Source organism: Lolium rigidum, chromosome 5, assembly GCF_022539505.1.
Source record: "Lolium rigidum isolate FL_2022 chromosome 5, APGP_CSIRO_Lrig_0.1, whole genome shotgun sequence".
Lineage (NCBI taxonomy): Eukaryota > Viridiplantae > Streptophyta > Magnoliopsida > Poales > Poaceae > Lolium > Lolium rigidum.
The window spans coordinates 193,289,097-193,354,800 of record NC_061512.1 but is presented as its reverse complement, the minus strand read 5'-3'; the positions used below and the strand labels follow the sequence as shown (position 1 = coordinate 193,354,800).

At 44.5% G+C, this 65,704-nt stretch overlaps 3 protein-coding genes and 2 pseudogenes across 3 annotated transcripts; 1 reads left to right on the top strand and 4 right to left on the bottom strand.

The window, feature by feature from the left end:
• Window positions 1-6,376: 6,376 nt before the first annotated feature.
• On the bottom strand, window positions 6,377-8,687 carry LOC124654795 (annotated as a pseudogene).
• On the bottom strand, window positions 6,377-12,306 carry LOC124654794 (annotated as a pseudogene).
• A 2,339-nt stretch (window positions 12,307-14,645) lies between these two features.
• LOC124654159 (protein EARLY-RESPONSIVE TO DEHYDRATION 7, chloroplastic-like) lies at window positions 14,646-18,222 on the bottom strand. Its single transcript, XM_047193188.1, has 4 exons — window positions 17,187-18,222; window positions 16,192-16,358; window positions 15,497-15,581; window positions 14,646-15,102 (listed from the first exon to the last, which is right to left on the bottom strand). Exons 1-4 carry the CDS (start codon window positions 18,197-18,199, stop codon window positions 14,910-14,912), a joined length of 1,458 nt encoding a protein of 485 aa, XP_047049144.1. The 5' UTR covers window positions 18,200-18,222; the 3' UTR covers window positions 14,646-14,909.
• Window positions 18,223-19,658: 1,436 nt separating this feature from the next.
• LOC124656893 (protein STRICTOSIDINE SYNTHASE-LIKE 10-like) lies at window positions 19,659-20,723 on the bottom strand. The gene has a single exon (XM_047195552.1). It carries the CDS (start codon window positions 20,721-20,723, stop codon window positions 19,659-19,661), a length of 1,065 nt encoding a protein of 354 aa, XP_047051508.1.
• Window positions 20,724-42,033: 21,310 nt separating this feature from the next.
• Window positions 42,034-47,947, top strand: LOC124658039 (cysteine-rich receptor-like protein kinase 43). The gene is made up of 2 exons (XM_047196488.1): window positions 42,034-42,512; window positions 46,864-47,947. Exons 1-2 carry the CDS (start codon window positions 42,034-42,036, stop codon window positions 47,708-47,710), a joined length of 1,326 nt encoding a protein of 441 aa, XP_047052444.1. The 3' UTR covers window positions 47,711-47,947.
• The last annotated feature ends 17,757 nt before the right edge of the window (window positions 47,948-65,704 follow it).

Below are 65,704 nucleotides of genomic sequence, written 5' to 3'. Positions count from 1 at the left end.
GTACAACTAGCAAAACAGAGAAGTGCGGGTCATAGGGATTACTAAGTTCAATTTTTTACTAAAGTTCATGTGCTGAAACAGAGAAGTACAGTATACAGGCATTACTAAGTTCAATTTTGCTAAGTTGAATTTGCTAAGTACAGTTCAAAAGGATTACTAAGTACAACTAGCAAAACAGGGAAGTGCAGGTCATAGGGATTACTAAGTTCAATTTTTTACTAAAGTTCATGTGCTGAAACAGAGAAGTACAATAAGCATACAGAATAAGTACAATTTCAATATTCGACAAAAACAAACAGAGAAGTACACTGAGAAGTTCAAGATTATAGTTTCTAGCTGTACAACATTGTCTCACCTCATTTTGTTCGGATGTACTTCGTTTCAAAGGTGTAACTCGCTGCGAGATATGCAAGTTTCCCTTATTTTATCTCGAGAGCAAAGTAGATTTGTGAGAAAATCGAGGTGAAGATCTTGTAGGAACGACATCTACAACTCTTTTCCGTCGAATCCGCATCTTCTTAGATTTTGGAGGATCCATTTGCTTGGGTTTCTTGAATTTGCGAGAGAATGATGCGGAGAAGGATCCCTCAAGAGACTCGCCGGAGAAGAGGGGGGCGCGCCAGAGAAGAATTCGGCCGGAGAAGAAGTTGGCTCGCCGGAGAAAAAGATCCCGTGTGCTCCGCGCGAGATCGGTCGCTCCGCGCGAGCTCGGTCGCCGCGCGAGATCGGTCGCCGCGCGAGCTCGGCCGCCGCGCGAGCTCGGTCGCTCCGCGCGAGCTCGGTCGCCGCGCGAGATCGGTCGCCGCGCGAGCTCGGTCGCCGCGCGAGATCGGTCGCCGCGCGAGATCTGTCGCTCCGCGCGAGATCGGTCGCCGCGCGAGATCGGTCGCCGCGCGACGGCGCCGGAGGCGGGAGGCGGGGCGGAGACGGGGGGAAGGCGGGCGGCGGGCGCGGGGTGGCGGCGGAGGACGGGGTGGAAGCGGGGCGGGATCGAGGCGAGTGGATTTTGGTCGGGCGGGGGGGGGGCTCGGTCGGAGCGGGGCCGTTCGGCCATAAACCTTATATAGGGGCCGGTGGTGCTCGGAATAATATTCCGAGCACCGGTTTCGAATAGTGCAACCCTATATATATATATATATATATATATATATATATATATATATATATATATATATATATATATATATATATATATATATATAGTCCTAACTATCTTGTTGTGTACGCTATTATGCAGAATGAAGCTTAGGGAATGCAGAATAAGGAACATCCATGATGTTGGGTTTATTGACCCACAAATCGTTAATGGATATGTGTTAAAAAATCACCCCGCTGACGTGGAGGAAGACCTGTGGCTTTTTCTTACAAAGCAGGAACTCAAAAGTGATATTCTATTTCCTTACCATTTTGGGTGAGTGTTTCTGTCTTGAGCACATTCTCTTTTGTTTACTCCATGCATGGTATATGGCTAATCGATGAGTTATGCATGACGTACTATGCATGTATCGTGTCCGCGAGGTTCCACTCGGATTCTCGCTAGTAATTCAATTTCACACCTCCACAGTTCTCGTCATCGACTCTCCGAATATGGATCCGGGGCTTTGGGTCGACATGAGAAGAATGATGCGAAGTAATTATTTTCATTCATTTGCGCTCTATATCGATCGGCCTATTTCGTTCATTTCCTAATATCAAGTAACTAATAACTCTCTTGTTCATTTAATTTTCTTTGTCTCGTAGGGTTTGGAGACGGTTCGTAGATGAAAAGGTCGGTGAATTCAAAAAAGAGCTACAATTTAGAAGGTCAGTGACTGGGGATATTCAGCCACCGGGGACCAATCTATGTGGATACTATGTTTGTGAGATGATCCGGAGATACACCTCTGAGTGGGTTCCGTGTGATAACAATGTCTAGAGGAATAACCTCCGGAAGACGCTTAGTCCAGAAGCTCGCTTCCGACCACTTCAAGACGAACTAGCTGGATGGTTCATGAGGGAAGTCCTCCATCCTAAAGGAGAACACTATTACGAGGATGTAGAACATCTGATGCATTAAATTATGTATGGAAACTTGTTCAAAATTGTATATGGTCATCCGATATTGAATATATATTGTATATTCCTCTTGAATTCTTTTTGGTTCTAATTTCAAATTTGTTTGAAATTGTACATTCATATGCATGTATGTAGTACCGTAGAATATGTGAAACTCCTTCAAAATTAAAATAAAACACAAAAGAAATAAAACAATACAAATTAAAAAGAAACCAGAATTGGGGGGGGGGGCTAAAACCCTAAACCTGCGGCGGCCTTTAGTCGCGGTTGGCCAGAAGAACCGTGACTAAAGGTCCTCCACCCCGACGGTCGCCTGGCGCCCACGTGGACGGACCTTTAGTCGCGGTTCGTAAGCAACCGCGACTAGGGGGGGGGGGGGGGGGGGCTTTAGTCCCGCTTATTTAATACCGGTTGTGCAACCGGTATTAATGGCCGTTGCGAACCGCGACTATTGGCCCTTTTTCCACCAGTGAAGGAAAAGTGTGGATGATAAAACCAACAAATATACAGGTTTCTTAAAGGCAAAACCTATTCTCTATGGGTAAAATTAAGCAAAAACAAACTGCTACCGATTTTGATGGATCATAAATGTTGGGACTCATTTGGGAGTATAGTCCACCTTCAAGGACCATAAGTTGATATGGACCTATTCATTAATATATGATTTTTTTCCGAGCAAATTTTACAAAACCACAAAACATACAACACAAGGATTCATTTTCAGCAAACCAACTTATTCTACATATCGTGTTCCAAAGAACCTAAATGGTGCAATTTTGTCAATTTGAAAGTGTTTGTGATAGTCTGTTCCAACAAACCAGGTGCAACATGGCAGGGGAGGGTTCTCTAGTTTATTCAAAACTGGCTGCAATTCAAACGTTCAAAAAAAAACTGAAATAACCGTGACCTTGGATTGTGATAACATATTTTTGTATATATCTTATAAACGTTAAAACTTTGATTAAAAATTTTGCCAGAATTTATAAAAACTACGAGATCTTAAAAATAGTTAGGAACAAGGGTTTACTCACTAGATAGTTTGGACAAGATGATTTTCTTTTGGACCTTTTATATAAAATTTAAAATAATATTTTGCGGAATTTTACAAAACTGCAAAAAAAATTAAAAATGCACAGGAAAATGAGTTAATAGTTTCGTAATTTACTCAGTACATGTAGTACATATTACTAGATTTTTCAGAGTTTATTTATTAAAGTTTGATTTTCAAACTAAATCTGGCTAAGTTATTTTTATAAAATTTTAGTTGGTCTGCTTAAGAACACTCTGTTTTTCAGGATAACACCGAAGAGAACTATCTCTTCTACTAGGAGGCACCTGACTCGTGTGCCCAGCTTAAGTTTTGGTTTTGTGAAAATCTAGTACCCAATGTGTTTACACTATCTTCTACTCTATCTCCACAATTGTTATTGTTATCTTGTTGAGCTTAATGTCACTAGATCTCTCACCATAGCGATCATATCTCCATGCCCTTCTATGGTTTTTTTTTGAGTGGGCGGGGGTGGGGGGGTGGGGGTACAGTTTCACCAAAGGAATTTGTTCCCCCTCTATTCCTATGTGGAACTTGTTACTCGTGGGTTCTTGAAACCCTATACGGAAGAGGTCATCCACGAAGGTCAATATTGGTGGTGCAAACTTCATTGTCATGTTGGGTACCTTCAGTTGAATTGTGAAGATTGCCCCCAACATTGTTTGTAAAGGTTTCGGTTGCCGCTTCAAGGCCACCGCATCGGGCAAACGTTTTCTTGCTTTGTGTATTCTTTTCATATTGGTTGTTCATCTAGTTGCATATCTAAACGCATTTTGGTGCATATATAGATACATGTGAATCTAAAAAAAATCTGCAATATACTCCGGGACAAAATGAGTAATTTTTTTTGTCAAGCCATAAAATTGGAAAAATAATAAAAAAAATGTTAGTCACATATTCAAACCCCTCCTCTAGGCTACCATCTAACCCTTTCACTTCCCTTCCTCCATTTCGCGGAGGTATCGTATGTCATGGTGAACTAGGTAGGCTTATCTTAGGGTCAAATATACACCGAGGGATCCGGATGAGGGGGAGATGGAGAAGAAACACACACAAAGACACACGCTATACCCAGGTTAGGGGACCTCGTGAGGAGGTAACACCCCTACTTCTGATTGTCTGTACTATATGAACTCACAGAGAGCTACACTATGTTCCTCCATCTCTTGGCTAGAGGAAGAAGATGAAGTGCTAGAGGGTGAGATCAACTAAAACTTCTGCTAGAAGAGCCAGCGTGCCACTGTTGGGTACACCTGATTTTGAAACCACTTTTTAATTTCAGAATCTAAAAAAGACAAAATACGTCACATATATACTGCTATATAGCCCTGCAAAATTTCACTTTTTTACCGAGGCAAAATAAAAGGTTTTTTCGTCACGAAACTCATATCCAGAGCACATGTTTGAGATCACCTTTGGAATCATTTTGTGTTTCGATTTTTAAAACATATTTTTACATCACAAATGGCACTTTTCAAAAAGTGGGTTCACATGCACCCATGTTCTATCTATTCACACTCCTGAGTCGTTTTGTAGCCACCAAATGAAAGTCGCGTGTACTTCTTTCCTTTCTTAGGCCCTCATGCTCGACACGTGAACAGATGAAGCACCAGTTAGATGTCTTCTGCAAAAGATGTATTTCTGGATGCCACCCATTCCCCACGGCCTTCCGATTTCCGAATGCACGCATTTCCACTACATGTTGCAGAGGAAGAGCAAAGATCATTGTTTGGAGAAGATTTGTAGTGAACACAGCAGGAAGCAGTGTATCCTATATATAAATGTGTGTGTGCAAAAGAACTTTTCAAGCCTGTACAACCATGTGCTCCAGTTAAATGGTCATTTGGATGATGCACCTGACAAAAGTACTCAGTTGAATGTTACAGGTAGGCGAGAGATAAACAAGCGAATGAATTTGTTACGTACAACTTGAATATTTACAGTGTTGCATAGTAATTCAGGTCCAGTGTCCCCCCATGTTATTATTAGACATGTGATCGCCAAATAGTTTTATTCAAACACTTGAAGAGAAACAGCCGACCTTGAATAGAACGCTAAATTGTTGAAGATTGTATATGCAGAGGATAGTTGGCTCCAATCTAATTTAAAATTTAGGACTTCTGGTATTGACTATTTTCTTTAAAATTAGAGATTTGAATTTAGTTTAAACACTCTAAGTATGGGCACTCTCATGATTCATAATTATCCATGGCGAATTGAGAATTCTAAAAACTGGTGAACGTGTACGTGGAGTAGAAGTTTAAATCTGGCATTCTGCACCCTATTCCTATGAGCCGCACGGTGTCCTCACACTCTTACGGAATTCGAGCATGGGAGGGATATTGGCTATCCGCACGATTAGTGGTATGTGATTTTTTCTGACATATTTAGAGGTCAAACTCACCCCCTCCCTCCCCGAACTTGTCCCAAAGTTCACTTTTTTTTTACCCGGAACCAAAGTTCACTTTACAACCATTGCCTCTGATTTGGTACAAATTTCACCCCTAAGCTCAAAAAACTGTTCAGGATACAACGGTGAACTATAAACCATTTGGAATCATCGATTCATCTGACAGAATAAAATGAGAGATACTCGCAGTTGAATGTTACATGTGAAGCTGATATAAAAGAGTGAAAAAACTTGTTACAACTTGAGTATTTTTTGTGTTATATAGAAATTTTTGGTCCATTGTCCGCCTATGTTATTTGGATGTGTGATCGCTAAATCGTGTTAACGAAGAAAAAATGATCTACAAATTGGCAGACCTTGAATAAAACGTAAAATTGGTGAACATTATATTTATAGAGGGTCATTGGCCCTTAATCTAATTTGACATGTAAAATCTCTAATACTGATTTTTTTCTTTAAAGTCAGAGATTTGGGTTTAGTATAAACACTCTAGTATGTTGTACTCTCCTGATTCAGTAACTATCCATAATGGGTCAAAAAGAAAACTGGTAAACGCTAACGCGGAATGCAAGACCATGTTTCTGCCCTTTTAATTACCCTATGAGCCACACAGTGAATGCAAATGATGCGCAGTCACCGAAAGCCTGAAATAGTGGGAAATTCAGTTGATAGGCGATCTAGAAAATGTAGCCTGTTAGGCTTCCACAGACACGAAACTGAACCCAAACCCAGTTTTTAGATTTGATTGCCGGGCAAAACCCTTCAATATGGTGAAACCAAATCATGAATCAGTATGAACTGCTAATGGCTAAAGCTAAGGTGATGAGCAGCTACTGAATTGAGCTACAAGAAGTTTCAGGTTATTGATTGTAGGATGAAACACTTGTTAGGTTTACACACCGCAAAAATATACAAGAGTTAGGAATTTCGTAGTCAACATGCGACCATGTGTATTTTATGATTGTATCTTATCCAAGTACATAATAAAGCACGCTAACAATACTGTACAGCAATTGATCTAAATCAAAAGCTTCAGGGTTCAGCTACACTATATAATGCCTCCTAGGGATTCAAGCTTCATGCAGCTGCAGTTCACTGTGTTGCTTGCAGGGCCGAAATCCACAACAGCATAGCTAACTTTCAATGTAAGAGCCTCCATCAATTCCTTGCATCTTTATCGAAAAAAAATCAATTCCTTGCATCATTCAGGAGGCAAATTTCCAGCAGACACAAAACTAACGGACCGCAGGCAGAAGCGAAAAGTAACAAAAACTCCCTGCTGCCAACATTCCCAGTAAACCAACAAACTCAGAGGACATAACTGAAATCCTACTGAAGTGGCTGATACTGCACACACCACCTAACTCTGCTGAGTGAGATATCATATCATCAAGTCTGTAATTCCAGTTGCCCCACCACTGTCGCAGCAGCTCTCAGATGAAGCACACCATCGATGAAGAGGCTGTCATCAGCAATTAACATCGACCATGGAGTCCCCCTCCATCCCCCTAAAAAAAAATTGACCATGGAGTCTCAAAAAGATCACCGCATCCATGCCCCATCCATCGTCAAAGGTGTACGCATCTTTAAACAGGCTGGCAAATTTCCCTGACGGTTTTCTTCTTGCAGCAAACTCATAGTCTGATGTGACACACTTTGAGCACTTCAGGTCCCAGTCCATCTGCAAGTAAAGGTCAAAGCAGTAAAAGTTATTGTCCTCATGCATTTTGCAGGCTGCCACGAGACGAAATCCATGCCCTGCAATGCAACATAGAATGGGTGCAATCTGACAGGAAGAGTCCAGAGCATTCATCACGCTTTAGATCCAAGTACACTATAACCAGTGGGCTAGGTCGATCAAACGCAACCACTTTCACAGGTTTGGCCTTGTAAGCACGCTCTGCAAATTGTCAACGGGTTGTTGCATCGGCTGCAAGAGGACCTTGCTGGTATGCTGGGTAAGCTCTGTACATAAGCACCTCAGTGATACACTTAGCTACTTGCTCAAGGTCTGCATAGTTATCAGTGCATGTTAGAATATCCCGCAGTGTCCTATAAGACATGACTGAAGCGCACCAGCGGAAGTTAAGCGAGAACTCAAGATCTTATGTCTGTCCTCCAACTTTGGGTACCACGCACATGACCACTCGAACAAGAAGTCAAATATGGAATTTTTAGATTCCACCTGTTGGTCACTACTTCCGAAGATGGCTTCGATACCAGCAAGTGGTAAGTTCATCATTTCATCTTCAAACCTGAAATGAGACAGACATGCCCTGAGTGCACTTCATACATGATAGTGTGACAACAACGTATGCACTTCTTTCAGTAAAGAAAAGGTGAATGCATCAAATAGAGATGACTCACTCAGCTAAATCCCTGTATTTATTGGCAAGGAATTCCTTGGCTGCATCTGTCAATGCCTGAACTTCAGCAGCCATTGAAATGGAGTATGGATGCTCTGGGTAAAGCAGTGCAGATTCTGTTGTCATAGGCAAGCTTGTGAGCAACTGACTGCAGTGCCTCATGCAAGAAAGAACCTCAAACTTATCAGCAGCCATCAAGATGTCGAGCAGAAGAATGGGATCAGTTGCTGTCAACTTTCCACTGTACATAAAGCTAAAAAGCTCCATAAGGGATTCCTCTGTTCCAAGTAGAGCGAAAACAAAGCAAAACAGCATAAGGACTAAGAAAATAATTCAATAATAAACTAAACAAAAAAGTGAAAGTAAGTGATTATTCAAATTTCACTATTAACCTGCAGTATTGAGGAAAGCTATATATGTGAGAAGAAACAATTTCTTTGTCACATGCAAAAAGGAGTGGTACAAACTCGAAACGTGGGCATTTATTTGCTATGAACAATTATGTTTTTTATTTTGAGAGATTTTGGAAATAGTATGGCAGTCATAATAGCAAGTTACAAAAAGTTATCAGAGAGGAAGAATGTTGCAATTGAGTTATCACATACCTAAATCAGCAATCCTAAGTGTTGGATGCATCCGATCAGACTCTTTCATGCCATTTGAGAAAAGCTAAGAAACATGAAGCCTTATTAGCAATCGTGAACTGACAATAGAACAAATGCATTTGGAAGGTTATCAGAACTACCTTGAGAAAGAAAGGACTTCTTGCAGCAAGAATTGCCGTACTGATATAAATTGTCTTTACTTGTAAAACAAGTGTACCCACATTGGTTGAAGAAGAGTCAATAGCCTGTCCATATTACCTGCAAAATGTTGAAGATCATGAAATAAAAGATAAGTTGGGAAATGTAGACGGTACAGAATAGAATCAGAGGGGTTTTCTTGCTAAAATACTTGGAACACTCTATTCTTCTATGGGTGCAGAATCATGTAATAAATCTTCATAGATACAGTAAAATGTATAAAGTAACATCAAAGAAACTGAAGTAATTTAGATGCATCCTGCAATCTAAGCATGCTTGCAGCTCACTGAGCAAGGTAACTATAAATGTTACCTCAAGGATCCTATTAGAATTTTGTATGACATCGTCCGCACAATGTGTTATGCTGTTATCTGGTGAAATAGTGTATTCAATCTTCATAAATACAGTAAAATGTATAAAATAACATCAAGGAAATTGAAGTCATTTGGATGCCTTCTGCAATCTAAGCAAGCTTGCAGCTCACTGAGTAAGGTAAGTGTACATGTTAACCCAAGGATCCTATTAGAATTTCGTATAACATCATCCGAACAAATGCCTTATACTGTTATATGTTATCTAGTGAAATAGTGTATTCCACACCACACAAGCAACTAGTAGCAGAAGCAAATTCTTCAAGTAGATAAAGAGGAAATAGGATATCTGTGTATGGAGAAAACATGCAACCAATGGCTACCTTTGGTCAGCAGATTGTGCCAGTACCAAACTTATGTCTTCATGGAAGGCCCTCAGTGAATCTGGAACAAAATCCAAGAAAAGAATGATTTCATGATAAAAATATACAGAGCGTATGTCCTGACTCCACTAATAGCTAAGTTTATCAGATAATAAAAGAAAAGAGAGCAAACTGGGATACATCAGCATGAAGCACACCAAACGCTACAATATCACAACCCAGCTGCAACAACGATAGGACATCGTAAGGTATACAGTGGTTCACCAAAAGGAACAGAGGAAAAACGCGCTAAAACACATAACACTGACTTGCTATCTTATCTTAGGCATGACAAGAGCGGGTCATGATGAAGCAACACGCTGGGATCAGGGCCATGATTAGGCCTCTGGATTGGTATCAAAACTATAATTTGGTAGATTTAGATATCAAGTTTGCCATTCCGACAGCTCTTATATGTAGCACGCCATCGATGAAGAGGCCGTAGTCAGCAATGAAATTGACATTGCAATATTAAAGACGCCATCTCATCCAACCTTCAAATCACCAGTGAAGGCGCACTTATCTCAAACCTGCTCATAAATTTCCCGGTAATTTTGTCCTTGCGGCAAACTCACACTCCAGCATCACATATGTTAAGTTCTCTCGGACTTGCAAGTAGAGGCCAAAGCTGTACAACCGATTCGCGTGGTTCCTGATACATCTTGCTATGAGAAGGAAGATCAATCCTGCATGACGGAGCGGATACGAAAAGCACATGTATGTTACATTTATGTGAGAAATTTTGCACATGTAATTGCCCTCCCAGTCAACCCAGAAACCACACAAGTTAAAGACAGAAATTTCAATCTTTCTACCAAGGCTTTTGTTTTCCTAGTTAATCAATGCGACCCGAAGTTACGAATGCACCGTTTGATAATCATATACTTTGTTACCAGTAGTCTCCACATGAGCAAACTCCTTGTACAATATGGTGGAACCTATTGATGTCTTTGAGGATAATCTCTCTATCTGTGATTTTTGAGATGAGCTTTGCAGCATGATGGCAATCACTACATGTTCTAAGATTCAGTGTTATCCTAATAGGTGTCCCTGGACTAGTGTTTATCAGAACAAATGCAATAGCCAACTTTTCGCTGTGCACTCGAAAGATGGCCCTCCTTGTCTTCCTCTTCAACATCATGAAGCGCGCCCTCAACTTCTGGGTTATAACCCATTCCCCCGATCCTTCTTAACAACTCATCCAATTTCTCGTATATCATTTCCGATTGTGGATGAGATCTATCACCAACATGAAATGTGTGAACCTGATCCCCTATCTCCACATTGCTACCACCACGCAATTTCTTGATACCTTTGCTTGCCATGACACTTCTCACTGAGTTAACATCAGCCCATCTCCCAGCCCTAGCATAAATATTCGATAATAGCACATAGTATCCCGACTGTTTGGGTACGAGCCTGAACAAACTGTCTGCTGCCAACAAACCAATGTCCATATTCGAGTGAATCCGACAAGCTCCTAATAAGGCTCCCCAGACTCTCTCATTTGGCTCGATAGGCATCGCCATGATGAAATCATATGCCTCGCTTATACTTCCTGCACGCCCAAGAAGGTCCACCATACAACTATAGTGCTCTACTTTTGGTGTTATCCGATATCTGCTAGTCATGCAATCAAAATATCGCTTTCCAGCATCCAAAAGGCCAGCATGGCTACATGCTGCAAGAACAGAAACAAAGGCAATGGAATCGGGTTCCAGACCTTGTCCTTGCATGTCCTCAAACAGGTCGATGGCCTCCGTCCCATGACCACGCGTACCATATGCAGAAATGATGGAAGTCCATGATACCACATCCCGCGCACTCATGGAATCAAATACCTCCCTAGCATCCTTCAAGGATCCACAGTTGGCGTACATGTCCATGAGAGCATTCTCAAGCAGCATATTAGGGCACATCTTTTTCCTCTTGATAATCTCATGGATCCGCTTCCCCAGGGAAAACGCCGAGACCTCTCCACAAGAAGGAAGAACAGTCGCCAGTGTCACCGCATCTGGCTCAACCCCATCCTTCTCCATCCTCATGAACAGCTCAACGGCCTTAACATGCAGCTCATTGAAAGCATAGATGGAAAGCATCGCATTCCAAGCGATAAGTCCTCTAAACCTCATCTCATCAAACACTTCTCTGAGGAACGTGATATCCTTTGTCTTGGCATCACCCATGGCGGGCAGGATGCTCGCCATGGTCCCAGCATCAGGCCTCGGAGACTGCAGCCCCACCAGCTCCCTGAGAACCGCGACGGCCCGGCCAAACAAGCCCGCGTGAGCGAACCCAGAAATCATGGCGTTCCAAGAAACGACATCCCGGTGCGGCATTTCGCCGAACATCTGGTAAGCGTCGTCGGGGCGGCCGCACCGCGCGTACATGCTGATCGCGGAGTGCGCCACGAAGAGGTTCGCGTCGAGGCCGGTCCTGGCGATGGACGAGTGGATCTGGAGGCCGAGCAGGAGGCCGCCCGACGCCGCGCAGGACTTGAGAGCGAGCGGGTAGGTGTAGTGGTCGGGGGCGCAGGAGGCGCCCTGCGGCCGCATGGAGGCGAAGAGGAGGAGGGCGTCGCGGTGGAGGGCGGCCCTGGTGAGCGCGCGGAGGAGGACGTTGTAGAACACGTTGGTGCGGTCGGGGGAGGACGCGAGCACGGCGCGGGCCGCCGGGAGCGCGGAGCAGGCGGCGTAGGCCTGGATGAGCTTGACGCGAGCGACGGCGGGGGACGGGTGGGAGGAGGGGTCCTGGAGGAGGAGGAGGCGCGCATGGGCGGCGCGGACGGCGGGGAGGTGCGCCGGGGAGCAGCAGGAGTCCACCAGCCGGAGGAGGGCGTGCTGGCCGCCGGCCGGGGATAGGTTCAGGGGGAGGCTCCGCGACAGGTTCATCAAAGTCTCTTCGCGCGGAAGCCGCGCGCAGCAAACGTTTGACCCTGGGTCTGTTTGGTTTTTGCCTTGGATAGCCCCGCCAATACACTACTAGGAAAAGGCTTATTGTCGGCGCACCAAAATGGGCTATTGCCGGCGCACCAAGAGCCCGCCGGTGCGAACGGGCCGGTGATAATAGCTTATTGCCGGCGCACCAGTCGGTGCGCCGGCGGTATCTCGCGTTATCCCGGCGCACATGTCTAGTTCGCCGGCGGTAAGTTATACAAGAAAACAAAAAAATTCAAATCTAGATCCGGATCTAGATCTAGATCTAGCTAGTCAACCGTGGTTGTCGTCTATGCGCCGATGTAGGAGGTGCATGAGGTGCATGAGGATGCTTGGAAGCTCCCAAGATTGGCGGGCCGGTGTAGGAGGAGGAGGAGTAGGCCGGAGGAGGAGGAGTAGGCCGGAGGTGGAGGAGCCGGAGGAGGTGGAGGATGCCGGAGGATGCCGGAGGTGGTGGAGGAGGCCGACGGTGATGGGGGAGGCCGGAGATGTTGGAGGAGGCCGGAGGACGTCGAGGAGGGCTGGAGGTGGTGGAGGAGGTCGGAGGACGTCGTGGCCGTCGGTGGACGAGGAGGATGAGTAGGTCGCCGGAGTAGCTCGCCGCCGCGAAGCTCGGTATAGAGAAGGAGGAGCGAGGAGATGGAGGAGGAGGAGGAGGAGGAGGAGGAGGAGGAGGAGGAGGAGGAGGAAAAGAGAAGGGGAAAGTGAGCACCGCGGGTTGAGTTGTGCCTATATAGCACTCCTTACCGCCGGCGCACCAAGTAGGGTGGTGCGCCGGGGCTATTTTTTTCTTTTTTTCACCCAAATCTTAAATCTGAAAAAATTCCTGTTTCTGTTTTGAATTTGACGAATCCATTTTTTCTCCAAACGGCCGTAGGCCGTTGAATTCGAATAGGAAATTTCGAGTAGATCGATTTTGATATAAAAAAGTTTTTCATCGGAGGTCGTATGCAACCAGAAATCCCGTTTTACCGAAAGATGATGCCATTTTGCATAATACATCGAAATTCAAATTTTCAAATTTTCCCTAAAACTAGATCACATATTACATGGGCATTTCAAAGGATTTTATTTTTTGAATTTTCTATCATTTTCTATTATTTTTTCGAAAACTGAAAAGGCGATTCCCGGGGGGGAGAGAGAAAATCTAGGCAACTTACCCCCGGCGCACCTCTATGGTGGTGCGCTGGTGGTAAATTTTCTACCACCGGCGCACCACCATAGAGGTGCGCCGGGGGTAAGGTGCCCAGAATTTTGGGGGGCGGCCAGATCTCTTCGAATTTTATCCCCGGCGCACTAATTTTTTTTGTGCGCCGGCAACACTTTCCACCGGCGCACGTGCAAGGTGGTGCGCCGGCACATATTGCCTCCACCTATAGGCTTTTTCCTAGTAGTGATACAAGGGCAGCCAAAATATTGGCGCAGCTTTCTGCCGCCCACGACTTGCCAATGCGTTGGCGCAAATTAGTAGTACTGCAGAGCTGAAGCTAGCATTGGCTCTCCAAATAATGGGCTCCAATCCAAACCATGGCCAAGCACATGGTCAACGTCAATTATTTGGCTTGGCAGCCTCGGGCTCCCATCCAAACACACCCTTAGTTCAAAACCACTACAAGTATTACTCCCTCCGTTTACAAAAAAAGTTTTAAAGAACTAGTACATTTAAACATATTTATACACTAAAAAGTATTTAAATATATTTATACACTATTAAAAATATTCAAATTTAGTCAAATTTGCAATATCGTTTCATGAAGTATATTGATCGAAGGGGGTACATATTTTGAAGTATTAAGTATTTCTAGAACGTTGGATGGTTTTGAATACATACGCAACATTTCACAGAGCATCACATTCAAATTCAAAACAACAGCCCAAGAAAATAACTTCAGTATTGTAATGCTCTTTTTATAACAAGTTGGAACATTCAAATTCAAAACAACAGCCCAAGAAATGTAAGCTAAAGAGAAAACTAATTGCCTCTCTGACAATATCAATTTTTGGAAAGAAAGTCCAACGATTTTCCTCTTTTCATTGACATTGAGAAAAAAAAACGAAAATAGAATTTCTTGGACTTTCGAATTTGCAATCGTGTCTCAACCAAATGCTGTTCACGAATTAACACTATTCTCGTTTCTTTGTATGGGCAAAACAACAGCCGCAACATTGCCATGGATCACTCAAGATCAGGGCCAAATCAAGTAACAATGTCGTTATGGAGATGTTCTCAGAGAACACAGAAAACAGAATGCAATCACACACGTCCATACTGTACCTCATGAACGGGCCGGTTAAATGATTTCCCGTACATGTCTCAACTCACAAGTGAACACAGAGCATCTTGCATGTTCAAGCACACATCACTGTACATACAACACGAACATCTCAACAGCCACGACATTCTTGCGACGTACAACTCACAAGTGGAAAGTACTGCACTTACACCCAACTAAACCTGATAGCTAGCTAGCTCACACAAGAAACTTGACACGAAGTGACGAACATACTAGTATACACAGCGCCGGTGGAGCCATCGACCACACGAGAGACGAGACTGCTTACTTCTTCTTTTGCCGGCTGATTGATTGTTTCGCCACAGCGTGCGCTGCTGAGCTCGCCAGGGACGACTTCTTCAGCTGGCCCTTTGGGTCGAAGGCCTTCCTGATCTTGAAGACAGCCCACGCAACTCCCAGAGCGTTCCCGGTGGCGTGAAGGTAGTCCTGTGTTATCTCTCCTGCTTGGTCACCGTACCTGTGAAAGGAACAAGATCATGGACCTCGTCAACAAGCGGCATCAAACAGTATCTGCCAGAAAATTGTGCTTAAGAAGAGTTGCTGAACCGAACACTATCTTTTTTTATTTTGGAGATGGGCCATTAGAGTAAGAAACAGTCACATAATCTATGAACTCCTATTAGTTATGAAGAATTTGTTGCAAGTTTGCAACTATGTTTCGTTTTTCTGGCCTGCAGGCTACCTTATACTCTGCTACCACTTGAGTAAAAGTTGGTATTAAGCTTAGCGTTACACTCATGAAGAAAGCAATATGAGGAAATGCAGATGCATTTGTGTATCCATAACTATCTGCCTTCTGATACGAAGGAATGAACTATATACACACATACTGTAAAACAGTTGTACATTACCTGTGCGTTACAACTGAAGTTGTGACAACCGAAGACGTTTGCATCACGTTCTTGCCAGACACCTCAACAGCATCACATACTTTACCTGAACCATTGATTTAGTGTGAATCAGCAAATAATAGTAAGTAATACAGCATCAATAGTACATATCAAACCTAAGAATTGGCTTGATAGTAAATCTTATAATGTTTGGTCGCTTGCATTCAATCTAGTATTTGGGAACCCAAACCATAGAGAACACTCTTTTCTACTGTTGACCTCGATCGTAAATTCTGACATTAGCTATTAACTCTATGTTTTAAACTTGAAGTCAAGGCATGTCAACCCAGTGCATTCTGTAATAGTACACTGAATACTTAGGATATTGGCAGTGCAGAACAAAAAAAAAATGGTAGACACAATATGATTTCATTCTATCTGGCGATTTGTTAATTGTGATTATTAATCCAAACCATCTAAGATCAAATACGGTGAGAACCATTTTGTTTCGAAACAGAATCACAGCGCCATAGTTTCTTAGTAACCATCACAGATTACCCAGACCTCTAGCTTAGAAATCCAGTAACTAGAGAATATCTAGCATCTTAGCTGCCCTAATATTCTATCCTTTTGTAACAACATAGATAGCAGCAGTTAGCCTTCATATGTTAGCAAATGTAATATTGCACTTTGCACAGCTAGTGGCAAAAGCTTACCAAACCCGTCGAGTGAAGCAAGAATAACTTCACCAGGCATTAGTTTAAAGAACTTCCGGGTAGGTTTGGAGTTGATCAAGGTGTTGGCAACAAATCCCGACACCTTGAGAACACCTGAGAGGATTGAGTTTGCCACATTGTTGGACATTTGAGTTATCCTTCTAGCTCTGCAGGATACAGAAGAGAAATGCATAAGCCATACTGTCAAAATAGAAGTAGAACTTGTACACATGCATTTTTCAAATAAGAAAGCGTGAGAATATATTGAGTAGCCTGCCAGTTTAGTTAAGACATGCTTCGATAAGGATCCAAATTGGTTGAACATGTAACCCTAAGCCACTGAAATGGTTTCCTTTTAGTATCTCCTCATAATGCACACAAGTGGGCCTTAGCCAAAATATAACCGGCAGTCGTTATCAAGAGATGCTAGGTGTCTTCCAGGATAGGAAGCAATTGGGGAAGAATGGATAATTGCAACATTGGCTAAGTTCGCGGTCAATTCATCATAATAAACATGAATGTCCCTCCAATTAATGCAAATGATTACTACTTCTGAGTGGGACATTTGCCTTGCATAACCAAAAAAATTAGGTTTGTCCTTTTAGATATTGGAAGAGAAGAGCAAAAAAACCGTGGCATGTCTGACCATGCAAAAGACCCTGCTCTGATGAACAGTATGTACGTATTTCATAATCTTATTCAAGAAAACTAATAAAGAGGCACTTAGTATGCTAACATGACATCCTTCAAAGCTATAACTAATTCGATCTTAGATCATTCAACTATTGCAAAGAAGTTTATCATCCACTCATTAAATTTTAAATCGTCCAACAACTTATGAAGACTACAGCTTAACAGGAACAGTAGGTTTCTGAATTAAGTGAATCATCTAGTTCATCAAGTTCCAGATCCAGTATGATCTGCTCAGCAACATAGCATGGGATAGAATTAAGCAAATAAAAACAGTGGATCATTATTAAGTTCATCATCCATACCTCTTCATCCTCCTGAGTGAGCTAGGCTTGACCTGCGTAGGCTTCCCGTTGGCCCCTGCGCCTTTGGTTAAGACGGCCTCCCCGCATTTGATGCCGCCAGCCGTGATGTCCCCGCACCAGATGATGCCCCTGACCAGCTGCCCCGAGCCCTTGGCGATGAGCCTGGCGACCGAGGAGCTGTAGTCGTCGACGTTGGGCGCGATGGTGGTCCAGAACGCCGCCGACTGCTCCTCCATGATCTCCTTCTTGTCCCCGGCGGCCTCCTCCGGCGTGATCTCGCTAACCGCCCTGGTGTCCATCACCTCGGCGGACTTGCCGCTAGCGCCCGCGTCGACCTCCTTGACGGAGAAGGTGGTGTACTCCTTGAGGACCGCGTCCAGCTCCTCCAGGACCTTTTCCTGCCCCTTGCCGGCGACGGTGAGCCCGTAGCTGAGGGCAGTCTCGCCGTCGGGCGAGTCGGCGTCGTCCGCGTCGTCGGGGTGGTCGGTGTGCGGGACGTGGAGCGAGAAGAAGTAGTGGCCCGCGTCGAGCTTGACGACCGCGACGTCGCCGGCCAGCGGCCACTGCACGGGCTCGTTGGAGGAGGAGCTGGCGCCGCTGCCGCTGCTGCTTGAGAGGAGGCCGAAGAGGCCGCGCCACTTGGAGGTCTTGTTGGGGGTGAGGCGCGCGAGGACGGCGACGGCGTGGTCGCCCTGGCGGAGGCGCACGACGGAGAGCGTGCCGGCGCCGAGGTCGAGGCTGCGGTCGGGGTCCACGAGGTGGAGCTGCGCGCCGGGGACGGCGACGAGGGTCTCCTCGACGGTGGGCGGCGCGGGCGCGTCGTCCTCCGCCGCGTCGGCCGGGAAGAGGTTCTCGGCGAGCTCGTCGGGGTTGACGGTGGGGTAGAGCGAGTCGCCGGCGCCGGCGCCGGTGGCGGCGGCGGGCTTGGAGTTGAAGGGGGTGTTGTGGTCGGGGTGGGACTGGGGTACCTCCGGGTAGAGGCTCTGCTGCTGCTGCTTGGAGGCGGAGGCCATGGCGGATTCGCTGCTGGTCGGCTGTCAAGGGGATCGAACGGAGTGCGGAGGATGTAACGGGAAGAGGGGGATTTTAATACGGGAAGTGGAAGTGGACGGCGGTTTGATTCGCGGTGGCGCCCAGGTAGCGGGGATCTTCTGCGGCCGTGACGCCGACGCGGAGCTGGTCGACAGGCAACGCCACGGCAACTGCGGCGGCACACGGGAAGCTACGGAGATGGTGGTTGTGAAGGGAGATCCCGGGTTGGCGATGGACGAGAAGACTTTGGAAGAAAGGAACGGGAAGCAAAGCGGGGAGGACGCGTAGACAGCGTGGGGATGGTAGGGGGCACAGCTCACTGGCCACGGAGGCGCGAACGAAGGAATACACTTTTTCGCGCGCTCCAGTGTTGAACGCGTGTGCTCTGCGCCTGTCTCTGTGGCTGCTGTTCTAATTTGTGATCATCAAAAATCACAACGGCGCCGTCATCGATTCACCGCGTCGCCGACAGCAGACGGTACACACAACATGTACAGGATGAGAAGTGCAATTGAACTAGTTTATGAATTACACTTACACTATGTTTTAAAATACACGTAGTACAATGCGGTAAAACATACACTTGTTTTTGCAATATAGTCGAGTCACGCCTTACAAGGCCATGGTCCTAGGTCCTAGGATAATCCCACCATGTATAAAGGCGAGCCTCTCGTGGACTCCTCAACCCAATGACTCGGACTATGGGCCATTGAATCAATCCGAGTTGGGTATGTGCAGGTAATTGGGGATATATATATACGAGATCCCGAGATTGGTTAATTCGTGAACATTTGGTGCTATGAATAATAATGTGACAATTCTTTGTAGTGCAAAGTCTTGTAGTTATACAACATACATGTTCCCTTGTGTTGGTCTGTGAACTAGGTTGCTATTTTGTGGATCAAGTTCATACACGAATATGTTCTCAAGTTTGTGGGGCTCTGCTAGTTGTCCAAAATCTTCATGTTCCGTGGTGATGTTGTTAGGGTTTTTATTTTGAAACATGGTTTGGCTTCCATTGGACTAGATATGTGCATAGCTTTCTTTCTGCAATATTGGATTTTTTGTTCTTACAACTTGTAACAGTTTTCAATAGCCACAACGTTGTTAGTGTATTTTTTAAACTCACAACGTTACTATTGTATAATGCTTCATAAAAGAGGGATTATACATTATTATACTGATGGAATACATGATTTTTGTCCAATAGAAAAATTAAACTAACAAAATATGGTAACAAATATACCAAAGAGAAAACAAAACCTTCACATAACACTTAGAAAGAACATATCCTACGGAAAAAACTTAATTAAACATCCTTAGATTGATCTCTATATGGTAATAATAATAATAAATAATAAAATATACCAAAGAGAAAACAAAACAATAACGTAACACTAGAAAAGATCAGATCCTACCAAATATCTTATACTACGGATCCTAATTGATATCTACTTGCGTTGATTTGCATGTGACAACGGATACGTAAGGAAGCTCGACAGATCCCATGAATAGTCTTCCACCTTTCCTCTCCACTATCTCGGTTGGCCTGACGCTCTTGTGTCCTCGCATCTCCTCAATGATTTGTCCTTCATCACTTATCCTCAAAGCTAGCAGGTGGCTATCGACCCCGAAGGGAAGTTCGTTCTTCTCACGGTGTAGTGCCACCCAATATCCTCCTCTCTTGTCGGGCCTCACATTATCGGGATAGCCCGGAAGATCGGCGAATAGCTCCATTGTGCCGGTCTTGGAGCCCTTTATCCAATACCTTAGTAGCTTGCATGGTCCGGTCGATGAGATGATGAGATGTGTCCTATCGGCGCTCATGGCAAGGCCATTAGGGTAAGTGATGCCGGACTGGAGCACGACAACCTTTCCTGTCCGCGGGTCATACCTCATTAGCCGGCCAGTCGAGTCTCCGGTTCGCGTGACCATCTCATGTTGCGACCTTTGGTAGGTCATGGAGCTGTCGGTGAAATAGACCTCGCCGGTGGCTTGGTCGATGTCCACCCCGTTGGTGAATCGGAGAGGCGCGCCATCAACCTCGGTAACCAACACCGTCGCCTCGCCACCACCCGGAGCGACTCGCATGAGCCCCTTGTAGGCGTCAGCCACATACAGGTACCCGGACTTGAGGTGGAAGCGCAGACCGAGGGGGCGGCCGCACTGGCTCTCGGTGGCAGTCTCCGGGCGAAGGACGGACGCCGTGCAGGCTTCGCTGCTGTAGTTGGGGCCATAGGTGTATGTCGTCCATCCGATCGCGTCCCCGTTCCACTTAAGCACGCGGCCGTCGGAGACGCCGCTGTAGGGGCCGTGGCCTTTGGCGTCGAAGGCGACACTCTCCGGGCCGCGCAGGAGTCCTCGTGGCAGTGGCAGGTGGCGCGTCCGCCTGGCGTCGATGCTTGCAACGGCGGCGGCCACAGCGGTGGTAGGCAAGACGAGCAGGAGCAGGAGGACAACCGAGATCATCGCGGCGGCGGCGAGACCCCTAGTGCCGAGGGCCATGTTGATCCCCATCCACTACACCAGGTACCTAGATTGCCGGCACAAAAAAGTGCCGGCAAAGGTACCAAAAGTGCCGGTAAAGATTTTTCAAGGCACAAAAAAAAGTGCTGCGTTTATTCCAGTCGAGGTAGGTCTTTGCCGGCACTTTTAGAAAAGTGCCGTTAATTATATTTTAAGGCACTTCCAAAAATGCCGCTAGTTAGTATTGCCAGCACTTTTGAAAGATGCCATGGAATCTTTTTGCTGGCACTTTCCAAAAATGCCATAGAATCTTTTTGCCGGCACTTTTCGAAAAATGTCACGAAATGTTTTTACTGGCACTTTTCTAGGAATACCATCTAAACTTTTTGCCGGCACTTTAAAAGGATGCCTACAATTACTTTTTTGGGCTTTTAATTCTGGTGCCGCTGATTATTTTCTTAGGCATTTTTAAGGTTGCTATACTGCCTGCAAACATTCAAGCAATCTACAATCAAGCATACATCACACTCAAGAAGTCAAGCAATGTTTGAGCCAACATTTTGAACATTCAAGGATTCACAATCCAGGCATCTAATTAACTTCCATGACCAACAGTGTTCATCTCCACATCATGAACAGCATGGTTTGAAACCATTAGATAAAATACACAACAAGGTTCATCTAACATGGTTCATCTAATTGGCTTCCATCTTACTTGTCTAACCAACGGGGTTCATCAAGCGGATCCGGAACACAATCACACATCATACTGGCTTCCATTTGCTTGTGGCTTCTATCCCATGTGTCTCTTCACAGCCTACTCGCAGCCCAATGCCCAGGAGGAATATTGTTTGCCTAAATTGTACAGCACCCGGAAAAGACAATGATCCTCTACAAGAAGATGCGGATCTACTCCAAATCCCAGCAGTTCCGAGTAATTTATCCCGACAAAAAAATAGAGTAAAGCAAGTAGTCCACTTTAATGCAAACACACTTCGATTCCAATAATGCAAGTATACATACAGTAATTCATGGACACATAGGCAAACAATATTTAGAGATTTGTTGTGTATGGCTTTGATGCCCATATACCCTAAGTTTTGTCAAATATATGCTTATTAACGAAATATTGGCCATACACATGTAGATCTATATCTGTCCAACAACCTTATGCAGCAGAAACTAAAAATGAAATTTTATTCAGTTCTCCGAATGCCAAATGGCTCTGTGGTTTTACGTGATTGTGTGCACAACTTTAAAAACGGTGGGTTCCCTAAATAACCACACAAATTCTAATCCTTTCCGTCTCCAAAATCCTTACTCGTGACTGAAAAAAGTAACCGTGGCTTAGAAAGACAGAAAGTAGACGGTTGTTGTAGGGCAGAAAGAGGAGGCTGCAGACGTGCCGCACGTGGGGTACAAAACCACTGCGGCGTAGGAGACGTCAAAACGCAACTTCAGACCTAATTTAATACGTATGTGGAGACTCAATCAGACCTGTGGAGGCATAATTTTCTTATCAGATTTCTAATGAGACCATATAAGAAAATGCCACGGCACTATTGATGCAATAGATGAAAACCTGCAGCGTTTAATCCTTCTAGTATGATTAAATCAATGGTGATTACGAGAGGTTTAAATTATGTGATGAACATTGAATTTGTAACATGGATAGGCCGTCTACTTTGAAAAAAATCACCATGTTCCCCTTAGTTTCTGAACCTATCAAATAAGAACACTTAGCTAACAATAACAAAAAATTAACCTGTAGATAACTTAATACAAAAATTGACCTGATGTATCAAGTACTCGGTTATATCAGCTTCAGCGCACGGGTTAATGCAACATGATGAAATTTGAGGATATAGATATTCTTATGGATATTATATTGCTCTTGTGTAATGTCATAAACCTTATATAATTTTGTTAACATTACATGGGAGACAAATATTTGTTGGGAAAAGTCTAAATATGCATGAACTAAATGTTAACCAATCCATATATATTAACAATGTATCTGATTTACATTAAATCTTACACCTATTTTCACCTATAGGGGTTTCCCCTTTCTCATATAAGTACAGATGAAATCTGAACATAAAAACATAGACGTAACCACTGACTAAATGCAGTGACACATTTAATTACTAAGTCCATCAGTTCGTCATTTATTTTGATGCTGAGTTGCAGCCCACAATTAATTACTAAGTCGATCAGTTCGCCGTTTATTTTTATGTTGAGTTGCAGCCCACAATTAATCCTTGAACTTATTGATATTTGTTTTTGACCTAACAATATCCCATGGCTTCATAGGAGGCCAAGCGACGAGTAAATCATCAAATTAACATTAATGTTTAAAGTCATCCAGGATATATCTGATCATAGCAAGGAAAATACTTACTTGAACAAAACCGAGCATTGCCCATTTTGCTTGGATAGGTGTTATATGCGAGTGGCCCTCGAAGCTGGTGTAACCTGGTAAATAAAAGAATTTCACGATTAACTCAACTCTGAAGCGTGCATTGATCTCCATATTTTGTGTGCTTTTGGCACTGCCGTACCCACCCATACTTGTATCAACAAAAGATCCGATACGAAACTAACCTATTCCGCTGGTTCCAATCTAGGTGGTTTCCCCATTGAAATTCTTATTGGCTTGTCATCTCGTTGCCCATGTGCCGTGAAATCTAGAAAACATTACGGATAAGATAATGAATGTAACCGGTAAGAACTCATCTATACGGATAAAACGTACATGAAGTTGAGCACTTGGATGCAGCGAGTTATAAGCAGTTTTAGGGATAACATGTGAACTGAATCTTCGATGCATTCTGTTCAGCCACAAAGAAATTGTAGATATATAAAGATTTTAGTGATACCTCATGTAGCTTGCCACTCACCGACCCGGGGCGGCAGCGGGATCAAAGGGAAGGCATTGACGCTCGAACCAACCTCCTATAGTTTTCAAGCGGGAGAAGTGATCCGGATCTTAATCAAAACATGCACACTACAAAACAATGGAATAATATCGTATTAACGAGTTGGGTCTTAAAAGTATACTAACTACCCATTTAAATTTCCTTCTTCGGATCATATAAAGAATGTTTAAATCACAACTCGTTAATAGTTGGGTCTTACTAACTACCCATCTACGGAAGATGCAGCTTACAAATATTCATCGGACAACCATAGAGCTTCAAGATGAAGAGCCAACATCTAGTGCACGAGAGATCTAACAAAGGTCGAAATACTGTCCATATAGTAAAAGAAGATTACAAATTACGTAAACAGTTGCACCAGCCCAAGTAAGTGTTATAGCTTTAGAAATTCCCTTTACATGTACCGAATCCCGGAATCATATAAGTGAATTACTGAATAAAGCCTTTTTGAAAGGCCATCTTTAGTTTCCGAGATCTAACCAAGAATAAGGGCCTCAACTTCGGGGCGGAGTGACTAAAGTTGGAAGCGCACACACGGTTTTATACTTTCGATTCACTTGGCTGAGATATGCACTAGTATAGTCAAGCTAGCAAATTCAAATATAAGCAAATTATCTGAATATCAACTGATCATGGTCTTTTAATATTTATTAGTGTAACTTTAGGCTATACCAATCCTATGATATTAATCGATATCAACCAGTTGGTATAGAATGTGTAACCTCATAATAAGCCACAATTCTGTGAACTTGTTTTTTTGAAAAGTTGTAACCATGAGTGTAACTTCAGGATAAAGAAATATTTTTGTGAACTTTAGGTAGTTTCTCTTATTCTCCGAGCTGACCTCTCTATGTGTTTGTATCGGTTTTCGATCACATGGCTCACTCGTGTTTCTTACGTATTCGTACAATTTGGGAAGTATGAATAAAGAATGTGGTATTGTTTCATGGTTTATAGAACAATTTATACACTCAATCTTTCTGACTAAATGCAATGAGTGCACAAGCAAAGTTTTTCAGTAAATTATAAGCCAAGGACCACTATCATCATATAAGGTACACAGGAATAAGCATTGGCACACGACCTGGTCAGTGGTCACATCTAGAAATTGCCCACTCCGTTTGATTTTTACAATGTACTAATGGTTCCAGTAATGTGTATTTATTTTGCACCAGTGGTGCATTTTTACACACACTCTATGTAGTCACCCTTTATGCATGACTATCTTTCAGGTTCAGTTTTGGCAATCTGTGCAAATTTGATTCAGTTCATACAAATTGTAACTTTACAGAAAGCTAACAACAGGAATGCTTACCCAATGACCCAATGATCATATATAATTTTAAAGCATATCTTGTGTGCAAAGTATCCACTAATTTCTGCTGAAGATTTTTTTTTTTTTGAATCATATGCCTGAAACCATCAGAACTTTGGACTCGTTGAAAATTATATTAATGGAGGGATCGAATAATTATATGGCGATGTCGTTGTACACTTCTATACATACCTATGCTCTAAGACTAATAACATGCATCTGCTGAGAACAAATTTCCCTAAGAAAGCAACCAACTAATAATAACATGCACTCAACAAAAAAGATTAGATGATCAAAGTGAAACAACATGACAGTTTTATCTACGGGGAGCCGTACATTTTCATCATTTATGTGACACATCCGTATAGATGAATTTCCTGTAAGCATTGTACCCAAAAAAGTAGCGAGTTAAAACACGATTTATGCATGCTTCTCGGAGAACCCACATGAGAAAATAAAATTGATGCTAACTTATTATCATGCAATGCTTGTCTTACTCGCAGATTCTGAACCTTACTTCTCCATCTAGTACATCAAACTCATGAACCTTCGAAACGATGCAATAATTAGATTATGGAAGGTATTAAGAGGAGAGGGAAAAAATTAAAACAGATCGAGTGCTCAAACGGCAAATTAGGGAGAGATGATGCTTGTTCTAGTAGATGAGATGAGTTGGGGAGAAGTATTCTTTGTGGTTGGTTCGTCATCTTCCTCCACTGGTACAGACAAATTAGAGAAACGAGAGCTCAAAGGAAGAAAGAGGAGAAAAAGGAGTGGCTTGCACTTTAATATAGTACTTATGAAAGTGGAACCTAAGTAATCTGCAAATAGTGAAGCCATTCTTTGAATCACACAAAAACTAAACCTGTAAATAGTGAAGCTGTTCTTTGAATGTAATAAAATGTTGGTCATCCTTCCGATCCTCGTTACTCTAGCACTCAAACAAAACTTCGAGAAAAAGAAAATGGCAATGCTCGGAATAGGGTAATTACCATGCATGCATTCAAATCCTCAATCAAGTCCTGGGAGTGGTGTTGGGGTCGCATTACTCGATGGGGAATTGCTTTTCCTTGTCCTTTCTGGAAAATGCGGACAACTTAGTGCTAATGTTTTGATGGCGGAAAAACAGAAATTAACTACAAAATCCTGATAACATCAAGTGCGCGTAATACAGGCTGCCGTGGCGACCTTGCTTTTCAACCACTACTCGCAAAGTCACAATAATTCAGAAACCTTACAAGATTCTGCAGAAAAATGAACTTTGTCTGCCACTTCTTCCATTAATATAAATACATGCAACCTGAGTTATTTTTCCAGCAATGACTCAAAAAAAACCTAAGATTTGCATAGGCAGGCCACAAATTGTGTAGCCCACTTGGGGACCATAAGAACAGGGAGGAGATGGAAGTATAAAACAGGTTGCTTCCCACGGGAATAGTCATTTGACACTTCAATAGATAATGACTTATGGCAAAACTGAGTGCGAAGTACTATGTAAGTACAACAAAAGCCTTATGGCTGTGTACCACTATATTTGTCAAGAAAGTGCAAACAAAATAAGGCTCAGTATATCTACTTATATAGGAGGCGCTTGGAAGCTTTTATCTAAGGTGTACCTTGCATTTCCCGAGAATGACTTGCAGCCTTACACACCATCGGATGAGCATAAACCATTCATTACAAATTCAAGTGAACCAAAAAATTGCTTGTGAAAATGACACGGGTGATCTTTAGTCTTTAGCAAAAAAAAAATGCACCACCATAGTCTATATCAATCCCCCAAGTAACTCTATCTTTGCTACCGAAAATTGTTAAGCACATAAACAGTGGATTTTTCTTAAGACATGTGCTTTCATACTTCTACTCATGCAACATGGAAGGTACTAGAAAAATAGCTTAACTGTAACTCATTGATCTTCCGATCAAAGACAAGGCTTCATTGAAGCTATAACCCTAATGCTTGACATGCCAACAATCTAAACACTTCCATGGACAGATTGGCTCCCTTGAGCATAGCAATCTATAGCAGCTCAAGAGTCAACACCACAAGAGCTGCTTTTGTATGTGCATGAATGCCCCGGAAAATTTCTCTAGCAGGTTCTGTGGAATTAGAAAAATCCTAACACTAACCATGAGAATTAATACAAAGTGCATTCACAACATCCACACAAATTATCCAAAAATAGAATCTCAGCGCTAAAACTGAATCATGACATGAACTGGTAGTAGGGTTTTGGTCTCAATTTGAACAAGAGTAGTCACGGAGCCTTCCCTTTGATTCTAAGGAATTAAACAGACGGGTTACCTGCCCTTCTCGATATCCTTGGATAGCGATGTTGTCAGCCTTGGCCGACTCGGACTGAGTACGCCCTAGCTGCTCGCTGAGGACGCGCAGCCGGCACCCGCACGTCGGCGAGGACCTCGCTGGAGCTCCACCCTCGCCCGCGACGGTACGCGCCTCGGCCTCGACGCGCGTGGTCTGGTCGGCGCCGGTCGTCGACGAGGAGGCCTTGATTGTCGTGGTCCCTGGCGATGTTGCGGTCCTCGAGGGCGCCCACGGCGGGGCAGGCCCCTGCGTAGGATAGGGAGGATGGCGTCGTGTGAGGGCTCGTCGCGGTCGGCGCCAAGCCGCACGGCAAAAACAAGGAGGAGCAGGAGCGAGGAGCACGGGGGCGGGGCCGAGAAGCATGCCGCGAGGTGTCGTACGGGGAGAAGCACGAGGTGTGGCGGCGCGGGAACCGCGGCGGCGACCGTGCTGAACCACTGCTAGGGTTAGCCGCGACGTCGCTCTCAGGTGCGGAGCGGTGGGGCGAGAGTAGGGATCCAGTGGAGGGGCACAAGACGCAGTTCTCTCTGTGAGTAGAGGCGGCGGACGCGGCCGGCGGCCGGCGTCGGACGGCAGCGGCGGCGGCACGCGAGAGAGAGAGGTGGGTGGGGGAGAGGAGTGCGAGAGAATTAGAGTCGGGACAGGGATGTCTGTTCATTTTGCATTTAGGCCCTTCAATTTTCGGAAAATAATGCCGGCACTTCGATAAATGCCATTAATAATCGAACATTGACGGCAACCTCCTAAAAGTGCCGCTAATTAGGTGGTAATCTAAGGCACTCACCAGGAAGTGCCGCTAATCAATAGCATTGTAGGCGTATTTCTAAACTGCCGGCAAGAAAGTGCCGGTAATCCAGACACGTGAGGTAGTGATCGGTACCTACTGCTCGACGCTTCGTGTTTCGCTGGCTGGAGAACTTGTTTTCGATGGATCGATGCTCGTACCTGGTATGTGGTTCTGGCTGGATCGATTTGCTTGGTTCGTTTGGTGGGGCGATTTACACAAAAATAACCCAAAAGTGGAAGAAAAGCACAGACTAACCCTCCGGCGAAACTATTTCACCAATCTAACCCTTTTGTGTTGGTGGAATCTACATTGTAGTATATGTGTTTGAACCAAAGATTTGTTGGAGCCCTAGATATGAAATTTTACATGTATGTGTTGAAATCCTATGTATGTATGTGTTGAAATGTCTAATATTTGCCTAGCAAATGCATTCAAATTTGTTACATATGCCTAGCAAATGCCTATTCAAACTTGTTGCACTCAAATGTGTGTATGTATGGGTGATTCGAAAGTTAGATATATTGTCTTACATATGTATGTATGTGGTGAAAGGCAAAATTGGAGCTTAGCAAATGCCTATTCTATTGTCTAACATATGTCTATTATGTGCCTAGGAATGGTATGTCTTACGAAATTCATATGTGTGATGTATTTGGATATGAACTATCATGTATTTGGATATTCTCATGTATGTGTTGCTCATTTTTGTTAGTGGAATGACTCATAACATGGTTGTGTAAACATGTAGGATGGTGTGGCTTCCGGATGAAGAGTACGACGGGGAGCACCGGGCTGTTCATATGACGGAGAGGGAAACGGATCTTCACCCTTTGAAGATTCGTTACCATGGCACACCGGATATACCTTATGACGAGAGGTACACGGAGTTCATCCGGCCTACCGGTCTTATGCCGTTCATATCCCTTGTAAGCCGTGGGGGGCCACACATGAACCCCTCGGCACTCACCGCCCTTGTCGACCGGTGGAGGCCGGAGACTCACACCTTCCACTTGAGGGCCGGCGAGATGGCCCCTACTCGCGAGGATGTTTCCATGATCCTTGCACTACCTATTCAGGGCGAGCCACTGTGTATGAACACAGCTTCTGATGGGTGGCGCGGACAGATGGAGGACCTTATTGGCAGGGCTCCTCCGGCGCTAGCAAATCCAAAGGAGAGAGTTCCCGCCGGCGCGTCTTTCTCTTGGATCAGAACTAACTTTGCAGAATGCCCCATAGAGGTCGACGAGGACACTCGGAGGACGTACGCCCGCGTGTACTTATGGTACATGATTTCCAGGACTCTCTTTCACGACGGTGGGGGTAAGCTGGCCCATTGGTGTTGGCTGAAGGCGCTTACGGTGTTAGACGCCAGGTGGAGTTGGGGAACAGCGGCACTTGCCTACCTCTACCGGCAGGTGATGATTTGTTTTATGTACTATTTTCCTATAGTAGTGCGCTACACAAAGTAGTAACCAAATATCTTATGTACGCAGTTGGACGAAGCTTGTCGCAGGACTGGGAGCAAGACTGGGAGCGGCGGTATTGGTGGATGCATGCTCCTACTTTCCGTATGGAGCTGGGACCGCCTATCAGTTGGGCGTCCCAGGGTACTCAACGAGACGTCATGGCCTCATTTCCCTCACTTTCACGATCGGGAGCCCACTTGGGCATACCTTTGGGACAATGTCTCGGAGATGACGAGCGATCCAATGGTCATGTACGGGCAGTACAACTGCGGAGTTGGACACTCTTACCGCCGAGCGGGTAACCGATCCACTGCGGAGTTGCAATCCTAGTTTTGATTGATTCTACCTGGCATGTTCTAAATAATTGTATGCTGCAGGTGGAATGGGAGCCATATGGTAGCTACTACCATATTGGCGCGGGGATGGCTGACCCGAACCCCAAGTGCACGGAGGAGGCGCGGTTACGGCGTATGCGCTGCCCACTCATATGCATGTGGCTTGTTGAACACCACCAACCGCAAAGAGTGATGAGACAGTTTGGGCTGTATCGGAGTGCCCACCAATGTGGCAAGACACGGACAAGGCGCTTCATAGGTAAACTTCGGAATCATGCGATGGAAGATTCTTGATAGAAGAGGTACAAACTAACTTGTTGATTCTTGCGGGCTTGATAGGCGGCGGCGGAGGAAGATCACAAATTGGCCGATCCATCATAGCGGCCACATCGCAGCGTTCCAACACTGCTTGGAAGCGGCACGGAATGCTGGCCCTGAGCAGATTGTGCCTCACGACTTCACCGCTTTCAACAACTACCTCGAGTGGTTCCATCAGAACACGCGTATCGAGTTAGTGAAGCGCGCGTATCGTGAGGACATCTTGGACGACCCCATCCAGTTCGATGAGGTTGGGCAAAGCCAGCACGACAGTTTTGCTCGCAGAGGGAGATCGACTTCTATTGCTTCCGAGCTGAACTTCGTGGTAATGGATTCTCTCACTAACTAGTACATCATCTAGATTGCCATGTGCTCGCTTAAATTGTGTATGCTATGTTTGTCACAGCGGGAGGAGATCCAAAAAACAGGCGAGGACTGCGAGGTTATGTGGGAGCGAGAGCGGGAGAGATGAAAAGCCTGTCGGACCGTTGCGGAATTTCATTAAGGTATGATCACCAACTTTGAATGTACACTATTATGTTACGGTGGCTTTGTAACCATGAGTTCCATGACGCAGAACACTGCACGAAAGATGCGGCGGTTAGCGAACTTGCTAGGTTGCCGCGAAGGCGAAATCCCTACATCCTCCTCTTCGAAGAACATGTATGGACTATTTTGTTGCTTTGTGAAACATGTTCTTACTAATTTCAACTTTTGTAATCTCATGTGTTCATGTTTGTGAAGATTCCTCCCGAGGACGACCTAATTCTGAGTCAAGGCATACTTCCGAAGCGTACCTCCAAGCAACGGTCAGCTTACCGAGTTGAAGCCAAGGGGCAAGGCTCCAAACCGGTACACTCCGGAAGATTATGTCAACCGAGGAAAGAAGGTTGTCACTGAGGAGGATGACGGGCGGCCGCGGAGATCAGCTATGTCGAGGATGAGGAACGACGAGCCGTTCTCTTCAGATGAGGAGGAGGAGGAGGAGGAGGAGTAGCAGGAGGAGCAGCAGGAGGAGCAGGAGGAGGAGCAGGAGCAGCAGGAGCAGCAGCAACAACAGCCAAGGCAGCAGACGAAGAGGATGGCCGTCCGGAAGCAGCCCACGAGGACGGCACGTCGAGGACGCTACTAGGATGTGCTACGTGTTGTTCTGAACTCTATATTCATAAGTATCGATTTGTGAACCCTATGTCATTTCGAACCATGGTCTGTAATGCTACTTGTTGTTTGAATCTACGTGCTACAATGTGACCTATTGATGGCGTGTATTTTCGTTGGGCAACCCCAAGAGGAAGGTATGATGCGCACAGCAGCAAGTTTTCCCTCAGAAAGAAACCAAGGTTTATCGAACCAGGAGGAGCCAAGAAGCACGTTGAAGGTTGATGGCGGCGGGATGTAGTGCGGCGCAACACCGGAGATTCCGGCGCCAACGTGGAACCTGCACAACACAACCAAAGTACTTTGCCCCAGCGAAACGAGTGAGGTTGTCAATCTCACCGGCTTGCTCGTAACAAAGGATTAACCGTATTGTGTGGAAGATGATTGTTTGCAGAGAAAATAGTAAAACAAGTATTGCAGCAGATTTGTATTTCAGTATTAAAGAATGGACCGGGGTCCACAGTTCACTAGAGGTGTCTCTCCCATAAGATAAAAGCATGTTGGGTGAACAAATTACAGTCGGGCAATTGACAAATAGAGAGGGCATAACAATGCACATTGATGACCCACAAGTATAGGGGATCGCAACAGTCTTCGAGGGAAGTATTACCCAATTTATTGATTCGACACAAGGGGAGACAAAGAATACTTGAAAGCCTTAACAACGGAGTTGTCAATTCAGTTGCACCTGGAAACAGACTTGCTCGCAAGAGTTTATCAGTAGTAACGGTTTTATAGTAGTAGCAGTGATGAAATAACAATAGCAGAGTAACAAAGACAGCAGTAGTGATTTTAGTAAACAGCAGGATTAAAGTACTGTAGGCACGGGGACGGATGACGGGCGTTGCATGGATGAGAGAAACTCATGTAACAATCATAGCAGGGCATTTGCAGATAATAATAAAACGGTGTCCAAGTACTAATCAATCAATAGGCATGTGTTCCAATTATAGTCGTACCTCGCAATGAGAAACTTGCACAACATCTTTTGTCCTACCAGCCGGTGGCAGCCGGGCCTCAAGGGAAACTACTGGATATTAAGGTACTCCTTTTAATAGAGTACCGGAGCAAAGCATTAACACTCCGTGAACACATGTGATCCTCACATCACTGCCATTCCCTCCGGTTGTCCCGATTTCGTCACTTCGGGGCCATTGGTTCCGGACAGCGACATGTGTATACAACTTATAGGTAAGACCATAAACAATGAATATCATGATGAAACAATAACATGTTCAGATCTGAGATCATGGCACTCGGGCCCTAGTGACAAGCATTAAGCATAACAAGTTGCAACAATATCATAAAAGTACCATCTACGGACACTAGGCACTATGCCCTAACAATCTTATGCTATTACATGACCAATCTCATCCAATCCCTACCATCCCCTTCGGCCTACAGCGGGGGAATTACTCACACATGGATGGGGGAAACATGGCTGGTTGATGGAGAGGCGTTGGCGGTGATGGCGGTGATGATCTCCTCCAATTCCTCGTCCCGGCGGAGTGCCAGAACGGAGACTTCTGGCTCCCGCGACGGAGTTGCGCGATGTGGCGGCGTTCTGGAGGGTTTCTGGCGACTTCGACTTCTCTCCGGCGTTTTTAGGTCGAGGCGAATAAGTAGTCCGAAGGGGGGCGTCGGAGGCCGGCCGAGGGGGCCACACCACCTGGCCGCGCGGGCCCCCCCTGGGCCGCGCCGCCAGGTGGTGTGGGGCCCTCGGGCCTCCACTTCGATTGCCCTTCTGGCTCCGTTAGTTTCCTGGGAAAATAGGGCCTTCTGCATAAATTCCGAGGTTTTTCCCGAAAGTTGGATTTCTGCACAAAAACGAGACACCAGAGCAGTTCTGCTGAAAACAGCGTTAGTCCGTGTTAGTTGCATCCAAAATACACAAATTAGAGGCCAAACAATAGCAAAAGTGTTCGGGAAAGTAGATACGTTTTGGACGTATCAACTCCCCCAAGCTTAGCTTATTGCTTGTCCTCAAGCAATTCGATTAACAAGCGAGCGATAAAAGAACTTTCACGAACACATTTGCTCATATGATGTATATATTCTCATGATATGGCTAATACTTGAGCAGTTCATAACAAGGTACATGCAAATAAGATCATCTAACAGCTATATCAATCATGAAGAGGTACCAACAATTAATAATAAGCATCATGAATCATGTATATAAGCAGGATTGCAATGTTCATAAGAGAGTATGATAAAGTGGTATCTCGCTTGCCTGTATTTGATTGGAAAAACATAAATGTCCGGGCACCTTTGAAGTTCATAGAAAGACTAGAAGTAGTGATTGTCAAAAGATAAATGCATCAAAGTTATACCACAATCAATCATATTTTGAGACAAGCATATTGTACTAAGAATGACAATTGTGCTCTCAAGATAGTACTCAAAGAAATAATGGAGACACAACATAGAAGTAAAAGATTGACCCTTCGCAGAGGGAAGCAGGGATTAACATGCGCTAGAGCTTTTCATTTGTATAAATCAGGAGTAAAATTATTTTGAGAGGTGTTTGTTGTTGTCAACGAATGGTAATGGGTACACTAACTACCTCGCCAACCGGACTTTCAAGAGCGGCTCCCATGAATTATTGCATATTTATGTGGCACTCCTTCCAACCTTTCTTACACAAACCATGGCTAACCGAATCCTCGGGTGCCTGCCAACAATCTCATACCATGAAGGAGTGCCTTTTTATTTTAGTTTTATTATGATGATGACACTCCCCCCAACCTTTGCTTACACAAGCCATGGCTAACCGAATCCTTCGGGTGCCGTCCAACAATCACAAACCATGGAGGAGTGTCTATTTAAGTTAATTAATTCGGGACTGGGAATCCCATTGCCAGCTCTTTTTGCAAAATTATTGGATAAGCGGATGTGCCACTATTCCATATGAGAGTCCGTCAAAAGTAAATGACAAGGTTGAAAGCTAAACACCACATACTTCCTCATGAGCTATGAAACATTAACACAAATTGAGAAGCATTTTGAAGGTTTTAAAGGTAGCGCATGAGAATTTACTTGGAATGGTTTGAAATGCCATGCATAGGTATTTATGGTGGACACTCGGAATGACTTGGTTTTCATGTGTTTGGAGGCACGAGCAGCGTTCCCGCTCGAGTACAAGTGAAGGCTAGCAAAAATACTAGGGAGCGACAAATCAAGAGAGCGATAGCTGTCATAATCATGCTTGCGGCAAAATAAATTAATTGAGGCATAAAAGTGATACAAGAACTGCGAAGCAATGTAAATCATTGAGGCTTAATTGACTTTTGTTCAGTCATATGCATGCGTGAGCATGTGCCAAGTCGATATAAACGAATTATTCAGAGGAGGATACCACAATGCCATACTTACTTATGAATAAAACAATGCAAGCAAACATCCATGACATGCTACTCATATTAATAGATTGGAGCTAAACATGAGAGATCATAAACTACTAGACTTTCTCAAATAACATATACCTCACATGAACCAACTAAGCATGCTCACATGGATGAGTATATGTACAAAAATGAAAACAAATAGAGTTCATACCAGCCTCTCACCACAATCGGATTGTCGTAGATCGTCATTATTGCCTTTTCACTTGTGTAGCTTGGATAATATGAAATGAAAACCACGCTCCAGCCACCGAAGACCATTGAACTCATAAAGAACTTTACAAACCAAAGAAGAACAGCAAATATTTTTGGTGTTTTCAAATTGCAAATAAGAACAAGAGGAAACAAGCAAACCAAGCAAAATCTTTTTGGGTTTTCTTATAGCGAACTAGCAATAGCAAATAAAGCGAAACAAATGCAAAAACCAAGATAAAGAAATGGTGAAGAGAAACAACAGAAATATTTTTGGTCTTTTTGTGTTTTGGGAAAGAAACAAAGCGAAAGCAAGAAATAGCAAACTAAAAGAAACACAGAAAAGCGAAATGGCAGAAATCTGCCAAAACCTGACAGCAGTACAGAAATTGATTTTTACAAAAATCTTACGTTGCTCAGTTCAAAAAGTGTTCAACTAATGAAAGTTAGATAACAACCTGGGGAACCTGCACAAAAATTTTCAACTCAAAATACTGTTCTGGCTGGGCACACGAATTTTTACGGTAACAGCCCAGAATCTGTTTTCAGGCAGCACTTCCCCAAATATCATCTTCCTCTCATTGGAAAACCACTCAAACAAACTAAACAAGTATATACAAGTATCCAGCAATCATAATATGCAAAGAATGAGTGATGCCGGTATACCTCCCCCCAAGCTTAGGCTCTTGGCCTAAGTGGAGTTCATCCCCAACGAGGGTCGTTCCTCGCCGGTGGGTAGTCCATGGAGTAGTCATAGTAAAGCTCCTCTATGTCGTCTCTTGCATGTTGGCCTCCTCTCTCTATATGTGCATCCAGTGCACCTTCTGTGACCGACCAATCTCCCCTGGAATCAAGGTTAGACAAAACAGGCGCAGGCAATCTTACTAGTTTCTCGGTTTTCTTAGTTATTCTCCAAACTTTCTTATAAAATATCATCTTATAATACAGGTTACCCAAGTTGGAGGAATCTGAAACAAATTCATGTTTAATCATAGAGGCTATGTCAAGTTTTTCTATGGGGAACGGAATATCAAAATGATGAGGTTCCACATTATGAAAAGCTAGTAAACGGGAGGCGATGAGGCCTCCACACATTCCACCTTTCTCACGGTTAGTAGCAAGTCTATAAGCTATTAATGCCCCCAAATTATAAGACCTACTATTTTGCGAGTCTTGCAGCTAGAAAAGCCAAATCTGGGATAGAAAGTTTACTACCAATCCTTTTGGCGAGAACGCATTTGGTAATAAAATAAGCAAAGTAGCGGATAGCCGGGAGCTGAATACTAGTGATTTTACCACTTTCACCTGAGAAACTCCTTCCATCGCAAATCATCTTGTAAAGATCCGAGAGTTCTTGCGGCGATCCCCTTATCTTCTCGCACGACCCCCATTGCGGTATTCTAATTGCTGCACAAAAAGCACTAAATGGCAAGTTGACAGTTTTATTGTAAATTTTATACTGGACCGTGGGGTTAGATCGCGACCAATTAAACTTGAAGTCCTGCACAAAAGCCATAGTTAATTTTACATATTGTCTTGGCTCTCCTTCAACAAAGTCACTCAGCCCTGCACGAGAAATTAGAGTTTGAACATCTTCAAATATCCCCGCGCTTCTCATGAAATCCGCGCACGGGTAGTAAGAGGGGTATACTCCCTCTTCACGATTGACTACCATAACTTGTTGGACTTCCAATTCTCGCTGGTTCAAGTGATATCTATTCCATTCCATTTTCTGAAATTTCAACAACCAATATAAAAATTTGATTTGGTGACATAAAATTGAGGGAAACTACCATAGGAACTTGCTAGAGTACTAATCATGCATCAAAACTAATTTCTACCAATTAGAACAAGCATGCAAGCTCACCAAACATGTTACCTACAGCAGCAAAATATTCAAGATATACTCAACCAAACGAAATTCTACTTGGATGGGTGGAGGAGTCACATACCGAAGAGCAAATGTGCCAAATTTCGGACAGAAATCTGGGCTGAGCAAAGAGATCGAGAAATGCTGGAGCTCTGGAGCAAAAACGCGAGAGAGATGAACTTGGTACGAGTTTTTTCGGGAGAGAGAAGGTGCTGGGAGAAAGAGATGGCAAAGTGGGGCAGAGGGGAGCCCACACCACATGGTGGCGCGGCCACCTCCTTGGCCGCGCCGGCCATTTGTGTGGCGCCCTCTGGTGCCCCACATGTCATCCTCTGGTGCTCCCAGGTGCCTCGTCGAAAAATAGGACCAACGGTATAATTTTCGCGAATTTTTGAAAACTTTGAAAAATGCACATTTTCTGGGTATTAAGTTTATTATTACTGGCCAGGAAATTTTTTGAAATCTCAAATCAATTAAGAAACTTTGCAAATTAAAAGTGCTACAGCAACTAAAGCAAGTGGAGAAAGAAAGAGATGTTGTTTACCTCCTCTGTGCATACAAAAAGTATTTGTTAACAAGGTTGATCAAGTCTTGCCACCAAATAAATTTTACATAGCATATGAAGAAATAAACCTCAAATCAATCATGTTACCTTGAATTGTATTGATATGGATCCAATAACAAGAGTTTGATATTCTTCTTTAGGCTCATATATAGGACAATCGATGGTTCCCACTTTGATAGTTCTCACATGAGAGATAGTATTAACTCCGCACGCTTTTTCAATCCTCTTGGGGAAATAGACGGTGTGTTCCTTATCATCAACATTGAAAGTAACCTTTCCTTTGTTGCAATCAATAACAGCCCCTGCGGTGTTAAGAAAAGGTCTCCCAAGAATAATAGACATATTATCATCTTCGGGCATTTCCAATACAACAAAATCAGTTAATATCAAGCAGTTAGTAGTAACTTGAACAGGGACATTCTCACATATACCAACAGGAATAGCAGTAGATTTATCAGCCATTTGCAAAGATATATCAGTAGGTATCAACTTATCTAAGTAAAGTCTCTTATAAAGAGAAAAAGGCATAACACTAACACCGGCTCCCAAATCACATAGAGCAGTTTTAACATAATTATTCTTAATAGAACAAGGAATAGTAGGTATACCAGGTCGCCCAACTTCTTTGGAATTTTGCCATTGAAACGAGTAATTAGCAAGCATAGTAGAAATTTCCTCATTGGGGATTTTCCTTTTGTTAGTAACAATATCTTTCATATACTTTGAATAAGGAGGCAATTTAATAGCATCGATCAAAGGGATTTGCAAGAATAAAGGTTTCATCCAATCACAGAATTTATTATAGTGTTCTTCTTCCTTTGATTTTAGTTTCTTAGCAGGAAAAGGCATTGGCTTTTGCACCCAAGGTTCTCTTTCATTACCATGTTTCTCGGTAATAAAATCTTCTTTAGTATACTTTTTATTTTTAGCATGCTTTTCAGGTTCTTCTTCAACCTCTTCTTTATCAGGAGTATCAATCTTATCATTATCTTTATCATTATCATGTTCATTACCACTTTCGGTTTCAGCATCAGAAATAGAAATACTATTAGGATCATTAACGAGGTTCGAGAGGATTCTACAACATTTTTATGTTTCTTCTTCTTTTTCTTCTTAGAATGAGCACTAGGTTCAATGTGTTGAGAATCTTGTTCAATTCTTTTGGGATGCCCTTCGAGGATATAGAGGATCCTGGGTAGAGACACCACCTCTAGTTGTTACTTCATAAGCATGTTTCTCTTTAGAATTATTCCCTAACAAGTCATTTTGCACTTTAGTGAGTTGATCAATTTGAGTTTGAATCATTTGAAAATGTTTGACAAGCATCTTAACATCATTGGAGGTTCTCTCCACAATATCATGCAATTGACTAATAGCTTGAGAATTTTCCATTAAATGATTCTCTACTCTCATATTAAAATTTTCTTGCTTAACAATATAATTATCAAACTCATCTAAGCATTGCGCGAGGAGGTTTTGAATACGGAATATCTTCCCTAGTAAAGCGTTGAAGCGAGTTTACCTCAATCATGGATGAAGGGGGGATTATCTCACATATATCTTCTATTGGAGGTAGATTCTTCACATCTTCAGATTTTATACCTTTCTCCTTGAGAGACTTCTTGGCTTCCCTCATATCTTCATCATTCAATTTAATTAAACCCCTCTTCTTCACTATTGGCGTTGGAGTTGGTTCGGGCGTATTCCAATCATCATAATTCCGGCCTATTTTAGCCAATAATTCTTCGGCGTCGTCCGGAGTTCTTTTCTCGAAAACACAACCAGCACAACTATCCAGGTATGCCCTAGACTCAATGGTTAGTCCACTATAAAATATATCAAGTAAATCATGCTTTTCTAAATCATGGTCGGGCAAAGCTCTAATAAGAGAGCAAAATCTCGCCCAAGCCTCGAGGCAATTTCTCTTCATCCCCCGATCAAAATTATAAACTCTCTGCAAACCAAGCATGTTGAGCACTACTAGGGAAAGTATTTGCGGAAGAAAACAGCAAGTAATTCTTTTGGACTTTTAATAGAACCAGGTGGCAAATTATTATACCAAGTTTTAGCGTCATCCTTCAATGAGAATGGAAATATTTTAGCAACAAAGTAAGTACGCTTCTTAACATCATCAGAAAACAAGCTACTCAAAGTAGATAACTCGATCATGTGTTCAACGAGCACTTTCTTTTTCAAGTACCACAAAATGGTGTTTTCTCAACAATAGCTATATGAGATAGATCAAGAGAAAAATCATAATCTTTATCCCTAATGTTTATAGGAGATGTGGCAAATTTAGGATCGGGAGACAGCTTTATATCTAACGAGTATGTTCGCAAGCAACTTTTTAATTTTTCTTGCATCAGTAGTAGCATTGCATTTTTCAATAAAATCATCATCAAGTTCCACATAATCTTCATCAAGATCATCACTAGAGTATTCAAGTTCAGGTGAATTAACGGGTGTAGTAACTAACTTGTTAGCATTCTTGCAGGCTTGTATAGACCTAGCAATGGAAGCATCTAGAAAAGTTCCCAATGAACCACTATCATCAAGCACAGTCGAAATATTATCAGTATTATGAGAGTGTTCAGATTCAGCGAGATGTACCCGCATGCGAAGCATGTGTGCGCTGACACAAGTTTATCAATCACAGCTACCTGGTGAATCCAGTGTAGCGCAGCGTACTCGAATTGTGACGCTTTTCTTGTAGTGGATGGTAATATGGCGATCTTAGTATCGCGAGGTTTACCCATGATGGAGAATTTGCAGCGAACAATATTAATCCAAGTGAGACTTCCAAATAAAGCTATGCTCCCGAGCAACGGCGCTGGAAAATAGTCTTGATGACCCACAAGTACATCATGGAGATTGCCATGTGCTTCGAGGGAAGTATTACCCAATTTATTGATTCGACACAAGGAGATCCAAAAAACAGCTGAGGACTGCGAGGTTATGTGGGAGCAGAGCGGGAGAGATGAAAAGCCTGTCGGACCGTTGCGGAATTTCATTAAGGTATGATCACCAACTTTGAATGTACACTATTATGTTCTCGGTGGCTTTGTAACCATGAGTTCCATGACGCAGAACAACGCACGAAAGATGCGGCGGTTAGCGAACTTGCTAGGTTGCCGCGAAGGCGAAATCCCTACATCCTCCTCTTCCGAAGAACATGTATGGACTATCTTGTTGCTTGTGAAACATGTTCTTACTAATTTCAACTTTTGTAATCTCATGTGTTCATGTTTGTGAAGATTCCTCCGAGGACGACCTAATTCCGAGTCAAGGCATACTTCCGAAGCGTACCTCCAAGCAACGGTCAGCTTACCGATTGAAGCCAAGGGGCAAGGCTCCAAACCGGTACACTCCGGAAGATTATGTCAACCGAGGAAAGAAGGTTGTCAGCGAGGAGGATGACGGGCGGCCGCGGAGATCAGCTATGTCGAGGATGAGGAACGACGAGCCGTTCTCTTCGGATGAGGAGGAGGAGGAGGAGGAGGAGGAGCGAGGAGGAGCGACGGAGGAGCAGGAGGAGGAGCGGGAGCAGCGGAGCGGCGGCAACAGCAGCCAAGGCAGCGGACGAAGAGGATGGCCGTCCGGAAGCAGCCCACGAGGACGGCACGTCGAGGACGCTACTAGGATGTGCTACGTGTTGTTGTGAACTCTATATTCATAAGTATCGATTTGTGAACCCTATGTCATTTCGAACCATGGTCCGTAATGCTACTTGTTGTTTGAATCTACGTGCTACAATGTGACCTATGAAGTGTTATATGTGTATGTCATGAAATTGCTACTTGTTGTGTCCAATGTTGTACTCGTAACTGTTGGAGTTTGGTAGGATTTTTCATGTTTTCAACACAAGGATGTGTGGCGCCCTTCCCACTGGCGCCACAAGTGCTAGTGTGGCGCCCGTGGCATCGGCGCCACACATGCCAACTTATATGAACCATTGGGTCGAAAACATCCAGGGGCTCCGGACGATAAGTCCTTAGTCGTTTTCGCGAGCCTCTATGTGTGGCGCCCATGGCATCGGCGCCACACAGGCTAGTGTGGCGCCCGTGTCATCGGCGCCACACATCGAGCCTCGCAAAACGGCTAAGTCCCTGAGGATTTGTCTCACAATATGTTTTGGGGGATTACAAGTGCATGTGTAGCGCCGTTGGGAGGGGCGCCACTCATGCTGCCACGTCGGATGGGCGCACCAGCTCAGCGGCGAGGGGGCCACGTCGGCTGGGTGTGTGGCGCCGGCAGGAGGGGAGCCACATGGGCATGTGTGGCGCCCGTGGGAGGGGCGCCACACAAAAGGGTTAGATTGGTAGTTTCGCCGGAGGGTCAGTCTGTGCTTTTCTTCCATTTTTGGGTTATTTTTGTGTAAATCGCCACAAGTGGCGGTTGGGAACGGTCGCGGCACCCGGCGTCCGTGCGGCGCGTTTGTCAACGCGCAGTCGCCCCGACTTTCTTCCCCAATGCAATTCACCCAGCCAGCCAGCGACGCCTCTCTTCTCCTCCACCGCCCGCCCGCCCACACGTCCACCCCAGATTCCCCCGCCCCGCCCCGCCCCGACGCGCACGCCGCACGCCGCCCGACACAACACCCCGCCGCGCCGATTCAGCTCCCCCGTCCCCGCCCACACACCCCACCGGCCTGGCGGCGGAGGTCCGGCCACGGCCATGAAGCCCCGGGACCTGCTCTCGCGCATCCGCCGCCCCTTCTCCTCCTCCTCCTCCTCCTCCGCCCGCCGCGCCGCCGCCGACGCGCGGCGGGAGGAGGAGGACCTGGAGGCCATCGCGGCGCGGGAGCAGCGCGCCTTCCGCTACGAGGCGCTCCTCGCCGCCACGCGCGGCTTCGGCGCCAAGCAGAAGCTCGGCGAGGGCGGGTTCGGCCCCGTCTACCGCGGCACGCTCGAGGACGGCCGCGAGGTCGCCGTCAAGCGCCTCGGCGCCGCCTCCAGGCAGGGCGCCCGCGAGTTCCGCAACGAGGCCAGCCTCCTCTCCCGCGTCCAGCACCGCAACGTCGTCAACCTCCTCGGCTACTGCGCCCACGGCGCCGACGAGAAGCTGCTCGTCTACGAGTACGTCCCCAACGAGAGCCTCGACAAGATCCTCTTCTCCGGCAGCAACGCAGCGCCGCACAGGCAAGGCAACAAATCGCACTGTGAGTACCTAGCGCCTCCGAGATCTCCCACCCGCCCAATTCGCTCGATTTCTCTTCGCCATTCCCTGTTTCTGATTTCCATGCCCCCTTAATTTGGTCGACCGTACCGTAGTGATTGATTGGTTGTTTGGACACCGAATTATCAGTTTCACGCGTTTCATACGCGACTGTATTCCAATCCCCTGCTGCGATCGGAGAGATGCGACATGCTTGCACGGATCCACATGCTAGACCAGCTTAGTTGCTTGCTGCAATTTCTGTACTACTATACTCATCCACCGTGGTTGGTGGCGACATTTCGTAGTACTAGGATATGTTGAATGCACCGGGAAGTCGCTTCAGAGTTCAGAGAGTTCACATAAGCCCCGCTGCTTGCATCAGCGAGGGTGTTATGCTGCCGATGCCACTCCACAACCGTATGCATATCGCATAAACAAAGAAAATTTAAAGAGATACTATACTCATACATACACTCGAAATTAGAGTCAGAATGCACACGCATGTGCTGCGCAGTGCTGTCTGCTGGTGCAGACAGTTTTGGTCAGTGGAATGTGCCAGCAACATATTTTTTTCCAACCGATCCAACGAGGGGATCGAATTTCGATAACGAAGCATAGACCAGACAGTCAATATGGCACCAACATACATCATGGTTTCCTCATTTCTCATTCATCGATCTACGAATGGTCAATGATGGGATCGGGTATTGTACATGTACATGTACTGCATTCCCACTGTCAGCCACAGGGGCGGAGACAGGGGGGGCGAGCAGGGGCTAGACCCCCCCAATGCGTCGCCCCCCTCAATGTCGTGCAGTAGTTTCTTGTACTGGTATACTAGTATATGGGCGCTAAGGGCATGTACAATGGGATGACGTCAGCCTTCCCTTAGAGCCGCCACGTAGGATATTTGCTGAGTTGGAGGAGAGAGAATAGAGAAAGAGAAGGTTGCCTTCCCTTAGCTAAGGGATGATCCCTTAGAAAATAAGAGAAGACAATTTACTCCATTGTACCACATGTCTTCCCTTAGCAGCCTATTTTCCTACCAAAATTAATTGATTCTCATTAATTGCAAGAGATAACACAAAGAGACGATGCATTGTACACGTTATCGTTAGTGTCCTCTCTAGATGATGTGGATAGCTAAGAGAAGACGTGCCTTCTCTACCATTGTACATGCCCTAATGGCTGGAGTTAGTGCATGATTAATCAGCCCATGCTTAACTGTTACAGATCTAGTGCAGCGAACTAGAGCCCATTAGCCCATCTGATCCTCATCTCCCCCATACGACTTTGTTTTCCTCATTTCCTGGATGCAAACTCGCTTCTTACCTAGCCTTAGAGATCGATCGTGGGTTCATTGAACCGTACATCCCCTTAATTAGGGCGCCTCTCGCTGCAACCACCGCTGCCTGCCGCCGCCCAACACTCGCCGCGGCGCCGTCTACAACTCTACATACACCACCGGGACAGGAGAATACAGCCCGTCCGCCTAGATGTGAGCTGCTACGGCACTTTCGCGCAGCGGCGGCTACCGACGGGTGGATGGGCAACCTGTGATACTGCCTCGTCTATCACACATAAGGTTAAATTGTCCATTCCTATGGTATGTCGTCTATTACTGTCACAATTCAATTCATACATAGCACTGGTAGGTGTAATTAGATCGAATATAAATTATATATATTCTATACTTCCATAGAGTTCAAAACAAAAGAAAGTGAAGAATTGAAAGTACAAAACATCTTTCAAAAATGTTGTTATTCATAAATGAAGAAAAGCACAAATACTTTGTCACATTGTCATATTTTGCTAATGATTGTATGTTAAGATATATGTCGGTCAGTCCTCGGAAAAAAAAATCTTATACACCATTCATTGGCCATTATCTTCCTCGCCCCCCCTATAGTCAAATCCTGGCTCCGCCCCTGGTCAGCCAGACCTGCTTAATTTAGAAGAGAGGGTTCTGATTGGGATCGGAATGGCGTATGCGATATCTACGCATGTGCACTCGAATTACAACCATTCTCAATTCTCATTGGAGTGAGAATTCTAGGTACACGAGACTGCCAGCCTCTTTCCAAATGTGGATTTCCGTAGCTCGAAATACATCTAGCTCATGTTTTCTTCTCGAAAATCCGAAAACGAAAATTTAGACTTTTTTTAATCCGAAAATAAATCAATGTGGAGACAATGCCGTGTTCTACCAACGCGCGAAAATTCAAGTCGAAATACCTTTATATTCAGGGCTGCACAAAAATGTCAAAATCTGACGGGTTTTGAGGTTTTATTTTATTTTTAATTTTTTTTACTTTTTTGCTATTATAGATGCTAGATTTCTTCATTTTTGTGCAGTCCCGAATATATAAGGTATTTTGAGTTGAAATTTTGCACGCTGGTAGTAGAACACAACGTTGGCTACATCTACATTATTTTTTCAGATATTTTTGAAACTTTAAAATGCCCTTTTTGATTTTTTTTAAAACGAGCTACATGTAGCTCTGACTACATTTCTGGTTCTTTTTTTTTCTACAAAAGAAATACCCCGCGAAAACTAGTATCAGCTCATTGGTCATCCATGACGCATGGCCACTGCTGTTATAGCTGCTGTGATGCTGTCCCTTTAGGAAGCATGAACAACCGTATGATATGATCAGTTGATTACGAGTGCATGACCCCTGGTCTGGGTCATATTCACACATTTATGAAGCAGGGCTTTCTCTAAAGTTGGAGTGCACGGATTTCCTTTCAGCCGCGTACGTACGTATAGCTCAGTCTTTGAACGCTGTACTTGACGGAGTCGTGTGCTCGTCGCTACTCTAGACCGCGTGCCATCAAAGCCAACCATTGACTGTTTCATTCTGTGAACGGGACAAGACACATAAAATCTCTTGTTATGCTAGATAATCCTTGTGAGATTAGTCGATCTTCTGTTATGTTCTTCTACTACTGGTACAGTATACGTACCACGTTTTACTCGGATTCATCAGTCGTTTACCGCGACGGTGTAAACATCGAGTTCGGTCACTCCTTTTCTCCGGCAGTGCTTTGGTGCGTGCATGCCTCGGATGCGTTGCATCGTGCAATGCCGCCGCCACCCGCTTCGCTTGCACGGCCGTACGACGATGTGGCAACCTTCAGGCCAAAATCCCTCGGTGGAACGCACTTAACCGAGGGGCCCTGAAAGATAGACAATTCGACCGACGTCGGCACAACCATAACCAGTGACCACACGTGTTCCTCTTCGATCGTTTTTTTCCACAAAGTAATTAACTAGGTAGCTTTTGATGATGCTTTTCGATCGTGAAGCTGTTCTGACGCCTTTTTGTTGTTGTTGTTGTGAGGTTTGGCTACGGATTTCAGAACTCCTGCACGCGCAGTTCTTGGCGTCAGGTTAAACTATCCTTTTGTGTCCCTGTGGATTGATACCAAACACTAACCAAACTAGTATCCTTTTTTTTTGGCCGAGTCAAAGTCCTCCACTCGAAGTCACTGAATGCCCTGGATTTCCTCCTGTAGTCTATGTGGGCGGCTGGGTGCAGTGTGCAGCTGGGGCTGGATTGGATGCGATCTTGATTGATGCGTGCTAGCTTGGCTCGTGTAGCTATTTTCCAAAGTGGGCGCGTTTCTCGCTCTCTTCCATTCGATTCGTTCCCCCTGGGCGACATGGTCGTGAGCTGACGCAGACACGTTGCTATCTGATCTAATGTGTTCAGGGGCGGATCTGCGCATGGTGCTACCGGTGCTGTAGCACCGGTCCAGCAGCCTCAGTGCAACGCACATGCCTCTAATTTCAACACTATAAATATGAAAATTCTAGATTACTAGCACCACTAAACCAGTATTAGCACCAGTCTTGGGATGATTCTGGCTCCGCCCCTGAATGTGTTGTTGTAGCCTGCCGGAAGGCACACGGCAACGCTATTGCTAGCTGCCGTGTGTGCCGTGAGATTCATTTTCCCTTACCAATTGTATGCGTGTACATTGTACAAGTGTTCTACTGCTACTTGCTTCAGATTTTTCGGTTGAGAGTTGACCAGTTTTTGGAAATGAGATGAAGTATAGGTAATTTTGGCGAGAGAAATTTGCACTAGATGATTTTACCACCTTCTTGGATCGTGTAGACAGGGCATTGGCCAGGCCGACAGGCGACTTTCTGTTTTCAGTGTATGCCAACCTCATCTGATCTTGCTATAGTGAGTTAGTGACGTTTGCTTCTGCTACTTCAACTTCTGATCGTTGCATGCTGAAAAAACACAGTGTTTTCGTCTTGGAAATCTGTACTGCACTACGTAGCTCTAATGTCGGTGCTAATTCTTTTTCTTGTGTTGAATTTTCAGCCGGCAGCAGCAGCGACAGCAGCAGGCAACTGCGCGCGGAGCTGACATGGCCGCGGCGGCACGAGGTGGTGGTGGGCGTGGCGCGCGGGCTGCTGTACCTGCACGAGGACGCGCACACGCCCATCATCCACCGCGACATCAAGGCCAGCAACATCCTCCTGGACGACCGGTGGGTGGCCAAGATCGCCGACTTCGGCATGGCGCGCCTCTACCCGGAGGCCGGCGACGGGCGGTCGCACGTGCAGACCCGCGTCGCCGGCACCAACGGTTACATGGCCCCCGAGTACCTCATGCACGGCCACCTCTCCGCCAAGGCCGACGTCTTCAGCTTCGGCGTCCTCGTCCTCGAGATCGTCTCCGGCCGCAAGAACTCGGCATTCATCCCGCCGCCCGACTCCGACGCCGACAACCTCCTTGACTACGCCTGGAAGCTCTACAAGAAGGGGCGGAGCATGGAGCTGCTGGACCCGTCCCTGAAGGCGGCGGCGGCAGAGCAGGACCAGGTGCTGCTGTGCATCCGCATCGGGCTGCTCTGCGTGCAGGCCGACCCGCGGCTGCGGCCGGACATGAAGCGCGTGGTCATCATCCTGTCCAAGAAGCAGAGCACGTTGGAGGAGCCGACGCGGCCTGGCGCGCCCGGGTCGCGGTACCGGAGGAGGGCCCACGGCCTGCGCAGCTCGCAGTACTCCGACGGGTCGTCATCCGGCACCACCCCCTCGACGTCCGCCGTGTCGACGTCGCAAGCGTCGGCTTCGGCTTCAAACGCGACAACGGCGACATCGAGCACGCACACATTGCGGAGCCAGGGGCTCCCCTCGCACCGGGAAGGGAAGGAGTTGCCACACAGCGGCTGAAGCTCACTGTACATACGCCCATTCTTTTCTCTTTCTTGTTCGCTTTGGTGTCTGATTTGGGATTGTAGATTAGATAGCATGATTGTTTTGCCAGTGCATAGGAAGGGTCTAGGATTTTGTTAGGAGTCCGCTAGTTCGTAGACAGACTGAAATGATTAAGCTACGGGACCGACCTATTACTGGCAGTGATAGGAAATGTGCATAGAAAAATGGAAGAAATCTTTGTTTACGTAAGCTTTCGTTTCTCTCTTTCTTTCTCGTACAGCTAGGCTAATGATCAGAAATTCAATTCGGCTCCGGGGTGGTATGCTCACTATACCAAAAAATTATATTTTGAGTTGTCGAATTTTTTTGACAAAACATTCTACATATACATCTCCATAATATACGTGCATTCGTCAAGTTTCACGAAAAATCAATATTTTTTGTGGTCTATGTAAAAAGACAAAATTTATCTTATAAAAGCATTATTTTTAGCACTGAGTTTTGTCTTTTTTACACACGTCACATGAGAAGTTCATTTTTTATAAAACAACTTTGTAAGCCCGTAGCAAATAAAGATTTTTTATGAAACAACTTTGTAAGCCCGTAGCAAATAAACATGAGAAGTTCATCTCGATGGTCTCCCTATTGATAATTCCAAAAAATTATGGTGGGAAAGGGAATCACGATGAAGTCTGGGGAGGAGGAAGAGAAGTTCTCGAGGAACTAGTTCAATTACAATAAATAATTCGATACCTGATGATGACGCATGCCAATGCCCTTAACACTCTCCCTCGCTCAGGTTCTTGGGCCACTGCTTGGCCTGAACTCTAGCTTGGGCATGGACCTACTTGATCTTTCGGTCCTCATCAGTTCCGTTTCACTTTGAGGTCTTCGGTAAGGTGTTGTGCCTCCTCAACCCGCCTCAACCCGCATGACATCTCACTTCTCACGGATGCAAGCGTCGAAAATGAAGGATGTGGAGATAGCTTTAGTTGTGCTTCAAAACAGCTTTGCCGTTGTTCATGGCCCTGCTGAGTATTGGAAACAAAAGGTCCTACGGAAAATAATGACATGTTGCGTCATTGCATAACATGATCATTGAAGATGAGTGTGACATGTGAGATGAGAAATCTCGATACATCTTCAATGTGGATCTTGTGGAACCAGGACATAATGCAAACATTATTTAGAGATTCCTCGAAGCACATCGGCACATAGAGAACCAAGAGATTCATACTCACCTATAAAATGATCTTATTGAGCGTCATGAGCAACTCCACAATACTTCATAGCTGTGCTTTTATTTCGTTTGGACTATTTGTGGTATTCACTTCATGAACTGTGACATCTGTCCATGTTGAATAATTTGGTTTGTAACCTTAAATTTTATTTACTCGTATTCGTGCTATTCTACTTTTTGATCCATTTGCATGTGTTTGGCTTTGAATAGTTTGATTTGGAAACAACAACGAAATTAGAGAGTTTAATTATAAGAGAGCGGTGAGAAAATGCTTTTCTTTAGAGGAGAAAATATAAGAAATTAAAATATACTTAACTGAACTGAGGCTAAACAATAAGGGATCGGCTAGAGATGCTCTTACCAACACTCATGTGTTAACATACAAACTAAACGGTGGTGTGTTCTCCTATCCTGCTAGGGGCCTAGTCGAAGGTGTATACATGTTCACATCGAACTTGGCACATAGGCGCAACGGTCATCTCTAATAGCTAGCTGGACTGGGGAAGATAGCACTATATTATTTACATGGTGCACATATAAATATTTGCATCTGACAAAGAACCATTAGTTAAGCCACTATATCACCACGAAGATTGAAAATGTTTGGATGGAGAGACTTCACTCCAACTTTACATAGGTGTTTCTAAAATCTTGGATAAGTTAGACTCAAATACAAAATGAATTAGTTGTTTTTGGTACAGACCGCGACACTTTTTTTACATTTTGCTACAAAGAAATGGTGATTTGCTACATACTATTGAAATGATCGTATGACACCTAGAGGGGGAGGGGTTGAATAGGTGCTATATCAAATATTTATTTCTTTTCAATTTAGGCTTGACACAAAGGTAAATTCTCTAGATATGCAACTATGTGAATTTACCTATACGACAAGATGCAAGCAAGCAATACACAATACAATATACAAGTAGTAAAGTGCGTTAAATGATAGAGGTAACCGAGGTGGAGCACGCGGAGACACAAGGGTATGATTCCCATAGTTCCTTCCTTGTAAAGAGAAGTACGTCTACATTTGGAGGGGTGTGGTGCCACGAAGGCCAACCAACGCCACGAAGGCCTCACACTATTCTCCGGTGAGCAACGCCACAAAGGCCTAGCTCACGCTCCACTAAGCGGTTGCACAAAGGTTGGGGCACACATCCACAACTCAATTCGAGGCTCCCAACAACCGACCACGGAGCTTTTACAACACAAAGCAAGCTCCGAGGACGACTTCTCACGAAGTTAGGGTTTCACAACATGGAACTCCTACAAACAAGTGGGATACTCAAATCCTTTGGTGGAAGTGTAGATCTAGGGTTCCTCCCTTGATTCCCAAGAGATCAATAAGATTGAATGACTAGGGAGGGAGATCTTGGAGTTTTGAGCTTTGGAACAATGGGTCCCTTTTATACCCCCACAATAAATGACCGTTGCATAAGAAATGGGTCTGGAGTCTCCGGTGTAGTCTCCAGTGGAAACTCCGGACCCCAATACTGTGGCTGAGGCACTTGGGCTGTCCCTCAAAATCTTGTGGGTCCGGAGACTTGTCCGGAGTCTCCGGCCTGGAGGCCGGAGTCTCCGTTGTGCGTGACCGGAGTCTCCGGACAGAAACTTCAGTTGGGCATGTCCAGAGTCTCCGGTGTATTATCCGGTGGAGTCTCCAGACCCCTATACTGTGGTTGATGCACTTGGACTGGCCCTTACGATCTTGTTGGTCCGGAGACTTGTCCGGAGTCTCCGGTGTGGAAGGCCGGAGTCTCCGGACATAAATCTTCTGCTTGATCCATATGATGTAGGACTTCTCCAGCACTATTCCCAGCCAACCCCAGTACATACTTTGAGCATTGTAGACACTTCACCACAAAGCTGCAATGCATCTCTTGTTCGTTTCACATTTTAGGGGTCGGCTACCGTGACAAGCTTATAACAAATATTATCTATGATACATAAGCACACTGTTAAAATATCTCTATGTTGATAACAAAACACACCAAATCATCTTAGGAGGGAAATGCCCTTTCAACTATATCCAACATCGGCATGCTTAAAATATTGCAAAAGTTTTGCTACACCTCGTAAAATTTTATAGATTCAAAAAATTTGTTGCAAATGGATGTTATATGCACAGAAAAATTGCTACGTGTGAAATGCTTTTGCTACATAATTGGAAACGCTTCAGAGGCGGCTAATATTTTGCAATTTTCCTATCGCCTGATGCCTAGCACTTTCCTTTTCCGCTGGTTGAATCACGCTGCAACTTTATGTGAGCCATGGGATGTAATTATCTGAAATTAAAACTTTGCAATAAATAAGCCTATGTGCATCATTTGAATGTAGAGGCCTAGGACATTTCCCCTTTTCAAAACAAATAAAGGGGCGACATCGTTGATAGCCTTCCCGTGGCTTATTAAGCCGCCTGTGTTAATGTTCTAAACGTTGGTGTATGCGTATGTCTTTTCACATCAAACTTAACACACATGGCGACAATCATTGACGATTGTTGCTACAACTTTCCATTGCCATTAACGATAAGCTCTCCACAAGCGACCAGGCCCGGAGAAGACGATGTTAGCGAGCATATTGGTAGGAGGTTCACCTGACCTTGCTCCAAACAGACCTCCGGCAGGTACATTCTTGTCCGACGAGCTCAAATCAGCCATGACGGTAACTCCCATGGACATTGGTGAAGGTCTGCTTTTGGGTATTTTCTGTCTATATTGCATTCATTGTTACGATTTGCTACATTTGTGCATTAGTTTGTTTGTTTAAGCACGGATAAACAATGTTTTTTATGTGTATGATACGTCTCCAACGTATCGATAATTTCTTGTGTTCCATGCCACATTATTGATGTTATCTACATGTTTTATGCACACTTTATATCATATTCGTGCATTTTCTGGAACTAACCTATTAACAAGATGCCGAAGTGCCGATTGCTCGTTTTCTCGCTGTTTTTGGTTTCGAAATCCTAGTAAAGAAATATTCTCGGAATTGGACGAAATAAAAGCCCAGAGGCCTATTTTCTCACAAAGCTTCCAGAAGACCGAAGACGAGACGAAGAGGGGCCACGGGGTGGCCAAACCCTAGGGCGGCGCGGCCCCACCCCTGGCCGCGCCGGCCTATGGTGTGGGCCCCCCGTGCCGCCTCTCGACGAAACCCCCAGTACCGAGAGCCACGATACGGAAAACATTACTGAGACGCCGTCGCCGCCGATCCCATCTCGGGGGATCCTGGAGATCGCCTCCGGCACCCCGCCGGAGAGGGGAATCATCTCCCGGAGGACTCTACACCGCCATGGTCGCCTCCGGAGTGATGAGTGAGTAGTCTACCCCTGGACTATGGGTCCATAGCAGTAGCTAGATGGTTGTCTTCTCCCCATTGTGCTATCATTGTCGGATCTTGTGAGCTGCCTATCATGATCAAGATCATCTATATGTAATTCTATATGTTGCGTTTGTTGGGATCCGATGAATAGAGAATACTTGTTATGTTGATTATCAAAGTTATGCTTATGTGTTGTTTATGATCTTGCATGCTCTCCGTTTCTAGTAGAGGCTCGGCCAAGTTTTTACTTTTAACTCCAAGAGGGAGTACTTATGCTCGATAGTGGGTTCATGCCTGCATTGACACCTGGGACAGTGACAGAAAGTTCTAAGGTTGTGTTGTGCTGTTGCCACTAGGGATAAAACATTGATGCTATGTCTAAGGATGTAGTTGTTGATTACATTACGCACCATACTTAATGCAATTGTCTCGTTGCTTTGCAACTTAATACCGGAGGGGGTTCGGATGATAACTCTGAAGGTGGACTTTTTAGGCATAGATGCAGTTGGATGGCGGTCTATGTACTTTGTCGTAATGCCCAATTAAATCTCACTATACTCATCATGATATGTATGTGCATGGTCATGCTCTCTTTATTTGTCAATTTTCCAAATGTAATTTGTTCACCCAACATGCTGTTCGTCTTATGGGAGAGACACCTCTAGTGAACTGTGGACCCCGGTCCAATTCTCTTTACTGAAATACAATCTACTGCAATACTTGTTTTTACTGTTTTCTCTGCAAACAATCATCTTCCACACATTACGGTTAATCCTTTGTTACAGCAAGCCGGTGAGATTGACAACCTCACTGTTTCGTTGGGGCAAAGTACTTTGGTTGTGTTGTGCAGGTTCCACGTTGGCGCCGGAATCTCTGGTGTTGCGCCGCACTACATCCCGCCGCCATCAACCTTCAACGTGCTTCTTGGCTCCTCCTGGTTCGATAAACCTTGGTTTCTTTCCGAGGGAAAACTTGCTGCTGTGCGCATCATACCTTCCTCTTGGGGTTGCCCAACGAACGTGTGAAATACACGCCATCAAGCCTATTTTCTGGCGCCGTTGCCGGGGAGATCAAGACACGCTGCAAGGGGAGTCTCCACTTCTCAATCTCTTTACTTTGTTTTTGTCTTGCTTTATTTTATTTACTACTTTGTTTGCTGCATTAAATCAAAATACAAAAAATTAGTTGCTAGTTTTACTTTATTTGCTATCTTGTTTGCTATATCAAAAACACAAAAAAAATTAGTTTACTTGCATTTACTTTATCTAGTTCACTTTATTTACTATCGCTAAAATGAGTAATCCTGAAGTTGAAGTTCGTTCATTTAAGCAACAAGGGGGAGAATGTTTAAAAGATGCTTGGTATAGAATTAGTGATGCCCATAATAGGTGCACTAAGAAACACTCCACCACTATCCTACTCAGGAATTTTTATGTTGGATCTCTAGCTGGAATAGATATGTTCTTGATTGTCTCGCGGGAGGTAACTTCCTAGGTGCTCCCGCTTTAGAAGCTAGTTGCATTATTGAGAGTTTATTTGGAACACCACCTGTTAATGAAACTAAAAGTGAAACCTCCCTTGAGGATGTTATGAAAAAATTGGAAACCATAGAGAAAAATTGTAGCGTTGAAACTAAATTGGAAATATTACTGGATAATACCTGATAAACTTGATAAAATCCTAGGAGGAATTAATGAAAGAATTGCTACTCTAGAAACTTGTGCTATCCATGATAATCAAACCCATAGAATTGGTAAACTTGAAGAAGCTATGAGAAAATTGGGTTCAACTTTTTCTTCTCTTAAATTTAATGAGAAAGCTTATGTGGGTAAGGAGCAAAAATTCATGTATGTCTCTAAGGTGCCTAAACCAAAGAATTACTATAGGCCTAAAATTGATAAAACTCCCAACACCGCTGGTAATGATGTTGATGCTTCACCTCTTGATAATACTTGATACACACTTTCTGCGCCTAGCTGAAAGGCGTTAAAGAAAAGCGCTTATGGGAGACAACCCATGTTTTTACCTACAGTACTTTGTTTTTATTTTGTGTCTTGGAAGTTGTTTACTACTGTAGCAACCTCTCCTTATCTTAGTTTTGAGTTTTGTTGTGCCAAGTTAAGCCGTTGATAGAAAAGTAAGTACTAGATTTGGATTACTGCGCAGTTCCAGATTTCTTTGCTGTCACGAATCTGAGCCCACTGCCCTGCAGGAAGCTCAGAAAATTATGCCAATTTACGTGCATGATCCTCAGATATGTACGCAACTTTCATTCAAATTTAGCATTTTCATTTGAGCAAGTCTGGTGCCATTTTAAAATTCGTCAATACGAACTGTTCTGTTTTGACAGATTCTGCCTTTTATTTCGCATTGCCTCTTTCGCTATGTTGGATGAATTTCTTTGATCCACTAATGCCCAGTAGCATTATGCAATGTCCAGAAGTGTTAAGAATGATTGTGTCACCTCTGAATATGTCAATTTATATTGTGCACTAACCCTCTAATGAGTTGTTTCGAGTTTGGTGTGGAGGAAGTTTTCAAGGATCAAGAGAGGAGTATGATGCAACATGATCAAGGAGAGTGAAAGCTCTAAGCTTGGGGATGCACCCGGTGGTTCACCCCTGCATATATCAAGAAGACTCAAGCGTCTAAGCTTGGGGATGCCCAAGGCATCCCCTTCTTCATCAACAAATTATCGGGTTCCTCCCCTGAAACTACATTTTTATTCGGCCACATCTTATGTGCTTTTTCTTGGAGCGTCGGTTTGTTTTTGTTTTTGTTTTGTTTGAATAAAATGGATCCTAGCATTCACTTTATGGGAGAGATACACGCTCCGCTGTAGCATATGGACAAATATGTCCTTGGTTTCTACTCATAGTATTCATGGCGAAGTTTCTCCTTCGTTAAATTGTTATATGGTTGGAATTGGAAAATGATACATGTAGTAATTGCTATAAATGTCTTGGGTAATGTGATACTTGGCAATTGTTGTGCTCATGTTTAAGCTCTTGCATCATATGCTTTGCACCCATTAATGAAGAAATACATAGAGCATGCTAAAATTTGGTTTGCATATTTGGTTTCTCTAAGGTCTAGATAATTTCTAGTGTTGAGTTTGAACAATAAGGAAGACGGTGTAGAGTCTTATAATGTTTACAATATGTCTTTTATGTGAGTTTTGCTGCACCGGTTCATCCTTGTGTTTGTTTCAAATAAGCCTTGCTAGCCTAAACCTTGTATCGAGAGGGAATACTTCTCATGCATCCAAAATACTTGAGCCAACCACTATGCCATTTGTGTCCACCATACCTACCTATACTACATGGTATTTTCCGCCATTCCAAAGTAAATTGCTTGAGTGCTACCTTTAAAATTCCATCATTCACCTTTGCAATATATAGCTCATGGGACAAATAGCCTAAAAACTATTGTGGTATTGAATATGTAATTATGCACTTTATCTCTTATTAAGTTGCTTGTTGTGCGATAACCATGTTTACTGGGGAACGCCATCAACTCATTGTTGAATTTCATGTGAGTTGCTATGCTTTTTCGTCTTGTCTGAAGTAAGGGCGATCTACACTGAGTTGAATGGTTTGAGCATGCATATTGTGAGAGAAGAACATTGGGCCGCTAACTAAAGCCATGATTCATGGTGGAAGTTTCAGTTTTGGACAAATATCCTCAAATCTCTAATGAGAAAAGAATTAATTGTTGTCAAATGCTTAAAGCATTAAAAGAGGAGTCCATTATCCGTTGTCTATGTTGTCCCGGTATGGATGTCTAAGTTGAGAATAATCAAAAGCGAGAAATCCAAATGCGAGCTTTCTCCTTAGACCTTTGTACGAGCGGCATAGAGGTACCCCTTTGTGAAACTTGGTTAAAGCATATGTATTGCGGTGATAATCCGGGTAGTCCAAGCTAATTAGGACAAGGTGCGAGCACTATTAGTACACTATGCATGAGGCTTGCAACTTATAAGATATAATTTACATGATGCATATGCTTTATTACTACCGTTGACAAAATTGTTTCATGTTTTCAAAATCAAAGCTCTAGCACAAATATAGCAATCGATGCTTTTCCTCTATGAGGACCATTCTTTTACTTTCAATGTTGAGTCAGTTCACCTATTTCTCTCCACCTCAAGAAGCAAACACTTGTGTGAACTGTGCATTGATTCCTACATACTTGCTTATTGCACTTATTATATTACTCTATGTTGACAATATCCATGAGATATACATGTTACAAGTTGAAAGCAACCGCTGAAACTTAATCTTCTTTTGTGTTGCTTCAATACCTTTACTTTGAATTATTGCTTTATGAGTTAACTCTTATGCAAGACTTATTGATGCTTGTCTTGAAGTGCTATTCATGAAAAGTCTTTGCTTTATGATTCACTTGTTTACTCATGTCATACACATTGTTTTGATCGCTGCATTCTCTACATTTTCTTTACAAATAGTATGATCAAGTTTATGATGGCATGTCACTCCAGAAATTATCTTTGTTATCGTTTTACCTGCTCGGGACGAGCGAAACTAAGCTTAGGGATGCTGATACGTCTCCAACGTATCGATAATTTCTTGTGTTCCATGCCACATTATTGATGTTATCTACATGTTTTATGCACACTTTATATCATATTCGTGCATTTTCTCGGAACTAACCTATTAACAAGATGCCGAAGTGCCGATTCTTGTTTTCTGCTGTTTTTGGTTTCGAAATCCTAGTAAAGAAATATTCTCGGAATTGGACGAAATAAAAGCCCGAGAGGCCTATTTTCTCACAAAGCTTCCGGAAGACCGAAGACGAGACGAAGAGGGGCCACGGGGTGGCCAAACCCTAGGGCGGCGCGGCCCCACCCCCGGCCGCGCCGGCCTATGGTGTGGGCCCCCGTGCCGCCTCTCGACTTGCCCTTCCGCCTACTTAAAGCCTCCGTGACGAAACCCCCAGCACCGAGAGCCACGATACGGAAAACATTGCCGAGACGCCGTCGCCGCCGATCCCATCTCGGGGGATCCCGGAGATCGCCTCCGGCACCCTGCCGGAGAGGGGAATCATCTCCCGGAGGACTCTACACCGCCATGGTCGCCTCCGGAGTGATGAGTGAGTAGTCTACCCCTGGACTATGGGTCCATAGCAGTAGCTAGATGGTTGTCTTCTCCCCATTGTGCTATCATTGTCGGATCTTGTGAGCTGCCTATCATGATCAAGATCATCTATATGTAATTCTATATGTTGCGTTTGTTGGGATCCGATGAATAGAGAATACTTGTTATGTTGATTATCAAAGTTATGCTTATGTGTTGTTTATGATCTTGCATGCTCTCCGTTTCTAGTAGAGGCTCTGGCCAAGTTTTTACTTTTAACTCCAAGAGGGAGTACTTATGCTCGATAGTGGGTTCATGCCTGCATTGACACTTGGGACAGTGACAGAAAGTTCTAAGGTTGTGTTGTGCTGTTGCCACTAGGGATAAAACATTGATGCTATGTCTAAGGATGTAGTTGTTGATTACATTACGCACCATACTTAATGCAATTGTCCGTTGCTTTGCAACTTAATACTCGGAGGGGTTCGGATGATAACCCGAAGGTGGACTTTTAGGCATAGATGCGAGTTGGATGGCGGTCTATGTACTTTGTCGTAATGCCCAATTAAATCTCACTATACTCATCATGATATGTATGTGCATGGTCATGCTCTCTTTATTTGTCAATTGCCCAATCGTAATTTGTTCACCCAACATGCTGTTCGTCTTATGGGAGAGACACCTCTAGTGAACTCGTGGACCCCGGTCCAATTCTCTTTACTCGAAATACAATCTCACTGCAATACTTGTTTTTACTGTTTTCTCTGCAAACAATCATCTTCCACACAATACGGTTAATCCTTTGTTACAGACAAGCCGGTGAGATTGACAACCTCACCGTTTCGTTGGGGCAAAGTACTTTGGTTGTGTTGTGCAGGTTCCACGTTGGCGCCGGAATCTCCGGTGTTGCGCCGCACTACATCCCGCCGCCATCAACCTTCAACGTGCTTCTTGGCTCCTCCTGGTTCGATAAACCTTGGTTTCTTTCTGAGGGAAAACTTGCTGCTGTGCGCATCATACCTTCCTCTTGGGGTTGCCCAACGAACGTGTGAAATACACGCCATCAGTGTATGGTAGCTATATTTTTCTGGAACGCTGCATTGGTGTTCCTGAAATATTGGATAAGTTAGGCACGAACACAAGATGCGTTAGTTGTTTTTGGCATAGATGGTGACATGTCTTTTTACATTTTTCTACAAACAATTGGTGATTTTCTACACACCGTATTTTTTGCTACATGGACGTGCTTGAAATGTTGCAAAAGTTTTGATGCATGTTGCAAGTTTTTTACATATCTAGAAATTTTTTGCAAACAGATGTTACATGCAGCAAGTGGCACGACGGGACGGTGCATGGAGGGGAAAAGCATGGCCACCGTCGCTAGTGGAGAACAAGAGAAGAGGTGGTTGAATACCCCATGATATTTTGGCATCCAATGTGGCCATTGACTGATTTTTGGTTGACTCTTTTATTGCCAAGTACACAATAACACCGTAGAAACACCCTAAATTTTTTCCGCAGGATGTTGTCTGGTTTCTGAAACTCGAGGGGATTATGTACCCGGTTTCAAACTTGGGGGGGGGGGGGGGTTGCATCCCTTCTCAGAAAGTTGTGGGGGTTCTCTATACTTTTTCATTTCTTTGCCGTTGGTTGATTCATATTGAAACTTTAAGTGACCCATGAGATGTAATATTGAAACTAAAACTTTGCAATAAATAAGTTTGTGCGCATCGTTTTGATGTAGATGACCGATCCATTCTACCCTTTTCCAAAAAAAGGCTATGTGTATAAGGTCCTTAAGCTGCATATGAGCAATGGGCATGACATTGTTAAATTGTGTTTTTTGGAGGGAATTTTGAGGAAGATGGGTTTCGATGAGATTTTTGTTCGGATCATTATAGAGTGTGTCATAACTATATCTTATCATTTTCTTGTGAATGGAGATCTCACAGATGTGGGGCATCCAGGAAGAGGCCTATAAGACAAGGATGCCCTATTTCTCCTTATGTTTCTTTCTCTTGTAAAGGTTTCTCGACGTTCTTAAGCAAGGATGAAAGTGATGGGATTATACGAGGTATCAAGCTAGCACCTAAACTCCCCGCATAAACCATCTCCTCGTGAATGACTCGTTGTTGCTTTTGGAAGCCAATGTCCAAGGTGTAGAGACAATCAAGTCAATTTTGCAAGTATATGAAGAAGGGTCTGGACAAATGATAAATCGAGAAAAGTTGTCAGTCATGTTTAGTAAAAAAATGCAACGAGAACTACTAAGAATTTTTTTTGTTGCGGTGCTTGGGGATTGGATCTAAGGTAGCTGAGGTGAAGTATCTCGGTTTGCCTACCTATGTGGGTAGGTTAAGGAGTCGATGTTTTGCTTATATAAAGGAGAAAATATGGAAGAAAATTCAGGGATTGCAAGAAAAGTTGGTGTCAATGGCGGCAAAAGAAGATCCTAATTAAGGAGGTGACCCAAGTTATTCCTACATATGATATGGCATGTTTTGACCTGACCAAGTGATTTTGTGATGATATTGGACAACTTGTATGTGGGTTTTGGTGGTCTCAAAATGACAAAATGAAGAAAATGCATCGGGTTGGATGGGAGAAAGTTGAAGCTACCAAAGGAGGAGGGAGGTTTGGGTTTTAGAGACCTATACTTGTTCAACCTAGATATGCTATCACGACAAAGTTGACGGTTGCTTCAGGATCCAGGCTCGGCTCAGGTTTTGCGGGCTAAATATTTCCCTCGTGGCAACCGGCCTCCTCGAAGCTAAATCTATTGTGGGTATGAGCTATGTGTGAAGGAGTATTCTCGGAGAACTCGAGATTTTGACGGTAGGGATGATATGGCGTATCTGAAACAAACAAAAAAAGCCGTGAGCATTTGGGATGATCCGTGGCTACCAACCGGTGTTACTTGAAGGCCTGCCACTTATAAAAGTAATAACAATGAGGTTTCCATGTTGGATGATTTAATTGATACTAGAACATGCACCTGGGAGAGAGATCTCATTATGCAACACTTCTTACCTGTGATATCCCCATCATTCTGAGCATCCCTTTGAGTGAAAATACAAAGGACTTCATGTTTGACATTTTGATTGTAAAGGCATTTTCCGGTGAATTCAGCTTACAAACTCCATATTGGCATGTATAAGAGAGCTAGTGTCATACAAGAGGGACAAGGATTTGCTAATGAATCGGTGAAAACTAAAACTTTCTGTAAACTTTGGAAAACTCAATGCCCACCAAAGGTTCACCACTTTCTTTGGAGATTAGCTCATAATAGTCATCCCTTGTATATGAACATCGCTAGGAGAAGAGTCGAACTAGGTAATAGATGTGATGTCTGTCACAAATATTTTGAAGATGGGGTCATTTTTTAAATAATGGGAGCGGAGCCCCATCCTCTTCATCAAAGAGATGCATACACGCCATCAACTAAAAAGCACAGGGCGTCGCTCAGTCACCCTATTGCGAAATAGGAGCACACGGCTGGTGTAGCAGACCCTCCGTGAGCGAATCATGCTAAACCGAAACCTTCAACAACGGTTTTTCCATCTTCAAATGAGAGCTCCGCATAGCCCCTGGTAGACCTCGTACCTCCACCATCCGGCAGTTGCTCCCAAAAACAATGCCCTCATGAGGGAGAATGACGCCAGTTGCACCACCATTGTTTGACCTAAGATACTGATGCATGTAAAATACATACATAAACTTTGTCCTTTATCATATTGAATTTCCACGTATTTGCAACATATATGATGATAATACCATGTTTTACATTGATTTATGGGGATTTACCAGTGATCCCCTTTATTTGGTTTGTAACCCTACAGAACATGAAAACACTATTTCGCGTGTTTTTCACTTCAGAGACCTATACGGGTCAAATCGACCTGCGATTTTGTAGCATCATTTTTTCACCGGGACAAACATAATGGAGTTTTGGAGCACACCTGGAGAGGCCCGAGAAGTGAACGAGGCCAAGTGGCGCGGCCCAGAAGTCTGTCCGCCACCCACATCCGTTCGCACCTCGATCATCTGATTGTCCTAATTCTTTCGCCCACCAACGTATTTTGCCCTAAAACCGACTATATATATGTCCCTGAAGAGTTCTCGGGAGGAGAACACTGCAGGAAGACGGAAACACCAAAACGGAGGCTGCTGCAGAGAAGATTGGAGAGGGGAACTCCGCCGGGATCACCGTCGGACACTACTAGGAAAAAGCCTACCATCGGCGAACCTTTTTTAGCTACTGCTGGCGCACCACGGCCCGCCGGCATGAACATGCCGGTGATAAGTGGCTATCTCCGGCGCAGTTGTTGATGCGCCTGCAGTATATTAATATACCACCGGCGCACTTGCTAGGTTCGCCAGCGCTAATCATTTCTGGAATAAAAAAAAGTTGGTCCTGCCACATGCATTGGTGCACTGCGGGCTGCACGTGGTCGATCGTGGTAAGATACAAAATTACAGCTGGTAGAATATTCAAGAAAACCACTCTCAAAAGAAACATAAAATGCAATCGGGTCCACCCTAGGCCGGAGCTCGCCACCCTTGCCCGCGCCAGCCACCCAGCCAAGGAGTGCCGCCCTTGCCCGCGCTGGACACACAGCCAAGGAGCGCCGCCCTTGCCCGCGCCAGCCGCCCGATCGGAGCTCGCCGCCCTAGCGCGCCCACCACCCGTGTCCGCGTACCAGAGAGAGCGGTGTCGGCGGGACCAAGAAGGGCCTGGAGTGCACGGGCTCCGGCGTCTCCCGCGGAACGGCGCCGTGCAGCCGCTCCCCGTCGGCCTCGACTCCACCCGCGGCCGCGGCTCTCCCCTTCGACCTTGGCTCTACCGGCGACCGTAGCTCTCCCCTCCCGGCCTCGGCTCCGATGCATGGAAGTCGAGCCCGATGCAGTCGAGCTCGAGCGGAAGCCACCTCCTTCCTGGCCTGGGGAGTCTCCGCTTCCAGATCGTGGCGTGCCGCCTGCAAGGCCAGCGGAGGGAGATGTGCATCGCCTGAGAGAGAGAGAGAGAGAGAGAGAGAGAGAGAGAGAGAGAGAGAGAGAGAGAGAGAGATTTGTCCGCGTGAGAGAAAAAGAGCACAGTGGTGCGCGTGATAGAAGACAGAGAAGTATGGGGACATGTGTGCGGTTAGGCGCTAGATTAGGATGTGGTCCAGGGAGTTGCCTTTTTTATTCTTTTAAAGTTGTAGCCTCGCGTAGCAACTATAGCTTGGCGCACACAATTTTGGGTCGCCGGCACTGTAGCCTCGCTAGAAAGTTGGATCTAGCATGACCATCACCTCCACTATCACAGGCGAACAAAACTTGCACGTGCGCCGGGAATTGATAGATACAGCCGGCGTACCAAATAAGTGGTGCGCCGGGGGTAAATAGCACCTGCATACCATTTTTTTAGTGCACCGGCGATAAGTTTCGCAGCTATAAGCCTTTTCCTAGTAGTGGGAGGGATCTCCACCTTCTCCAACGTGTTCATCATCATCACCATGACCAAGAGGGAGTAGTCCACCTCTGAACTACGAGTTTGTGGTAGTAGTTTGATCTACTTCTCTCATGTTCTTCATAGTACTTAGTGCCATATGAGCTGCCTATCATGATTATGGTCATATTTGTAATACCTATGTGGTGGATCCTTGTTCTATGATATTATTATATGAGATCTGATCATATTATATTTGTGAGATGTGTTGATAGATGCATATTATGTACCCCGTTCTTAAGCTCATGTCCCGATCAAATATCTATGCAAGAGCGTGTGTGAGGTGATGTGTGTGTTAGATGGGGTAACAAGGTTTTAGTGATTGGATTACAATATGTTCATGAGCTATTATGATTTTTATCTTTCTTTTGCTACCTCACTAGGGATAAAGTGAATGCATGTGCTTTGTTTATCATGTGACATCAATAATGATCTTGTTTGTTTAAGGTAGCATATTTGATATTCGAACTTCATGTCAAAGTACTTATTTCTATGGTCTGTTAATTTTTAATAAAAAATGATGAAGTCTCATTCTTGTGGAGCATAAGAGAGGTGTGTTGCATCAATCTCTATGGTAGGACGTGATGCCCATATTAATTATGATCTTACAAATAATATGATTTGTATGATTTGTACCTTCATATCTCATTGATGAATTGTTTTTTATCCAAAACAACTTTACGAGAGAATAGTCAAGTGAACCCATGAATCTCGGTCCACTTTTTATCATAGGAACACTTTTGTCTTGCATTGTTTTCTGTTAGATGCACTATTTTATTATGAAAATATAAAAATATTTACTTTTCTTATTTGCATCTAAAACACTAAAAATAATCAATCTCTTTACAATTTTTTACTTAGTTATTTTATCTAGTTTAGTTTACTACTTGTTTTATTACTACTTGGTTATTTACTTACGCGAAACCTTATGCTTGACAATCACGGTGAAGTTGGGGACACAAGGCATTTATATATACTTACAGGATTGCTTGAAGAAGAGATAAGAGAATACCTTTTCATTCAGTTCCTCGAGAGTTCGATATAAACCCTCGAGTCACCCTTGTGGGGAAGATACTTCCTTGATACAACACTCTGCACTTAAAATTCCAACGTATCAAGAATTTTTTTGGCGTTGCTAGTAGCCGTTATCAGATACCCAGGTATGGGATTTCTCCCGAAAGCAACTCGAGTAAAGTAGAAGCAGACTGCAATGGCGACGCCTTAATATGGAACTGCTGGACTGAACGAAATAGGGGTAATCGTGGGAAGAGTCGGCACACTGACGATCAGTTTCAGTTAGTTGTTAGGCAACATGTCCAGGAATGGAAGGATCATCTACCGTTCACAGAAAATGGGTAGTGGCCCCACCAGATTTTGTTAAGATTATTTTGTATGCCTCATTTCATGAAACGACAAAGTCTGGTGGATGGGGTACATGCAATCTGCCGATACAACTCTTCTGATATTTGGTTTGCAGTACGAAGCTATGCACGCTGAGACAATCGGGGCGCGTTTGGTAGCGTGCATTCTTTTTGGCTCGCATCGGATCAGCAATTTTTGGCCCGTTTGGATACCTGCAGCCCACTGTGTTGTTGCATGAACCGGGTTTTAAAGCATCCCCGGGACAGACCCTGGTGGAACGTTCGGAATGGCAGTTTCTCCGGGGCCAGGCTGTTGCGGCCAGAAGCCTGCACACGTGAAGAAGGGAGGCGGAGACGCCGCGTCCGTTCGGGAACACGCGCCACAATTAGCCTCACCGCTCCCCTCTCCTTCCTCTCAGTCACGACCGCACTCTCACCTCCCTCAAACTGTCACATCACCCGGCGGTTCCCCTCCTGCCGATCAATCCGCTGCACCGACGCAGGGAGGAGCACCGCTACCGGAGGAGGAGACGTCGGCGACCAGGACCTTGACATCGGCCGCAATCTGCTCCGCAGTCCTCATCGGCATCTCGTCTTTGCCCGCGACCTCGAGCTCGTCCTCGGCTGGAAGAATGGCGGTAACGACCTCTCCTTCTCACATTCATACTCGTTCTGTTCAAACATGCCATTCTCGATCATTTTCGACGACATGCACATTAGATCTGCTAGGGTTTCCGTTAGGATAGCGGTCGGATTGACATTTTGCAAGGTGTTCGTCCCCATTTCTTGCATTTCACTATCTCGATTTGCTTATATCTGTTACTATAGTGTCGGATTGCGGTAGATCTTTCCTAGATCGTGTTTTCGATTGCTGAAACTGGTAGATCTTATTGTGCATGCAAAGAGGGGAAGGGTTTTTTGTGCTGGGGTTTAGCATGTTGAGATTGCTCTGCGAAATAAGTCGCTGTAGTTTGCTGTAGATTGTGTAGTTTCTGATTGAACTAGGCCGATGATTGTAACCGGTAATCATAGTGTGAGGAGATGATTGATCTGAACCTATGACATGACTGAACATCACCATGCCATTGGTTCAGATCAAACAGCTCCTCCATGTGTGCTCATTCTATGAGGCCTATGCTACTTTGTTTTCCATGTTTGTACTTATTCAGTTGTTCAATGGCCAATGATTTAACTATGCCACAACGGAAGGCAGGGTGCTGCCCTCAAACTTAGTCGTGTGTGCCATATGACTTGCACACTAGACTTAGTTTGGGGACAGTCCCTTTGCATGCCTTGTGATCCAATATATGAGGCCACATTTTGGTTTGTTTAGTGTATTGACCAATGATTCAACAATGGCACACTGGAAGGCAAGGTGCTGCCCTCAAACTTAGTCGTGTGTGCCATATGACTTGCACACTAGACTTTATTTGCGGGCAGTCCCTTTGTCTGTCGTGTGATCTTACATATACGAGGCCTCGTTTTGGTTTG

Excerpts from the sequence above, each read along its gene's own strand:
- LOC124654159 (XM_047193188.1), bottom strand. The coding sequence starts at position 18,199 with ATGGCCTCCGCCTCCAAGCAGCAGCAGCAGAGCCTCTACCCGGAGGTA. Across the intron at positions 16,359-17,186 it reads TCACTCAGGAGGATGAAGAG|AGCTAGAAGGATAACTCAAA; the intron begins GTATGGATGATG and ends TGTATCCTGCAG. Across the intron at positions 15,582-16,191 it reads TGCTTCACTCGACGGGTTTG|GTAAAGTATGTGATGCTGTT; the intron begins GTAAGCTTTTGC and ends TCAATGGTTCAG.
- LOC124656893 (XM_047195552.1), bottom strand. The coding sequence starts at position 20,723 with ATGGCCCTCGGCACTAGGGGTCTCGCCGCCGCCGCGATGATCTCGGTT.
- LOC124658039 (XM_047196488.1), top strand. The coding sequence starts at position 42,034 with ATGAAGCCCCGGGACCTGCTCTCGCGCATCCGCCGCCCCTTCTCCTCC. Across the intron at positions 42,513-46,863 it reads CACAGGCAAGGCAACAAATC|CAGCAGCGACAGCAGCAGGC; the intron begins GCACTGTGAGTA and ends TTCAGCCGGCAG.